This window comes from Ranitomeya variabilis, chromosome 8 (assembly GCF_051348905.1).
Source record: "Ranitomeya variabilis isolate aRanVar5 chromosome 8, aRanVar5.hap1, whole genome shotgun sequence".
NCBI classification, from domain to species: domain Eukaryota; kingdom Metazoa; phylum Chordata; class Amphibia; order Anura; family Dendrobatidae; genus Ranitomeya; species Ranitomeya variabilis.
Genome location: NC_135239.1, coordinates 31,117,973 through 31,190,061, shown reverse-complemented (window position 1 = coordinate 31,190,061; position 72,089 = coordinate 31,117,973). Strand labels below are relative to the sequence as shown.

At 41.4% G+C, this 72,089-nt stretch overlaps 1 protein-coding gene across 2 annotated transcripts; it reads right to left on the bottom strand.

The window, feature by feature from the left end:
* Nucleotides 1-16,194: 16,194 nt before the first annotated feature.
* SLC5A9 (solute carrier family 5 member 9) lies at nt 16,195-43,562 on the bottom strand. Of its 2 annotated transcripts, none has more exons than XM_077278275.1 (15): nt 43,431-43,562; nt 40,459-40,530; nt 37,251-37,355; nt 34,239-34,403; nt 32,292-32,397; nt 28,302-28,382; nt 27,812-28,017; nt 26,996-27,131; nt 25,734-25,841; nt 22,785-22,935; nt 21,987-22,155; nt 21,693-21,908; nt 21,310-21,427; nt 19,337-19,417; nt 16,195-17,913 (listed from the first exon to the last, which is right to left on the bottom strand). In XM_077278275.1, the coding sequence occupies exons 1-15, from the start codon at nt 43,542-43,544 to the stop codon at nt 17,705-17,707; spliced, it is 2,037 nt and encodes a 678-aa protein (XP_077134390.1). In that variant the 5' UTR covers nt 43,545-43,562; the 3' UTR covers nt 16,195-17,704. The 2 variants fall into 2 exon arrangements, with proteins under 2 accessions (XP_077134390.1, XP_077134391.1); XM_077278276.1 differs by having other exon boundaries at nt 17,565-17,913; nt 19,343-19,417; nt 43,431-43,556.
* Nucleotides 43,563-72,089: the final 28,527 nt, after the last annotated feature.

Genomic DNA, 72,089 nt, shown 5'->3' with positions numbered 1-72,089 from the left:
TAGAGGAACTGAAAATGAGAAAGGCTGGTATGTGCAGTGTGTGTATATACATGTGTGTTTATGTATATATGTGTGTGTATGCATGTGCAGTGTATATACATGTCAATACATGTGTGTGTGTGTATGTATGTGCAGTGTGTGTATGTATATACATGTGTGTATGTGTGAATATACATGTGTGTATGTATATATGTGTGTGTATGTGTAGTGTGTATATACATGTCAATGCATGTGCAGCGTGTGTATTTACATGTTTGTATGTATATGCAGTGTATGTATATGCAGTGTGAATATACATGTGTATGTATGTGCAGTGTGTGATGACCTGTTTATATTTGAATAAATGTTGATTTATTTTTTTTTTGTTCAAGAATAAATGTGAATTGTTGTTCATGCAAAAACATCCCCTGAAATAATCCCTTACCCCTTCTTTTGGAGGAAAAAAATGGTATAAGACCCTTTATTTATTATTTATAATTTCGGGGAAACATGGTAGCTATATTTTTTTTTTTATTTACCATGCATTATTTATTGGTACTTTTTTGGGTACATTTGACTTGTTAGTTTCTTTTCATATACCGGTAATTTATTTCTGCTGTTGAGATGACCTTCAATTCTGTTTATTCTTTTATAAAGTGACATTTTCCTAGTTTGGGCTTTTTTCTTTAGATATTTTTATGCAATGGATGGGGAAAAATAGATTTACATTTTTATATTTTGTGATTTTTCTTTTTTTTCTTATGTTTTTCAAAACGTTTATAACTTTTACACTTTGGTCTCATAAAGGGGCTTGATATTGCATAGTGTAAGTGTAAATATACTTGGGCCCATTGTCACGCTTATGAGGACTTTTATTGTTTGCCATTGCATATGAATGTATAGCAAAACAAATTCCAGGACAGTCCATAAAACAGGACACTTTTTGCCCTGTCCGTAAAAAAAAAAAAATTAAAGGGTCCATTTTTTTTTAAGCTGAAGAAACTTACACATTATTTTGACTGTAAGTATCATCATTTTACAGTGAATGCAGCTGATGTCTTCATATCAGAATGATGGGCTGTAGACTTGTATCACTGATAATCTGAATAATTTATTATGGTTTTCCAATGTGTTCGTAAAAACTATTGTCTGTCCACAACTTTTTAATAAGTTGTCAAAAATAAGTTAAGTTGGCAGCCCTGATGTGAGGTTGTGTCTTATAAACTGGTAGCGTAGGTGGTAGTAACAAATCTTCGTTAACCAGTACACACACACCCAGTTACTATTCTGCGCTCATAGCCAGATTTAGACAAATTCAGCTGACAACTGCAGGGATAATTATAGTTTCCGGGAGCAGAAATCAGCGCGGTAATAAGCTGTAATTGTTTGTTGCATCGTACTTTCCACCAACAAAACTGAAATTTCTAATGCAAATGTCTAGGTTACCTAGGGATAACATTGAGATTATTTTTCTTCCCATCCAGATGGTAAAATCCAACAGAACAGAGTGAATTGTTTCCCTTTCTATTGTTTTATTTAGATTTTCATATCAAAACACAATAATTATCAGAGCAGTTTATCTTTTAAAAGTGCGATAGAAGAACTGCCAGCATCCTCTAATTTCCCGTTTTAAAAGGATGTTCCTAACTTTCAAATTTATCACCTTACTATAAAACCCACTTCTTCCGAAGATGGGACGCTGAAATGTTCTGTTCATTCATCCATAGTCTATGGAATTGCCAGAAATGGCCAAGGTGGTGCGAATAAGCTGTATCGTGCGTTCAAAGCCTTTGGATAAATAGTCGGACCCCAGGCCATCAGAAGGTCATCACCTATACTTTGGATAAGGGATAACTAGAGAATGAAGACTGAATCGATTCTAAACTAATCAAATTAAGTGAAAAAATGCAGATTCACAACCTATAGGCTGCCATTTTGATGGATTGTTTGGATGTCCAAGAATTGATTAAAAAGTTATCACTAGCGTTGAGCGAATAAAAAAAAAAATGACTTGGGTTTGAATATTCCAAATAGCTTGAAAATTTGGGTTCAAACCTAATTTATATTATTTGGATTAAAAATGTCTCAAAGAGAATCCAAGTGACAAAAAAAAAATTGAGCTGGGAAAGGATTAAGAAATGAAAAAATTTAAACTTGCCTATCCTAGTCCCACCAATTACTTATCCTACCGCTGCAGCTCCCTTACTTGTTGGTTTCTCAAGTCTTTGCTTTTGATCCCTCAGCCTTTGGATGTTCTTCCAATCTCTGGTTTGCACATCATGTACATTAATATACGTTGCATCCCATGTGATCAGGCAGGAAGACCAGAGGACCAGATGAGTATATGATTTATTTGTGCAACTCTTTCCTGGCTCTCTGTTTTATCATTTGGACTTAGGAAAAACCTCCAAATATAGTAAATGTCTCTTCGGGCCACTTTTTATTCATCTCAAATCCTTTTGGCTCCAATCAAATTTTTCGGCAGAGTTGGATTATTCAAACCCAAATCAAATTTTTCAAAATGTGCTCATTTCAACTTTTCTAAGTTTTAATGTTGGAAGCAATGAGCGATATTTCTTATTTAGCCATTCTACAGAATATGCCATAAGAGTCTGGTAAATGCCAGACCCACCGCTGGATTCCAACCATTCTTGAGAACGAGGCCCTTTTCAATTCTAGATCACACCATATAGGAAGACCCTTTGCTTGCCTAGATAAGGTGGGCAAGCACTCAGTGTGCCAGGGCAGGGGCTGTAAAGTTCTTAGTATGGATTACCCATTTAATGGCTTTCTCACCCCATTGGTGGCCGGCACAATGTATTGGGTGGGCTTCTATGGCAGATAGGGACCTAACTGTCCCTATTAGGCCCTGCAGGGTTTCATTGACCGGCAAGAATGTATGGAAGCAATAGGTATCACGATGCATTGTAATCGTAATAGCTGATGAAAAGGCTAACTCTCTTTATGCCTTAGATATTCTTGTTCTCACTCACGGATAAACATTTACCCCGTCCCTATGGAGCACGTACTCCAGCCGGTGCCATACATTAGAATAAAAAGTTTGCCTGTAATATCACTGACAGCTGTTGGGCTTCCAGTAATGTAAACAGCTTCTCCTCGCCCTAAAATGTAATTTGGACAGAGATTGCTCTGGACCATCTTATTTGTAGTAAATCAAACGCAGATTGTTTCATTGGGCAGCTTTGCAGTGAATGTTTTAAATTAAAGCTTCAGCATCGGCCCCGGCAGAGGGAAGGCCATCCATCTTGTAGGGTTTGCCGATGTTTAAACTAAAAACACTGATATTGATCACTGGAGTTTACGGCTCATTCCTGCTATTTAGGTTGTGCAACTCATACATTTAATATACGGCTATGGCTACAAAAATATGTTAGCCCATGTGTATTTCTTTTGGTTCCTAATCTGTTTAAATCCATCAATTTGTGAGTTATCGTTTGTAATCATTTTTTAAAAAAAATAGAATTAAAAAATTGCATTTTTTTAAAAGTGGCTCTTGCCAAATCTCCTCAAACCAACTCCATACAATATTAAATACATCTCTGAGACACAAAGAAACTAGTGTTCTTACTTTGAAAATACATGTCAAAATGGCTGTATAATCCTTTTTGGAAGTCTTTTAACACAATTTCCACCCACTTAGCCTATTTTTCAACACTTCAGTGTGCCTCACTCCATCCTGCTGCTGTTGAATCTGTCTATTGGGCCTGATTAACAGCTCCTCAGTGTCCTCCTTTATGCTGCTGGTATCTCATCTCTTGAAATACTAATTTTACTCTCGGCAAAACAACCATTCTTACCTAAATTTTCAAAGATTACAGCAGCCTCATCAGGACTAAAAGATCTATGTGCATAGTTTGCGTTATAAAATTTTGTGACACATAAGCTTTAAAATGAGTTTTTTTTATACATTATAAACATCAAAATCCACTTGGTCTGCTACAGTTGACATCCCTGTTTTCTGCAACTCGCATTTCAGCTTTGCTGGGTAGACTCAAGACAGAATGAACAGTCATTTCATCAGCATAAAAGAGTTGACAAGTTGTTATCCTCATATGTTAACCTCGTATTCGCAATCTTGATATTCTCCACATTTGATGCACTGCTATGAAAAACCGCACCTCTGCAAGCAAGTTACCAGTGATCCTTTACATCTCTGTAACCTTGTGTTTAACTTCATTTCTGCAAGCAAGTTACCTATAAATCTCTGTTTTTCCTGTACAATAAGCACATCAGCTGAACTGTATCTAGTGCTTCTAGTCCTTGCCCATCTGTGGTCCAGCATACCTATGTGCTGGCCCTTGCTGCTCAACCTGATCTAAGGAGTAGAAAATACACCTCACCAGGTGAGCCCATAACAGTACTGGAATGATGGTATTTGTCATTATTGTATACTGTCGTCAGATTGGGAAAAATAAGCTTGATGACAGATTCCTTTTAAATTAATGCATACAAATTATATACCTCTAATTAAGCTAAAATCAGGGCATTACTTATCTGTGGATCCCGCATCAGAGAAGATCAGTATTACGCTTGTTTGGCAAAGTAATCTTGCATTACAGAGCTTCTCCACTATAGGAGACTTGGTTCTGTTATTGTGCGTTAATTCTATGCATCCATTCATCCAATGGAGTTTTTTGGTGAAACGGAGTCGACCAGTTGACAGATGATGACCGCTTTACCTACTGTCATGCTATATGTATAGTCACAAAGAGGTAAGGCCATTATCTCCTATGTGGAGCATTCAAGTCAAATCTTAATAGGCTCTATGCTGACAACAGAGAAGGAGACTTGCAGCTTGGCTCCAATTGTTCCATTTTACAAGGCAGTATTCTTTATCATATTTTTCTCAAACTTAAATTTAAGTGAATTTTAAGGGTTCCCCTAATCTAGAAAGTGAGTGCTGTATGCTAGTTGTTGGCTTCATTCACTGCACAGTCCATCCATTTCAGCATTGGGCAGTGTAAATGAATAACTTACTTTGGATGACTGCGTGCCGATCAGTTGACCGCCGGGGATCTGGCTCCCGCCACCTTTGGCACAGTACTATACTACGATATTACAGTAAAGCATTACATGGTGGCATTTCAGATGATGGCTGCTTTCAAACCGTTCTAATTTCTGGCCAATAGAGTTGATTCATTTGTAATTATTTGTAAAATAATTGGAAATTTGACTACAGAGGAGAAAAACTACCGAAATCGATTTGGTCTAGAACAAAAAAATTGGTATGAATTAAATTTGACTCCAGACCCGAAGGTATATACCTTACCCTCCCGGTCTTCCAGTTGCTACGAATCAGTCTTGTGTCCTGATCTTCTCGTGGTCATGTGGAGCGTGATACACGCCAATGGACCACACAATTACATGGTGCACAGCGCGCTTCATACGTCACTGCAAGAAGCATAGTCAGCGATGGAAGATGAAGACTAATGACTGATCCAAAGCGAGCGGAGGACTAGGGTCTTCGAGAGGGACGAGACTAGGACTGGTGAGCGTAATCTTTATTTTTCAGAGGATTTTTGTAAATTGACTCCCAAAGAATTCCGATTCCGGTGAATTTAAATTTTTCGGAAAATTTGTAACAAAGTAGTTTTAACCTTTACATCATTACTTTGGTTCCAATTATGGTTCCCCAACCGGATACATTTTATAGATTTACATTGAAATGAATAACATTTTTTATCAAAGACAATTTCTACCTGCAGTAAGACTTATTTCCTTCATCTACTTAAAATACAATTTCCCCTTAAGATGTGAGAGCGATGAACATGCCAGGCATTAAAATATAATCCCCATACATTATAAATTCCAGGTTCCTCCCGGACAGCTTTATATTATGTCACAGCCGACCCATTAATATTTCAAGGATGCTACGTCTATATGGAAAGGGCAGTCGGCCTGTGAAAGGCGCTCACGTTACAGCAAAGCTTTATTTATGGGGATATCAAGACTTCTATATTTCTTCCCGTTGAGCCACTTTTTACTGGTGTCAGCCGGCAAGTGAGACATTCGACTTTTTATTCCTCGTTTTGTCAGGGAATGTGATTTGTTTAGTGAAATATGAAAATAACCCGGGCTGCCAAGTTTAATGCCACTAACCTTTACAATGCGGAAAACTTTCCGCCCACGGGGAGAGCAGCAAATTATAATTGTAATCTCACTTAAGGTTGGAGAAGATGGTGCATTTAGGTTAATGGAAAAGTGACAGTCATGGTCCCTTCCTTCTGGTTTACCAGTGATATTTTCTCTTTCACTGATGCTAAAACCTTAAAGAGTAACAGTCATTTTTATTTTTCATCCTGGACTGATCTTTCATTCTTGTTTCATGGGTAAAAATCTGTTTTCGGTGAAGACAGATTTCCAAACTACTGAGATAAGAGATGACAACATGACAGTTAGTGCCCATGAAGTTCTATGGAGAAAGGGGAGGAGCTAGACGCCGACATTCTACTACAAGTTCTACTGAAATGAAAGTTACACTTAACAGTGAAGCATTATGCTTAAGGAACAAAATGTCACAGTTTAATCCTAAAAGATCATTATGGAAACATAAGAGAAGGGGCCAGCAATATAGTGGCCCCTGGTGAGCAAATGGTACAGCACAAATGTGTGCAGCCAACATTGTTTGTACATGAAAGGTAGACACTCAACAACAGGATTTTTTTTTTTAATTATATCAGCAGTTGTGATAGAATCACAGTTTTCACTGCTGCAGATCTTGAATGCTGAGCTCTGTATAACCCCGCCCACATCATCGATTGGCAGCTTTCTGTATACAGAAAGCTACCAATCAGTGGTGGGGGCGTGGCTGGACTAGGAAGCATGAGAAACCTAGTCATGTAGTGATAATCTCCTTCTGGTAAAATACTGATTTTATTAAAATTGAAAAACAAAGCCTAGTAAGTGACACATCACTGGAATCAGACTCTACATCATGCTGCTCTCCAATTACATAGAAAAAACCTACTGACAGATTCCCTTTAAGGATTGATACCATTTTGCCAGATTATTTGCTGGGGTGAAAATAAGCTGGATTATGTTCACCTGACCTAGACCCCCTGACTCCTTATTACACCATAGCTCCCCCGTCTTCCACACTGGGCTTTGTCTTGGTGCTGAAGGCAGTGATTGGTCTAATGCTGTCACTGACATTAATGATTTGCATCGGGTGACCGTGTAAGGCCAAATCAAAGCCAAAGAAGGCTAAATTGAGCAAATCTGCCCAAAACTAATTCAATAATCTTTAATCCCTCCCCGTTGTCCATGTCTGATATTGCGAAACCATACGTAGTCATAGTAGTGTTGATATTTTCTAGAAGAAATTGGTCACTTTTCTCGAAGGTCATGCAAGTACTCAGTGACCGTTTCTGGCATTTTGAAAAAATATTTTGCAGAACGAAAAACAAGCGGATCTTGGTGGAACATGAAAGTTCAGTAAGTTACAGAGCCATCTACAGGTACAGCAAAAGTTGTGAAATCTATACAGTATAGCTAGAGAGGTGTCATATAGCATGAATGCTAATAATACAGCAGAAACTTTGCAACAGAAAAAAATGACGCACAATGTCCACAATGTTTTTTTAATTAATATCGACCTGAAAAATTGCAATAATTACCAGTTACAGGAAGATTAATTATAAACAAGCCTACAAAAATAATTTAACTTTTAAGTTTACAATAAATATTTTAAGCACCTAATGATTATATTCCATTTTTTTTTTCAGATTCTGTGCATTTAGATTCCAGTTTTGATACTTTATTCCAGCATTCAATTTATTTTTCTGCTTTTAGACTTTAGAATTTGATTTTCTTCTTATCTTACTCTGCCACCTCGTGGTCATTGTGGAGAGTTGCAGAATTTACAGAGGATTGATAACGAGGAGTTGCTATTGTGTGTTGTCTGTATTTTTATTGTGGAATATAATGACTTACATGGGTAAGATTTCATAAGGGAGCTCACGGCCGAGAACGTAGACACGTTTGCATAGTGCATTCATTCGTATGTATATACACACAGGTCAAGTTAACCCTTGTAATATAAGAGTATGAGCAGTGGTGTGGATGTGCTGGGAGTTGTGGTCTCACCCGTTATCTTTCTGTAGATCCTTTGAGCAGATACAAAACTGATCAGACGCAGAGGCAAAACTAATATTTACACCAAGTGGCTCTCAGGTGGCATCTTCTTGGATCACTTTCTTTTCTTCTCTGTTTGGCCCAGACCGTCATAATTGCTTCTTCCATGTACGACTCCTCTATCTGGATATTTTGTCTTCTCACTTTTACATTTCCCTTTACTAAGACAAACTCCTAATAGCGCCAAATACAGTGCCCCCCAAATATATTTCCACACACTGTACCCCCTTAAAATAACACATCCAGAAATCCTGCACTTACAGCTTCGGCTACTATCAGTGAAATAATTAATGGTCGTCTGAGGAATGTTCTGCCGTACTGAATTCACTTGGGCAAATCATCAAAATCCTCTGCTGGCAGCTTCTTGTTGAATTGCCAACCAATGACCCAATGACGATTCCCAGATGTGTTCTATGGGAAAAAAGTCCATAGACTCTGAAGGCCATGGTAACACGTTTAGGCCACGCAGGCTGCTCACAGTAGCATGAAAAGCAGGTAATTTTTTTGCACTGACGTAAGTATCATATCGGGTGAAAAAAATCGTGAAATTGAGGAAATTACTTGTTTTTCATGCAACCGTGAGCAGCCTGCATGGCCTAAACGTGATACCATGGCCTAAACGTGATATATGGCCTTCAGAGTCTCCGGACATTTTTCCCATCTGGGACGTCATTGGTCGGCAATTGCACAGGAAGCTGCCAGCAGAGGATTTTGATGATTTGCCCAAGTGCATTCAGCTCGGCAGAACGCATAGTTGAACTTTGGTCACCCTTGGAATGAAGTAGGACACCCCTCATTCATAGATGGGGAGAATATTCTATGGAAAGGGGATTGTCTGAGCTGATCTTCAGTTCCTTGGCCTTGTAGAGGTTTACCAGCATTTTTTCTTAACAATCAAGGTGTTGAGTTGGTTTGTATATTCGAACTATACATAGACCTGCTATCTCTACTTAATAAACAGTGCTGCCACCTTTCATTATGCATCAGCAACCTACACTGGTCCATTGGCGATGGTTCCCAAGTATATCGCGAGCTAAGTGCCACTTTCATCTTTTTCTGCATCCTCAAGAATTTGAATGAGGTTGAAAACTGCACTGCAATGTCCCATGTGCTCGAGGACGGAGATCTTGTGTGAGATAAATAATATTTTAATTTTGTGTAGAACTTTTTAAAACATTTATCAAACTTTTCATACACATCCTTTAAAAGGGATTGTCTGGTTAAATAAAAATAAAATGATGTATAGTCACTTGATCCAGTGTTCTCTCTTCAGTCACTTGACCTGTGATTGGCTGTGACGGTCAAGAATTATTGGTATACATCCGATTTATTCAAATACTCATATTTTGGTCTTATTCGTAGATTGTCATCAATTCCATTCAATACGTGCAAAACTTATGTCATATATTGTGGGTGGTTTACACCCCTAAGATTCCCAGAGCCCTGAGAGTTGCTCAAAGCTTTTTTCCCACAAAATACAGCACATGTATCATCTATCCATTATATGATCACTACTGGTGTGATCACTGGGATTTCCACCGATCATGAGATCATGCATGAGCATAACCACCTCCAGTGACCATCACTCTCGGTGTTGGTGTACGGGGTACATAGAAATGCCATGGATTCTCACTCTTTAGCTTACTTTTTGCTACTTACTCCATGTTATCCCTAAAAGACAGAAAATTTCCTAAAGTTAAGAAAAAAATTAAGGCATTTTCTAACAGACCCTGGAAACATTTACCGGAGAGATACATTTTTCCAGCCGCCAGGGTTTGCGAACATTACGTCCTGCCTCGAGAATTTACACCACGCAGCAATTTTCTCCGGTCTGAATGGCTCCATATATCCCGGTGAGCGACGGACTGAGCCGAGACCATTTGCGAAGATGTTGTCATTTGATAACTATATTTGCATGAAATGAAGTATTAAACAACTTGTGGATGTCCTCGCCAAAACGAAGCCACATTAATTCTAAAGAGTTCCAATAAATTCAAGACCAAAGGCGCGATGGATGTTTCCATACTAATTTATATTCCTGAGGCTGCCAATGTGATCAAGGGTAAAGAAAAAGCTGTAGTTTAACGAGATGTACGCATGTATGTATTTATTGCAGTAGCAGCACTATGGCACAGTGCCCATTAAAAATAAACCTGAGAGCCACCCTACAGTAATAATGAAGTCCGGCTGCCGACAAGTTGGTGGTTGCTACATCTGTATATACACTGCTCAGAAAAATAAAGGGAACACTCAAATAACACATCCTAGATCTGAATGAATTAAATATTCTCATTGAATACTTTGTTCTGTACAAAGTAGAATGTGCTGACAACAAAAATCACACAAACATCATCAATGGAAATCAAATTTATTAACCAATGGAGGCCTGGATTTAGAATGGTACTCAAAATCAAAGTGGAAAATCAAATTACAGGCTGATCCAACTTCAGTGGAAATGCCTCAAAACAAGGACATGATGCTCAGTAGTGTGTGTGGTTTTCACATGCCTGTATGATCTCCCTACAATGCCTGGGCATGCTCCTGATGAGGCAGCGGATGGTCTCCTGAGGGATCTCCTCCCAGACCTGGACTAAAGCATCCGCCAACTCCTGGACAGTCTGTGGTGCAACGTGACGTTGGTGGATGGTGCGAGACATGATGTCCCAGATGTGTTCAATTGGATTCAGGTCTGAGGAACAGGCGGGCCAGTCCATAGCTTCAATGCTTTCAACTTGCAGGAACTGCTGACACACTCCAGCCACATGAGGCCTGGTATTGTCCTGCCTTAGGAGGAACCCAGGGCCAACCGCACCAGCATATGGTCTCACAAGGGGTCTGAGGATCTCATCTCGGTACCTAATGGCAGTCAGGCTACCTCTGGCGAGCACATGGAGGGCTGTGCGGCCCTCCAAAGAAATGCCACCCCACACCATTACTGACCCACTGCCAAACCGGTCATGCTGAAGGATGTTGCAGGCAGCAGATCGCTCTCCATGGCGTCTCCACACTCTGTCACGTCTGTCACATGTGCTCAGTGTGAACCTGCTTTTATCTGTGAAGAGCACAGGGCACCAGTGGCGAATTTGCCAATCCTGGTGTTCTATGGCAAATGCCAAGCGTCCTGCACGGTGTTGGGCTGTGAGCACAACCCCCATCTGTGGACGTCGGGCACTCAGACCATCCTCATGGAGTCGGTTTCTAACCGTTTGTGCAGACACATGCACATTTGTGGCCTGCTGGAGGTCATTTTGCAGGGCTCTGGCAGTGCTCCTCCTGTTCCTCCTTGCACAAAGGCTGAGGTAGCGGTCCTGCTGCTGGGTTTTTGCCCTCCTATGGCCCCCTCCACGTGTCCTGTGTACTGGCCTATAAACATAAGGATGAATGACCTCGGGGAGATCAAAACATCCAACAAGGCGGAGACACCATCACGTGTTTCTCAACGCAGTGATCCAGAACACTGCCCCCATCCCTAAAGGGAAATATGCAAATGCATGTAGAAAAGCTGCAGAGACACCATCACGTGTTTCTCAACGCAAGCAATGAATAGCCAGGTCTTTCACCGGGAAGGAACAACCATGGGAAGGGCAGCATCCAATAAAGGAAAACCACCTATGCCAAAACATGGTATCCATCCACAAACAGCTGTTTCGGGGTATTTGCCCCTCATCAGTGTGGAGTAGGAAACTGGCTATTAGGAGCAGTGCCTAGTGAAAAGACTATAAACATAAGGATGAATGACCTCGGGGAGATCAAAACATCCAACACCGCGGAGACACCATCACGTGTTTCTCAATGCAGGTGATCCAGAACACTGCCCCCATCCCTAAAGGGAAATATGCAAATGCATGTAGAAAAGCCACGGAGACACCATCACATGTTTCTCAACGCAAGCAATGTTGGATGTTTTGATCTCCCCGAGGTCATTCATCCTTATGTTTATAGTCTTTTCACTAGGCACTGCTCATAATAGCCAGTTTCCTACTCCACACTGATGAGGGGCAAATACCCCAAAACAGCTGTCTGTTAATTTATTTATGGAAGTGCTTCCTATTTACTCCTTATATTAGTGTGTGATACAATGATCACTGGTTGTGCCTCAACAGACCATCTTGGTGTATGATGTGGACTTTTCAAGGATTTACTACTTTCATGGACCGCGCCATTTGGGAGTATAATAAAAGGACCTCTTTTTGCTATGCAGAGGGGATTGGGGACATAACGTACAATAGAAAGCTGTAAAGGTGGTGGCTGAACTGTATTTTGGAAAAACCTGGTGCCAGGTTCCCTTTAATGGATTTTACACCCCACTCTCAGCACAAACAGTATACAAGAGGTATCTTTCTCCTGGAGATGATCTCTCACTCCAGTTCTACACACACTGGTCTACAGACAACTCTACCTCTGCAGCTGCACTCAACCACCATTACCAATCTCTCGGTGAGCGCTTTACCTCATGTGCGGATGGTCTTCCATGCGTGCAACGTGTGGGCAACCTCCCCTCCAGCAGTCTAGCACAGGTGGGGTTCCGATCGGAACTACTTGTTGGTTGTTTCTGGTCATGCACCTGTGATGATCCTTTGGTGACTGACCACGAGCCGAGGAAGAATTAGGCTAAATACACTGGCCATGTGTCTCGTGTCCTGTGCACACCAATGCAGATCAACAACATCCACATGTATCCTCCTTAGAATCACTCATTTATCCACTGTAGATTCTACCCAGGACCACCGCTCAAGGGTCCTCTCTGCACATCAAGCTCCCACCCAACAAAGCAAAAACAAGTGCAATAAAAACATGACTACAACCTAAGAATCAAAAGGGGTGGAATGTCTGAACAAGGTCAACACCAACATCACGGAACAAAGTAGACATACACATTGTTGGTGGGGGAACCAACATTACTGCCACCTGTTTAAGGTAATGAGTGTCCACCTCCATCTTCCTGCACTGCTAGGGTTAAACAAAATTCATATTTCATGGTCAATCCTTATATTCACAAGCCGGTAGCAACTTGAAGGTCAAATAAAACCTTATGCATATTGTGCTGAGACTCCGAGACTGGAAGTAAAATGCTATTGTCCCTTTACTGCCAGAGGGGTCACCAATGCAATCAGCCCCGAACCCCCGAACAGCTACTAACACAGTCATACGGCCGATGCAATTACCTCTCCATACCCAAAATGCTTTGCAGGTTATCGCTGGAGAAATGTTGTATATGTTGGTAATTTTCAAGGTTATAGTCATGGATTTTTTTATTTTGTGTTGGAGTATAAGAGTTGACACCAGATATGAAATAGTTAATTCCCGCGGTGTGCCGTAGACCTCGCGCTGACATCGTGCTGATAGTACATTTGATAGAAGGCTGATATGAATTTTATTATGGGCGATCAAAGTTTCATTCTGTTGATTCAATGTATCATAAATATGGAGGGACAAAGAACAACTACACCGGAGAGGGTTACATAAATGGTCTTTATACATCTGCAAGATACAGGCTCCCGATCCACAAGATCCACAGATGGAGATTTAAAGGGAATGTTGGCACGTTTTTAGTTATTGAAGCAGTGATGTGAATGTATTGGTGCTTGGCCCTCAATAAAAACGATACCATTATTGTACAGATCCAATGTACCAGTCATGAGAAATCTAAGAAAGAAACAATATGCAAATCAGAGAGGAAGTGCACGGGGGGGAGGATGTCAGGGCATTTGAAAGGTGAACTTCAATTATACTGACACCCCCCCTGTCTGATTTCTCATCGGCTTCTATTCTAGATTTCCGACGACTGACACATCAGATCTGTACAGAAAAGTAATAATTTTAATTGTGAGATAAGAGTCTATAGCTGTGCTACTACTTCCAGATATAAATGACATGCAGACAGCTTACCTTAAAGAAAGAACATCAATGTTGCTAGTTGGACTCTGATACATAAGAATGATTAAACACGAGAAAAATCAAAATAAACAAGTACTCTATAGTAAGTAAATAGTAATAGTATACGTAAATAACATAGGGTACTTAGTTAACGTTATTTTGATTAAAAGAAAGTGTAAAAGCCATTCCACCGCCACATGGTGACCCAATCGGGACAGTCCTATCCTGTGTCTAGAATTATAGCCTGACTGTTCAGACACCTGTCCATGGGAAGCTATATTGATGAAATGTTTAGACAGGTGTATGAACCGTCGGGACCCTTTCCTGCCTTACCCTTATCTACATTGAGGTCAACTGACACAAGGTGAGGTTTCAATATTAGAAGATAGGACTATCCCGATGGGTCACCTTGTTGTGGTGGGATGGCTTTTACATTTTTTTTTAATCAAAATAGTGTTAACTAAGTCCCTTATGTTATTTACTTGTACTATTACTTTTTACTTATTTACTAACTACAGGGTATATGCTCATTTTGTTTTTATCTTGGGTTTGGGTTTGGTCTGTGAAATGGCCACAGTGTGAACATGCTCTTATACATTGCATGTATTCAACTTATTTCTTTGGTTTTGACATAAAATTGATTGCAGGGTACAGTGGTGAGTAGAGATGAGCAAACTTGTTCAGAAAACATTCGCCAATCTCAAATTCGGCACAAACGCAGCACATTCGGATTTGTGTTTGGAAACCTGAGCATTTTCCTCAAAATTGGCAAAATTCGGCCAAAGTTCGGTAAGTGATCGAGTTTCCACTAATGCTTTTGTTAGGACTTTGGCTTTGATAGTGCTGCTGTATGTGTGGAGATTGTGTCAGCCAATCAGGGTGCAGAAACCATCCACAATGTCCAGACACAAGGGCTTGTGTCATTGGCTGTCACATGTCCTTCTCCATATAAAAAGCGGACATATTGGTTCAACACCATTTTGTGAGTGTAACAGCGTAATGAGGCTGCTGCAAGTACTCATATAGTTAGCTAGGTGGTTTATTCTCAGCTAGTTCACATAAATAGAATCCTATGTGAAATCAACCTTACAGCATATAAGTGCTAATTATGTGGTGCAGCCACCAGTCGCCATTTCACCATATATATCATTTGTGCTGATTGTGTGATCCAGACACATTATCTCAGCAAATAAATACTGATTGTTAATTTAGTGACTGGTGACTGACAGGTCGGGGCCTAGGGTTGTGAAACAGCTGGTTAAAAGAGGGGAAGGGTACATCCAACATGAGTGGGAAAAAGAGAGGTTGTGGTGGAAGGGGGAATAGGCGTGGTGTTCAAGGTGTACGTGGGGTAGGTGGTAATGTTACTCAACAAACACCGGCTTGTCCTATCCAAATATTTTAGAGGTGTGTGTTAAGAATTTTTTAAAATGTGGAGACTCCAAGTTGTGTGGTGGGTTGCCTGTAGTGGAAGGGGTCTCAGAGCACCAGGCCTACACATGTCCTTCATCCACCTCTTACTGATCAATTTGTAAGCTAGAAATTCTGGCTCAGGCCCTGTCCCATCCATCCATGGTGCGCAATTATAACATTTCTACTGTGGATCAATTGATGCCACTTTTCCTGGTGTCTGCCCCTAATTTTTGGAACTGTTTGAACTCCAAGTTTGGTCTCCTTCATGTGTGTTGCCTGAATTTGGCAAGGCTCTACAAGCACCAGGCCTACACCTGCTTTCATCCACCCTTATTTTGTTTAAGCTAGAAATGCTGGTCCAAGACCTGTCCCAAGCATCCATGCTGCGCAATTATGCCTTTTGTACTCTGGGTCAATTGATGCCACTTTTCCTGGTGTTTGCCCCTACTTTAAGCTGTTTTGGCAGCTTTTGCCCCCCCCCCCCCCCCCCCCCCCCCGGAAGGTGTTCTCTATGTATTTGCTTTTGCCTCCCATTGAATTCAGTGGGATCCGGATAAGTTCGGCATACATCGGGACGTTTGCTGAGCTGAACCTTAAAAGGTTCGCTCATCTCTAGCGATGACGTTCAATCACCTACAGAAAACAGGCAAAACCAAATTGACCAGCATTGTCAATATGACAAGTCTGTCTTCAAGGAAGTGTCCATAACTGAACATTATTTTTTAAAGAGGCTCATAATCGTGTGTTAATACATTTCAAAATATATTTCTACAGTGCTCGGAGCTTTATTTTATTGATACAGAGCTACAAATCCCCTGCTTAGCCATAGAGTTGTGTCTACCTGCAGCCTCCAGTAGAGGGAGATAGGAGTGCACTGCATATTATTTAGACATTTTTTTCAGGTAAACAGTATACAAAAAGCCATTTACTTGTTACTAGTGTTCTTAGCGCTGACCCGTACAACGATACATTAGAAAATGAATATGCACAGAGATAGGAACCGTCTTCTACATAAATACGTAGACTCTCGCATTTGAGCTTAGGGTCCCAAAAATGCTGTGCTTATGTAGAAACAAATCATCTTTTTAATACAGAGAATTCAGAAATCTGGAACCTCGTCAGGATGAGAATTGGGCTCCGAAGTGATTCATTTACTATATCTGGCAGTCCCATAGACAATGGATAGAGCAACGGAAAGTATTCGCAACCACTAATACGTTCTAGATCATTTCATAGTCCCAATCTCAGGATTGGTGGGGGTCCAAGTGGTCAGACCCCCATCTATCAGCTACTCCAGTCAAAACACCGTTATTTTCAATTAATCGGATGAGTGGGCGAGGCGAACAACACGTCGTACAGCCCTGGCTCATCCCCAGTTTTGCCTATTTCTGCAGAGCTGCTTTAATCTGGTGTAAAAATGCCAAAAATGTATACATTTTTTAACAAATCCTCGTCGTGCTAAAATTTTGCAAACTTTTCACAGTTTAAGCTGGCATAAAAACTTAGAAGAATCGGCCTCATAGACTTATCAGCTATCACCAGAATAATGAATCACAGTCTTCTAGACTCAAGATGGTCTGCTGGTAATAGAAAAAGGGGAGTTCACAGTCATACTTGTACATTAAATATATTTCACTTTTATTTTGAGGACATTTCTTATTGTGCTAGAAATCCTTTGAATGCCGCAAAATCATTGATCTGCAATTTTTGGCTCAGACCTGCTTCAAATATGATCGGAGACCTCTCTGTCCTTGTTAGGAAAATGGGTGATCTTCATGTAGAACATTATCTGCTGTTTGATCCCTCGTGGGCAGTCTTTTAGTTTATTCGGATGGATTTCAGTGCTGGAAAACATTTCCAATGTCCAAGTTTCATAGAAGTGGGTAGATTTCCGTTTGCCATATTGTAGAAAAACAACGTGCAACTTTTTGATTCAACTACAAGTTCTAAGAGACCCACGGCTCAAAACCACAGCTCTGGATTTACAGATGTGTCCACCATTTCCTTGAAAATTTTCATTTTTCTCATGATCCAAAGTCAGTACATTTTTGCAACATGCTACCGAAACCCCCCAAAATTTATATCACACCCACTGGGAAACGCACACAGACACACATTACATAAACTACTCCCAACATTTTTTTTTCCAAAGCTGGTCATCTTGTGTCACTGATCTCTGGATAAATTCTGCCAAGAGGAACCGTAAAGGACACAGCTGTAGTGTTCCAAAGCTGTAAAAGCTCCGACCACAAACTTTACAAACTTGGTTTTTCCTTGTATTTTATCCAAAATAACCCCAGAGAAAAACATTAATGGCGAGAAGGATGACAGCATTGACATTGCACACGATCCTCCACAACGGCTTTTCTTCAATACTGGTCATCTTCATCTGCAACTTCAACTCTTCTTCTTTGGACATTTTGACTTCAGGTTGCATGGATAGACCACAAAACCAAAAATACAACTTTTTCCAGCAGGAATATGTTACACCTGTAAGAAAGCAGCAGACAATCATTATAAATCAATCACAAGAATGTACCAGAATATAGAGAAACATATGGCACACATCACGTGCATGCCAGAGCAGCCACAAGTTAACTGTCTCAGTCGACACAATCCATCCCCCCAAACTATCTATTGTGCATGGCCATGGTGCTTTCTGAAAGATATTGTCATCCTCTCCTTTACTGATGCAATCAGTTGTTTCCTGATTGAAAAAAAAAAACTTTTTTAAATCATACGCAAATTATGTTTAAGTGCTTTGGGTGTGATGAAGCACTTTCCAAGCCTCTGCCTCCCTTGTTCCATTCCTTTGCAGCCCCACCTTCTTCTGCTTGATTGGCAGCTCACTGGTAGTGTATCTAAGCCAGTGAAGTCAAGTCAGTCAACAAGTAGAGTGCCCATTTTTGTCAACCAGCCAAGCTAAAGCAGACAGCTGGGGGCTGGAATTCTCTTTTGTGTGTTATGCTGTGTCTTTTGTTATCTTACTATGGGGTTAGTAATTGGTGCATCTTATAGACACATCTCCTTTTCTAACCTGAGGGCTTGATGTCGGCTGACACTACAAAGCTGATATCAACCCTACAAATATTACCCCGCTTGCCAACGCACCAAGGCAAGAGGGAATAGATCTGGGGCAGTTGAGGGCTGCTATTTTTTAGGGGGATCAATATCCATGGCCCCTTACCAGTCTGAGAATACCAGCCCCCAGCTGTCTGCTTTAGCTTGGCTGGTTGTTTAAAATGGGGGAACTCTATGCAGTTTTTTTTATTATTTATTTCAATAATTTAAAAAAAGCGGCATGGGGACCGCACATCATTTTTTAAAATGTATTTATTTTTTGCACAGGCGCCAGCTTGTGAATACTCTTGCTGCTCTCACTGCTATCAGTAACGAACTTACCGCCGAACAGAGGCAGTGCTTCTCGCACTGTCACACAGTTGACAGCATGGAAACACCCTATGCTTGGGCTGCGAACCTGAATGATAACAGGGACTTCCTGGAGAAGTCCGTGTTCGGGGACCGTACGTGGACACAAGACGTTCAGTACGGGTTCGCCCATCACTAGAGTTGAGTATTATTTTTTTTATGGGCACTCTGAGGTTCAGCAAAACGGTGGACAGCTGGCTACTGTTAAACTGAATTAATGTCGAGCAAATTGAAAGAAATATGTACCGTATCTTTGAGAATATGATTTTTTTTTAAAAAATTTGAAGAGATTTAAATTACGCCCAAATACATTTGCTAATCTCCATTAAAAGCTGAAAATTGTTGTAACTTTTGTAAGATCTTATAGGCTTCTTAAATATAAGCAGGTATAAGGTGGATAGTGTAAAGTAAAATACTGGCGTTCACATGGAATTTTGTAATTTATATTTGCAACTTAGAAGTCTGGTAATATTTTTGTACTTACTGTAACTGTCACTGTTTGCTTCTTGCTCCTCCACAGACGAACTACCATCCAGAATCTTAACTTGTGGGATTGAACTTTCGTCTGTGAATATAAACAGAAATGAACATTAAAGGAAATCTGTCAACAGGTGTTTGCTATCTCACGTGATAGCAGTGTAATTACTGAAGGCAAAGAAGAGCTGAATCCAACAATGTATCACTTAGATTACTGGGTGCAACCATTCTGACACAATCAGAGATTTTAGATTTAGCAATGCAGCAGAGCTGAGAAAGCTAACCTCGCCCCCACCACAGCTAACTCTGTCTGGACCACAGCTGCCCCGCCCCCAAAAAGCTCTCTGTATGCATAGATATATACAGTAAGATGCTAATCACAGGAAGGGCGGAGTCACACTAGCACATCCTCCTGTAGTTGCTGTAGTCCAGCAATGATAACCACAAGGTGATAAAACCTTCAGTGTAAGTAAACAGCATCACACAGTTGATAATTGTGACACATCCTTGAAATCTGAGTTTCAACCCCTACTTCAAGCTGCCCTCAGATTACGTAGCAAAAACCTGATGACAGATTCCCTTTAGGTTACATGAACAAAGATAATGAGCAGTGACTATGCCAACTACATAGCAGATCTAGTATCAAAGCTGGGCTCTTAACATATTAGGGCACCTTAGTCTGCCACGTGAATTTCTTAGCCCCTTTGACTATAAGGGAATAGACATGTATAGGACAACATTAACATAAATTTTCAGGCTTAGTGCGGGCAGAAGGCAGATGCAAGGCGGCAGGGCTCTTGGACAATGCTGTTGGAATGGAAAGTGTGAGGAGCAAGAAAGAAAGGAAGAGGGGAGACACAACCTGGAAAAGGGCTCCGTGGAGGAGTAAGGTGAAGACAGTAGATGGAAACTGGGAACACAACAGTAGGTAGCAGCTATCTTTAATTGAATATCCCACAATAGAAATTTATCAGCTATCCACAGGATGGCTGACAAATGCCTGATCACGGGGGAGAGACTTATTAATAGAAAAGATCTTTCAATCCCTCTTCTCTATACTGCATGACCAACGTGAGGACAACTTTGAGTGGAGCAGCAGTTGGGCATACATGGTGGCTCTGCTCCATTCAAGGCCTGTGGGACTGGTGGAGAAAGTCAAATAGAGTTATCTGCTCTTTCCATTGGCCAGTACACATTGAACGTACGTTGAATGTAGAGTGTGCGCTCGACCAGTGATTCATTAAGACTCTTTTTCCCTTCTGTGGTATAATGAGAATGAATGGGGAATGAGGTACCATATTTTCTGCCTGATCGTCTGGTAGGCTTACAGATGTCCCACGAGAGTTGGTCTGCACCTCCTCCCTACTTGCAGGACACATTGTGTGGATGCGGTGTTGGCCTGCTCACAAGCTCCAACTTCAGGATGTTTTGTGCAAAAGACTCAGTGGAAGTTTCTTTGGAGGCAGGAATGGTCCCTATTAATTCCAAGGACTTGATCCAGTCTCCAAAGTTCTTCCAGCTGGACCCTCCTCCTTTTATGTGAAGTTACTAAGTGACTTTTTTCATCTTTGTGGCTGAGATCCTGATGGCAGTAACAGCTATACTGTCTTGATGGTCGCCCCAGTCCACCTAGCCACATAACAGAGAAGAAGAATAAGAAGAATCTAGTCCAAACAAGGAGGAAGGAACCGATGACTTGGATTTTTTGGCAATGGTAAGAAAAATGGAAAAATGATAAGTGCAATTTAATGCATTTTATGTATTAGGTCTGTAAAGTTGATAAAGGGTCCATGATATTTAATGCCATGGAGCCTAGATAACCCTCATTCTGCCCCGGTATGCATAGAATTAAATTTTATTTTGTTCTTAAATTCCTAATATTGCATTGTATTATTGGTCACAATGTCATTAGTGGTTCAGTACAAAGCTCAACTAGAAGTCCTCAAATCCTAAGATTACAGAGAGAAAAGTCTCCTTCACCTGGCTCTTTCTCAATAGTTGAAGATATCACAGGAACGTCTGATGAAAGATCCATTTCATCTTTCAGGGAAAGAGTTTGATCAACTTTATGTCGAGTCCACCAAGTCATACGACCAAGCTAGGAACAATAAAAAGTGTACAAAGAAGTAATCAGTCCATGACAAGGTCCTAAAATACGAAGACTATGCCTAGAGCTCCCAAAATATAATAATCATACAATTTTTTTCAAGAATGAGAGGATTATGGAGATAGAAGGATCCATTGTGTAGTTCCTTGGAAATATTTTAAAGCGGACATTCTCTTACAGTTGAGTTTCATATTTTGAGGTTAGTAATGGTTCATAAAGTATCATGTACTATAAGAAGACCCCACTGTATCCTTACCTCATTGTCAGGTATAGCTTTAGTGCACAAACTGATCACAATGCAGATGAGTGATGTCAATCCGAACAGAAGCATGGCAAAATACAAGTAGTGGACATTCTTGAGTACTGAAGGTCTTGTGTCCTCCTGCCCACAGTTTGGAGCAATATACACAAAGTCCATAATCATTCGAGTCAAGCCCACCAACAGGCCAATGAGCAAACCCCAAAAAGCAGCCTGCAAATACATACAAGTCTAGTGTAAGAATCACTTGTACGCAACGGATACAATAGAGACTTTGTCGTAGACACTTACTGGTTCAGTGAGTCTCTTGACAAAAATTCCCAAAACAAATATTGCAGTGACCGGCGGGGAGAGGTAGCTAGTGACGGATTGCATATAGTCAAAGAGCAGACCGCTATTTGCTGCTTGAATTATAGGGATCCACAAAATGCTGATAACCACGAGTACGACAATGAAGACTCTGTGACGGAAAATATAAGGTTTCCATGAGTTCTTAGATAAAGAAACATTACAAAATATCCATGACTCACTGACTTTTTAGTGTGGAGGGCATGTTCTGTAACCTGTGCAGAGAGGGGGAGGAGGTGAGCTGTGACCATCAACTAGTCTGAATGGCGGAACCTGTATTATCTATATATTACTGTTGCCATGTGAATATGTAAAAAAAAAAAACCCAACTGCTTACTAAGATGGTGTCTTTGACATCTCAACAAAATTTAGATTATACCCTCCTGGGAAAGACCATAAAAAGTAACACTAAATAAAAAGGCCCATCTCTCCGGAACCGGTATGATGGATTTAGTGAAAAACAAAAAACTGAACACTCAGATGAGCAGCGGGAGTAAAATGACAAAAACTGGACACTTTTGGCCTTATATCTGTCTCTCTTTAAGTAACTCCATACAAGGGCAGAATTATATAAGCCAGACCATCCGAAGGTCAGGGATGCCTACTGGACACCTTGCAATAGCTCATCAACACTTTTGCTCCAATTGTTTTTTTTTTCTATTTGTTCATTGTTATACCTGTCACCATTCTATTTCATTATTTTCCTACTATTTATCAGAATCGTGGTTGCCCGGACTGTACCTGCCGACAATCATGAGCTCTCTTTCCTTAGCATTCTTTCGTATACGTATCCAGATGTCAAGGGTGAATATAGTACTGGCACTATTGAAGATGGACGTGAGAGAACTCATGAGTGCCGCCATGATTACTGCTATCATTAAACCCTTCAGTCCTGGGGAAAGAAAAATCAATAAAAATTAGCGGTCATTAATTGAAAGGCTGTATGGTCTGTTGTAGATTAGAAACGTGACAGCAAACATATCATTTACGGGGATGAATTTGGTGATGGCGGAGGCATTGTATCTGGCTTTACAAGTCATCACATGATTGGCTACCAATCCACTAACACAAGCTTTATCCCAAGTTATATCTGCAGTGTCAATATCCTACTTTCTGCCACAAGGCTCACGTACTACAGAACCGTACAACCATTGGGTGGTGCAGAATCATAATATGGTGCTCATAAAAGTGTTTGCCTCCAAATTCATGTGGATATTTACGGAGATGTTCAATATCAGATTTGGCATTGCTCCTAAGGGTGAATAGCCATATACAACGGGAGAAAAAAGTATTTGACACACTGCCGATTTTGCAAGTTTTCCCATCTACAAAGAATGGAGAGGTCCGTAATTTTGATCATCGAAACACTTCACCTGCGAGAGGCAGAGTCTGAAAAAAAATCCAGAAAATCCCATTGTAGGATTTTTAAATAATTAAATGACATTTTATTGCATGAAATAAGTATTTGATCACTGACCAACCAGAGAGACTTCTGGCTCTCACAGACCTGTTAGCTTTTCTTTAAGAAGCCTCCTACTCTGCACTCATTACCTTTATTAATTGCACCTGTTATAACTCGTTACCTATATAAAAGACACCTGTTCACACATGCAAACAATCACACTCTAACCTCTCCACCATGGCCAAGACCGAAGAGCTGTCTAAGAACACCAGAGACCAAACTGTAGACTTGTACAAGGCTGGGATGGGCTACAGGACAGTAGTCAAGCAGCTTGGCAAGAAGGAAACAACTTTTGGCACAATTATTAGTAAATGGAAGAAACACAAGATGTCAATCTTCCTCAGTCTGGGGCTCCATGCAAGATCTTGCCTTGTGGGGTAAGGATGATTCTGAGAAAGGTCAGGAATCAGCCCAGAACTACATGGGAGGACCTGGTCAATGACCTGAAGAAAGCTGGGACCACAGTCTCAAACATTACTGTTAGTAACACACTATGGTGTCATGGATTAAAATTCTGCAGGGCACGGAAGGTCCCCCTACTCACACCAGCACATGTACAAGCCGGTTTGAAGTTCACCAATGACCATCTGGATGATGCAGAGGAGGTACTGGAGAAGGTCTTGTGGTCAGATGAGACCAAAATAGAATTCCAGGAAGCCAAAGGATGAGTACAATCCCAAGAACACCGTCCCAACCATGAAGCATGATGGGGTAAACATCATACTTTGGGGATGCTTTTCTGTAAAGGGGTCAGGATGACTGCACCATATAGAAGAGAGGATGAATGGGGCCATGTCTCGTGAGATTTTAGCCAACATTGAAGATGGGCCATAGCTGGGTCTTCCAGCATGGCAAAGACCCGAAACACACTGCCAGGACAACTAAGGACTGGCTCCATAAGAAGAATTTCAAGGTCCTGGAGTGGCCTAGTCAGTCTCCAGACCTGAAACCAGTAGAAAATCTTTGAAGGGAGCTGAAACTCAATATTGCCCAACGACAGCGCCCAAACCTGAAAAATCTGGAGAAGATCTGTATGGAGGAAGGGGCCAAAGTCCCTGCTGCTGTTTGTGCAAACTTGGTCAAGAACTACAGGAAACGTCTGACCTCTGTAATTGCAAACAAAGGTTTCTGTATCAAATATTAAGTTCTGTTTTTCTATTGTATCCAATACTTATTTCATGCATAAAATGCAAATTATTTATGTAACAATCATACAATGTGATTTTCTGGAATTTTGTTAATTCTGTCTCTCACAGTTGAAGTGTACTTATAATAAAAATGACTGACCTCTCCATTCTTTGTAGGTGGGAAAACTTGCAAAATTGGCAGTATATCAAATTCTTATTTTCCCCACTGTTTATAACGTCTTCCACCTATATAGCAGCAGTCAGAGGCCATGCCACTCCATGTACAGCCATTAAAGCATTAATGCACATGGCTCTGCCATAAATCTAACACTTTCTAGAAGAGTTTAGTGGATATCAGTGGCCTATCCAAAATGGTGGCAGACCATGCAACTGCTATAAGGCAGAGAGCTGGAGAGGTCTGGTGCCAAACAGCCTGGTATCCGACTACTTCGCTAAACATCTGCCATATTTGTACATCAGAAGTTGCAAGGCGTTGTATGGAGCGGGCTCACTTGCCAAGTCCAATTGATACCCACAGGGTGCTGGCTGTTTTATACAGCAGGCACCCACCGGTAACTGTTGCAATTGGATCTAGCTTTGATCACAGCAGTTTCACACCTTAGATGCTGTGGTGAAAAGCGACCATGGCATCTAAGTGGGTAGATGGAAGGGCACTCTGTCACCACCCTTGGGCAATCACGGGGACCCATTAGATTATTTATTGGCAGCTGTTGGCCAATTTGGTCCCATATTTGGACACTCACTGTGGGGTTTCCTGATGAAGAAGTTTGGAAGTTCGAAACGCATTAACTAATATACCGCACTCCTGGATACCCTCCTCTTAGAAAGTCGCCGGCACGGGAGGTGAGTATAGGCTTTAGTATTTTATCGGGGCTCAACATTTAGTTTAAGAAGGGGTTGTCTGAGTAGTGGACAAACCCTTTAATAATGGCAGCACAGGATTAATCCATTTATTTCAATTCTGATGACATCTCTCACTGTGACCTTTTTTTCACACATACCAAAAAGTTTTATGGAGTTTTTTAAAGTTTTTCAGTTTAGGCCATTTCCCCAAAACTAGATAATAAATGAGCATCTCACCAACAGGCATGAGTCTAATTACCAGCATGGGATACGCAACGTTTGAGCAGCTCACATTAATGCCACAGAAGTTATGGCATTCATTAGGGTCAACGCAGCCAATCTCATCTGCAAAGGGAACGTAAAGGAAGAGTGTCATGGCAAAATCGCTTCAAGCTTTCATGTTACATATATTTTTTTTTACATTTCAGATTTTTTGTTAAATTTTTCATATGACTATCTTGATAAAAAAAAAATGTTGCAGTTTTTACAGAGCCTCATAATGGACAGATACTTCCTGTGTCATAGAGATCACTTCTCGGCAGTCATTTTATTATTATCAGACAGGATTAAAGTGAAAAGTAACACCTACATGTGGATAACACAGGATCCATTATTCACAGCAGGTGATGGTCACAGCTAACCTTCTCCCCTTCCCTGCGCAGTGACCCCTGTGCAGTTCACTGAGCATGCTCACAACACTCCCATTGAAACCAATAACTCAGTCCTAGACTATTACTGTATATGGTCAATGTGGCTGCTGTAAAGTACATCTGTAAATGCTCAAACAAAGCGACCGCCCTCATAATCATGTACTGAAAAAAAATCTAAAAATAGAAAACAAGGAAAAAAATAGGAAAAAAATCAATATTAACCTCTAGTTTTAATTATTTAAAATATAGGTGACACACTCCCTTTAAGAAAAGCTGGTGAACTTATCCACTTTTTTTATGAGACATGTTTCCGTCCCTTTAGCTTCCGAACAGTAATTATGCATTATCGGTCCAACTTTGTTGTGTCTTTGCGGGAATAGAAAAAAAAAGGTACAAAGTGATCAAAACATCACACTGCGTGTACCCCAACACAAAAAAGAAACTTTCACACAGGTTCATTAACCAAAACAATTTAAAAAAAAAGTAATTGGTCTTGAAAAACTTTAAAAAAGTTCAGAAATTTGTTAAGCCAATAAAATTAAAATAAAAACTCTAAAAAGATTGGTATTGCTGTTTTTCTAACCATTTCACCCAACTTTTTTCCCCCCATTTTTCACTACATTATATGGTAAAGTAAAAGATATCAAACAAAGCTACAACATGTCCCACAAAAAAACAAAACAAAACAGGCGTTGTCAATGAAAAATGAAAAAAAGTTATAGTTCTTGGAAAAGAGGAGGAAAGTGCAAAAATGAGAATTGGTCGTGTCCTGAAGGGTTAACAAGATATCAAATAATGAAAAAGTTATATAAGGTCTGTAAAGACAAAGGATGGTAACAGTGACCTCACCTGGATATAATGCCCTGCTGATCATTCCAGGAAGTACCACGAAAAACGTGGGCAGGATTTTCAAGTATCCCCCAACAATAGAGCCCCCTTTGGCATGTGATAAATTCTTGGCGGACAGAGACCTCTGCACAATAACCTGAAATATATTTCCCGTAGTCATTAATAGGGATCCATCCTGTAAACTGTGATCAATAAAGTAGATCCATCACCTGGTTTTAAAAATAAAAACCTTGTACATTATTAAGCAGATCTTTTAGACTTGATGAGACTGGTGTACTCTCCTATCAGCACTTTAAGTGCTGGAACTTCCCTTCCTTTCACTTCCCAGCATGCATGGATCCAACCATTGTCTATTAGCTTGCCAGACCTGCAATAATTGACCATATCCAAGGCGACGCACAGAAAATCTGGAGCAGAGAGACAAAAACTCTCCTCCATTTGCTGTATTTTGCCTCGGCGTCTCTGCTGCTGGATACTGATTACACTCGACAACAGGCAGTGGACAGCAAGTTCCACCAAAGTGAGACACCTAGTGGCCGGCACTTTGTAGTGCGATTTCAGAGATAACGACATCATTTATCATTAATTTGATTTGCAAATTGTCTATTTATCATATAATCTATTACATGGAAGAAAATTGGATGAAAATAGTGGGAGTATAAATTCAACACAGATTTTTTTTTCCTATATCATAATAGTAAAGTTGGTAAATTTTCTTTATTCTAAAAAGTCATAAACTCTTATGGTATATTAATCGCAAAGTTACATTTTTTCATTTGACGTAGTTTTTGGGGGAAGCTGTGCTTTTTGACTCACCTGGTCAGTACACCAAACCCAGGTGGCCAATATTGTCAGACCAAATATGAGTCCGGGCCAGGGCAAGTCTCCAGTGAGCGGGTCACGAAACATGTGAAAGGCGTCACTGCGGGGCAGGTGACATGTCGTGTTGGGTACTATTACTTTTGGAATGGCTTGCATGTATTTCTCTTCCAGTCCTGGGTACCAGCCAATTTCGTTAAAAGCTGAAAAATGAATGCAAATATCAGGCATGAGGCCTGTGGTCAGTATGTACTCACCGCAATTTAGCCCTTTTAGGCCACGTTCACACCTTCAGTATTCGGTCAGTATTTCACATCAGTATTTTCAGGGTGATAAATACAGAAGTGGTGACGTGTTTCTATTATACTTTTCCTCCTGATTTTGACTTATAAATACTGATGTAAAAGACTGACCAAATACTGACCGTGTGAACGTGGCCTTAGAATAATGCTCAGAATGCGAAGACAGAAAATGATGGAAGACTTACATATAAACATGAGGATGAAGGCTCCCACCACCATGATGACAGTTTGCAGGGTGTCAGTGTAGATGACAGCGGTGAGTCCACCTATTGAATGTAACATAGCATATTTCACCTTAAGGCTATGTTCACACGCAGCATTTTTTAATGTGCGTTTTTTCTTTGCAAACTAAAATTAAATGCTGCTTTTTACAGTACCTGAAAAAGCTCTGAGATTTCAAAAAATCTTTTTTTTTCCTGACCGAATTGCATTTTTTAAAACTTTTTTCAGCGTTTCTGCAGAGTTTTTTTTCACACACAAAAAAACCTATGAGAAAGTGAAAACATGCAACAAACATTTTTGGCAAGTAGCAGGGGTGCAGTTGGAGTGCAGAGGGGCTCTCTCCCTCTGCATGCCTGCTGAAGGCTGCAATCATTAGCGAGTGCAGTATTTAGGGGGTTAAAGTGCCAGGAGCGGCGCGGCCCCTTCTTGAGCACTGTGTTCCAGACTTATCTATTTGGACCAGACAACCCCTTTAATGAAGTTAGTTCTATTCACCAAAAACGCGGCAAAAACGTGCAGTTGCATTTTTTTTTTGCAGCGTTTTTTACATTCTATCATTGCTTCCTATGAGTAAAAAATGGCGAGAAAATTGACATATCGCAGATTTTAAGAAAGCATCAGTTTTTCCAAAATATACCAGCGGAAATCTTGCAGCTTTTACTGTAAAAAGCAGCTTTAATTTGAATAAAAAACCCTAGAAAAAAAACGCAACATGAGCATAGACTATAAGAAAGCTATAGAATATTCAATTTTAAAAAAAATTATTCTTGTGTTTTTCTTATGGTCTGTTGGACCCGTGCATGTGACAACGACTTGTGTCCCCATCATTGGCGCTGACTCTCCCCGTATTGTGATGTCCTCTGTGCAAACATCACATTTTTCAATCATCAGAGCAGGAATCACGGCACCATCCCTGTCCATGATGTGAGACATTGTTTGTCTGCGCCTCCGCTGCTATCACGACAGTTTGGACAAAGTGCATTTGTCTGATTATTACGCCATGATAACAAAATGCCAACACTTCACAGGTTGCCCCTGGTTTCTTTTTTTTTTTCTTAACCCCTTGAATACTCTATAGCTATTTTTGGTGACCTGATACAACCTGTTAGGGGCTTTTTTTTCTAATGGGACAAGTTACATCCTTTATTAACACCATTACTATAAAACGTTTTATTTTTGTTGCAGGATAAATAAAAAAAAAAACATAAATTGTGCCATTCTTTTTGAGTTTTTTTGGTGAAATAATAATGATATGTTAATATTATACTGCTGCTTCTTATGGATATGGCAATGTAAACTTTACGTATTTTTTGTGTTTTACAACTTTTTGCAAAATAAAAAACTTAAAAAAACCCTTTTATTTTATTTATTTATTTTACTCTATGTTTTAAGAGACACAACTTTTGTATTTTTTCATCAGCTGAGCTATGCATTTATTGTATTGCTGGACAAGACGTGATTTTTATTGGAATGATTTTGGAGCACAAACAGCTCTTTGATTGCTTTTTCATTAGAGTCAGGGTGAACAAAAACAGCAATTCTAACATTTTTTTTTTTAGGTTTAGGGGTGAATAACACATTATTGCTGGTCGATACACTTTCAGCAATCAGATATTTGCTCTTTTTATTATTATGTATGTATTTTTTCAATTTTTTGCAACATTTTATTCAACTTTTATTTATTTACATTATTTTTGGCGTCAGCGAGGATTTTATAATGTGGTTTTCTCATTGATGGTACTACAATGTTGCAGTTTTTTATGCCTTTTAACCTCTTTCTTTTTTAGTTTCCTTTACTTAATGCCTTTATTAGGCCACTTACTGTCATGAAAAACCAATGGCACCCTTTTAACTCATCACTGGGGTTGTCATAAAGTAACAGAGGGAAGACCCTGCCTTTAAGATAGGTGCACACAACGGTTTTCTCTCAATCTGAGAAAAATGATCCAATTATTCTGATCAGAATTTAATCAGAGCGGCATCAGTTTTTCTCAGACGTGGAATGACAAGAAAGGGATGGGAATAGAGCTGGAGTGACAGAGGCTTCAGGTCTACAAATAGCTCTTCAGCCTCATTAATTAAAACTCTGATGTTTCAGTAATAGAGGAACGGACTGATGTAAAGGTATTGCTCTACCTGGCAATTAAAGAATTACGTGCTCATATAAATAGTTTGGAGTGTGAAATCCTGCTGACAAATTTTGATTAAAGGGTTTTTCCACTGGTCGGACAACTCCTTCTCAATCTGAATGTTTGCCTCCTTTAAAGTAAAAACACCTATACTCATCTCCCATGCCGGCGCTGTTCCAGCGGTGCCAGCACCCACATTCCCGGGACTCACGTGAGGTTGTTACGTCATGCAAGCTCTGCGTCCGATCAGCGCTGGCATCCCTGTGAGTGAGGTATCGAGCATCAACAGGAAGCCAGGGCCGCTACAGCTCTCTGACTTCCTCCTGATGTTCGATTTGTCCGAAGGCATGGACATTGAATCCGGCGCTGATTGGGCTCAGAGTTCACATGACATGATAACCTCGAGTGAGTCCCGGAAACGTGAGTTCTGACACCGCTGGAACAGCATTGGCACAGAAGGTGAGTATAAGTGTTTTTATGCATTCAGATTGAGAAGAGTTTGTCCGAGAGGTGGAAAAACCCTCTAAGCTACAATAACACTTTTTACATTTCTGGTGAATGCATCTGGATAAATAAGTTTAAAGGTAGTGGACAATCCCTTTTCAATTAATTAGTCCCCCTTGTGAAATAAAAGAAAATATCCTCATTTCACGGTCTGGCGCTGCTCCAGCAACGTCGACAATGGATCTCCTTGTGTGATCTTTTATTGCCATGACAACTCTACAGCCAATCAGCGGACACATCTGGGCTTCCGTGCTCTCACTCCTTTCACTCATCCGACATTCGTCCAATGGAAGTAAGAGTGCTGCAGCCTAATGGCGGCTGCTGTTTGGCTGCAGGGCTCACGCGAACTCCGGCGGACCCGGCGCCGACATCACCGGCACAGCTTCGTGGAAAGTGAGTATGTGATGTTTCTATTAGGGGGACTACTTCATTTAAAAATGGGATGTCCAGGTTGTGGTTTAGTAAATTCTTGTGTTGAGTGGGGAGCAACAATTCTGGAGAATTATTTTGTAGAACTCTGGATTGTGACATTCCGCTATAATTCCTTCTGGAAGTTTCTAGCAATCATTTCCTATTGATAATGGGAGGCGGTGGCCCTTCACGCCCTGAGACTCTCCAATCAGTACCAAACAGTGTCTGATTATAACGTGACACCCTAGTGACAACAGGACTGGTAACTCCCAGTTGTCAAGTTGATATTCATTTCCAGGAAAGGTGAAAAACATATTGAGGGGTTTCAAGAAACGATGTCCTTTTTGATGAAAAGAAGCATTCGCCCAAATAGGCATGTCAGGAGGCAGGAGACTCTTAAAGGGAATCTATCAGCAGGTTTTTGCTATTTAATCTGAGGACAGTATGACATAGGGGTTAAAACACTGAATTCTACGATGTGTCACATGTCAGGCTGTGTGTTGGTGTTTACTTAGACTGAAGGATTTATCACCTGGTGGTTATCATTGTCCTAACTACAGAAGTGCGAGCATGCTAGTCAGACTCCGCCTCCTCTTTTAATAAGCAGCTTACTGTCTATAGATTATGTACACAGAGAGCTTGGTGTGTACGGTGTTAGCTGTCGTGTGGGTGGGGTTAGCTCTGTCATGGGCGGAGTTAGCTTTCTCAGCTCTGATTGGGTCAGAAGAGCTGCAGCCAGTAATGTAAGTTATACATCGCTGGAATCAGGGTCTCTTTGCCTACATCACGTTGCTCCCAGATGAGGTAGAAAAACTTGCTGATTGATTCTTTTTCATAAAATATTACATTTTGAAACCCAACCATACACCCTGTAGCGATATAGAAAAGATCCATAATGAAGGTAGTTACCAGCGACCGTGTAAATGGCTGTGACTACTAGTAATATAACTGTGGCTAGGTAAATGTTCCAACCCAGAGAGACCTGGATGAAAAGAGCTCCGGAATAAATATCTGTCTGAAACAAAAAAAAAAAGGGAGAAACAGAAAAAAGAAACATTAATCAATAAAGGCGTAATACAAAAATGTATTCTGCATTTCTTATACTACATGACAGTGCCACAATATTTCACTTGTAGAAGTAGGAAATCATTATCGACTTTTAAAAAGGCAGATTTATTACTTAATGGGGTTTTCCATTAATTTTACTTAGTTTAAAAGTAAATTCATGGAGATACTAATATAATATAATAAAAAAATATATTCAACCCTGACGCCCCTATGTGCTGCTGCTGTTGATATCCCCAGCTGGTCTTCTGGCTTGATCTTCCAGCAGATCACTTAGGCTAGGTTCACATTTTGTTTTTGGGTGATCGCTAACAGACAGCGTTGCACGGCGAAAATGTCGCAATTAACGCCGTGCAACGGGTCCGTTAGCGCACCCATTGACAGCAATGTTCTTTTTGCCTGAAGCGCATCGCTAGCGCGTGCCTTTTTCGGCTCGCGCTAGCGATGTGCCGTTCTTTTGTAGCGTGCCTCGGACGCTGCTTGCAGCGTCCGCGGCGCGCCCGAGGTCCGTTCCCCGCTCTCACAGACCGGGGATCGTTAACGCGACGTTAACGCGAACCCCAAACGCGACCCCTAAAAATACATTGCGTTAGCGCAATCCGCTAGCGCTAGCGCTAAACGGATTGCCCTAACGCAATGTGAACCTAGCCTTAAGTTCTGTCCAAGCTGGAAGAAAGTGCTAGAGACTATTCATTCCGGGTCAGACAGAACATCTCTGATGTAGCCAATCAGTGGGTCTCACCAGAAGAAGAAGCCAAAAAAAAAACCAATGGTGGATACAGGTATCGGTATGGAAGAATCTGTGGAGTTAACAGGAGAGTTTTTTTATATATATATATATATATATATATATATATATATATATATATATATATATATATATATATATATATATATATATATCTCAAGACCTTCAAGAACCTATTTTTAAACTAAGGAAGAATAGTGGACTATCCCTTTAAATTAAATCTCTCAGCTGGATTTCACACCACAAAACTTTCACATGTGCACGTACACCTTTCAAAGACAAATCCAACAATCTCTTTACATGGCCAGTCCGTTCCTCCGTTACTGAGAAATCAGCGTTTGAATTAATATGCAAACGAGATATAAAAATTATATATAGATCTGAAGCCTCCGTCACTCCAGTTCTATTTCCCGCAAAGCACCACATCCTCCTGCTTCACCTACAGCCTCTATGCTGTGTGACTTCGGCAAAATAGCCAACAGTTAAGCAAGAGGTGGCACTGTTGGGTGAAGAATAGAGCTGGAGTGACAGAGGCTTCAGAACTACCTAGTCGTTTGGACCAGAAAGGGTTAATTAATGGCATTATTCATATTTCTAATAATAATAATACCAAAAGAAGAAATTAAAGAGTAAGGCTATATTACATGCAGTGTTTTTGCTGTGTTTTATTCTGGAGATAAAGTTAATTTTAGTCACCAAAAATGCTTAAAAAAATGTAGGGAAAACAGTGCGTAAAAAACGTGGTTGTGTTTTTTTGCAGCATTTTTAAGTTTTTCACTACTTTCTATTGGCGAAAAAAATGCTGCAAAAATGCTTTAAGAATTGACATGCTGCAGATTTAAAAAAAAAAAACTGCAGTTTTCCAATTCAGTCAGGAAAAAAAGACAAGCGTGCGCATGAGATTTCTGAAATCTCATAGATTTTGCTGGCATTTTGCATAAAAAAAAAACTGTAAAAAAAAAAAAGCTGCAAAAACGCAATGTATGAACATAGCCTCAGTTTCACCAATCAAAAGGGATCTTTCCAGGAAGCAGTAAACTTACTGATATTTTAGTGAAGATATAGAGGATGAGTGATAGGACGGACATGTAAATCCGAATTCGGCGACCTCCAAAACGTTTTTCCAAGTACTCAGGCATAGTGACTACTCCAGCGGCAAGGTATACAGGTACGAAGATCCATCCAAGGGCCACCAGCACCCAAGATGCCTTACACAAAATAATAGCATTAAAACACTATGAATGATACATTGCATATTGTTTGCAAATCACATGGAGTTTCCTAATATTCCTAAAGGGCCTTTGCCATTCATTTTATGATTGGTTGTGATTGACCACCTAAGATAGCCCATGTGATGATTTACTAATTAGATAGTGTCTGTGTGTTGGCAGCGGATCAATCTCTGTACTGTCCAGCCATTCAACAGTGAATATATATTTATTCAGGAACAAAGATACCACAGCTTACAACTGGTAGATCTTGTAGCTTAGGATCTTAGCATCTTGTCTGTGTCAGCGTGCAAAGTGAAAGTAAACTGTACTCCATCTACACACTCAGTGAGCAGGAACTTCCTGAGGTTTTTTTTTTAACAATGCTTTACTGGCAATATAACACTTTTGCTGGAGACAGAAACTCATGCACTGTTAAATAGTGGTAAACAGTAGTTGATGCAATAGATACAATAATAAGCATTATTTAAACACCCCCACTCAACAACTACTTATCCCTGTTAGTTCCATAGTGGTTCTGAATTTTTCAAACTTGGCTCATAGAAGTGGCTTTGTCAAAACATCAGCTATCAGTCTTTTAATAAATAAATTCAATAATGTCACATTCTATCAAATCACGCAGGTGATGATGTTTAACATCAATGTGTTTGGTTCTCACATTGATCTTCTCACTTCATGCAAGTTTAATGCATCCTTGGTTGTGTTCATAAATCACCATCAGTTGATTAGATGGCTTACCAAGATTGCCTAATGATTGGTTTAAAGAAATGAAGTCTTGACTTGCGTGGGCTGCAGACACATACTCTGCTTCTGTAGATGACAAGGCTACAGACACCTGCTTTCTGCTAGACCAAGAAATGTAACTTTTTCCAAGCTTGAACAAATAGCCGCTTGTCGATTTACGATCACTTAAATCACCAGCCCAGTCTGCATCCACATAGCCCGTGAGTTTCAGATCTCCTGTTGAATATATCCTTAAATTTATGTCTTGAGTCACTTTCAAATATCCAAGAACTCTCTTAGCGACATTCCAGTCTTTTTAGCGCAGTTTTTCCACATATCTGGAGAGAATTCCAATTGTTGCTGCAATATACTTCCGAGTCGTAGTTGCTGTGTATAGAAGTACCACCACTGCCTGTCTGAATTTCTCATTATTAGGTATCAGATCATCTTCGCATTCCAATTTTACGTTAGATGGTTGCATTGGGGTTGATCTACCTTTGGCTTCTGACATTCCAAACAGATTCAGAATTGAGTTGATTTTTGCACTTTGTTTTAGAAGAAAACTTCCATCTTCTTCTATTTTTACTTGGATTTCTAGATAATATGCCACGTTTCCAAGGTCTTTAGTTTCAAAATACTGATTCAGAATTTAGTCATCTTGGCAATTTCTGAGAATATCCTTTTGTGACTAATCTTGCTTTACATCTGGGAAGCTTGCCTTCAGAGTCATACTTGGTCTTAAGAATCCATTTACATTTGATTGCTTTCTTGCCTCCGCAGTCAGCCTTTAGGTGCCATGATTTCTTGTAGAGAAAACAATCACATGTTTCCTTCAAATGACTTTAATTTTTGGGTAGATCTTGGGGTTTTAAAGCAGCGGCGGCAGCAAGTGAAGTCATGTTCGTTGTCAACTTTGACTCTTTTTATAGGGGTTGTCCCAAATTAGTTTTTTAGGACCACATTGTTCCACAGAGTCCTGGCTTCCTCCTTTGCTGGGAGTGGTGTGCTCCAGCTTGATTGATAGTTTGGACCTGCCAGAGTCTCATGCTGCTGGGCTGATCTGTGCACCCCCTGATAGTGCTCTGATAATGCTCTGTGATGCAGCTTTTCCTCGGTAGCATCTGAAAACTGAAGTTGCACTGAAGCTGACCGAATCGGGAGCCGACAATACCCTCCAGTGAGCTGTCCATCTTCAGAGCAGCACTTACAAGCTCTATTGGAAGGAGCTTGTAAGCACAGCAAATGTTTGGCTACTACTACTAGACTGCAGTGGTGACCAATTGCACCGAGCTGTTAACAATAAAATAAAAATTCCTTGACAATAGGATTTTTAATTACAAGTAATTTGCAAAGTTTTTTTTTGTTTTTACAAACATTAATATTAACTTTGGAATAACCCTTTAAATTAGAAAAACAAATCCCAAACTTAAAGTGGATATGTCAGCCAATTTGACAATTCATACTGCGTACATTACATAAATTTCCTAGACCCAATGAAGCCTGTGTGCTTACTTTGAAAATCCATTTCAGAATAACTGTATAGTCCTGATATGAAAGTGAGCATCTTAAAGGGGATATCTGGGACTTTGTGAAAAGCAAAAATGTGCCTAATCACTAACAGGCAGGTAGTTCTTACCTGACGTCACGTCGACAGAGTGGCGGCTTCTTTTCCAACCTGCTCTGTCGACGGGGCATCATTTCCGATGTCATTCTGATTGACAGTCTGCTCCCCCAGTTAGGCAGCGGGAATCTGGTGGAAAAGAAACCTCCACTCTGTCGATGTGACGTCAGCAGAGACAGCCAAATCACCGGCAGGAGCGGTCACTATGCCGATGAAGAATGGCACTGGGCACAACAGGCAGATAGGTAGCAACTACCTGTCTGTTAGTGCTTAGGCACATTTTCTGTTTTTCACAAAATCCCGGATATCCCCTTTAATAAAATGCAGGAAAGGATTGCACAGCCATACTGACGTGGATTTTCAAAGTAAGTGTACCAGCTTCATCAGATTGAAGAACTCAATACAATATGCAGTTTCTGTTGTGACATCTAATGACAGATTCTCTTTTATCTGTTTTTATTACAGTAATAATGTTTTCTTACATTCCACTCAAAACCTCCGACTGCCAAACCTCCCGCAGCACCAGATCCCGCCATCCCAACGAAGAGACCACTGCCGACATTGCTGGACATTAAAGATGCTCCGATCTGTAAGAATAAGGATAAGGTTATAAGGATTTGGAGGATTTAATTGAATTGATTTCCCTCCAAGTAAAAAAGAAAAATTGCTTGACCAATGTATCCAAATGGCAGCTTGTGATAAAGCTTCGATATATTGACTATAGTTCCAGAATTTTGGGAGAAGCTGATAATAAGTGATCCCTATGATCCTCTGAAAGTAGGGGTCATGACCCCATTCATTGCAGTAGCCAACACAGCACTGTGGATGCCAATGTGGCTGTTTTTGGTACTGCAGTTTCATCTAATTCAAGTGACGCAGACCAAGCTTTAGCTCTAGACATGGAAGCATATGGACATTACATTTGTGAGGTTGGGTACTGCAGTAATCACAGGCCTAAAACTGCATTATATTCTATAAGGGGGCTGCATTATATTCTGTGGGGTGGCTGCATTATACTCTATGGGGTGGCTGCATCATATTCTATGGGGTGGCTGCTTTATGCTCTATGGGATAGCTGCATTATACTCTATGGGGTGGCTGCATCATACTCTATGGGGTGGCTGCTTTATGCTCTATGGGATAGCTGCATTATACTCTATGGGGTGGCTGCATCATACTCTATGGGGTGGCTGCTTTACGTGCTATGGGATGGCTGCATTATACTCTATCGGACTATGGGCAGTGCATTGTACTATATGGGACTTGCACTATACTGCATCGAGGACTATGAGGAATACATTATACTATATGAAGAACTGTGGGGTGCATTATACTATGGTAAGTGCATTGTACTACATGGAGGACTATGGGGGTGCATTATACTATATGGAGGACTATGAGGAGTGTATTATACTGTATGAAGAACTATGGGGAGTGTATTGTACTCTATGGAGGACTATGGAAGTGTTTTATACTATATGGAGGACTATGGGGAGTGTATTATACTTTATGGAGGACTATGAGGAGAGTATTATACTTTATGGAGGACTATGGGGAGTGTATTATACTATATAGAGGACTATTTGAAGTGTATTATACTGTATGGAGGATTATGGGGAGTGTAATATACTATATGGAGGACTATGGGAAGTGTATTATACTATATGGAGGACTGAGGAGTATATTATACTTTCTGGAGGACTATGGGGAGTGTATTATACTATATGGAGGACTATGGGGAGTGTATTATACTATATGGAGGACTATAAGGAGTGTATTATACTATATGGAGGACTATGTGGCACATTATATTATATGGAGGACTATAGGGTGTGCATTATACAATATGGAGGACTGTGGTGTACATTATACTATACGGAGGACTATACAGCACATTATATTATATGGAGGACTATGGGGAGTGTATTATACTATATGGAGGACTATGTGGAGTGTATTATACTATATAGAGGACTATGGGGAGTGTATTATACTTTATAGAGGACTATGGGAAGTGTATTATACTATATGGAGGACTATGGGGAGTGTATTATACTGTATGGAGGATTATGGGGAGTGTAATATACTATATGGACGACTATGGGAAGTGTATTATACTATATGGAGGACTGAGGAGTGTATTATACTTTCTGGATGACTATGGGGAGTGTATTATACTATATGGAGGACTATGGGGAGTGTATTATACTATATGGAGGACTATGCGGCACATTATGTTATATAGAGGACTATGAGGTGTGCATTGTACAATATGGAGGACTGTGGTGCACGTTATACTATATGGAGGACTGTGGGGTGCATTATACTATCTGGAGGACTATGGGGTGCATTATACTAAACAAAAGCAAAATGCTGCCTATTCATCGAGTGATTGCATTGTTTACGTGGAACACAAATCATTGTTCTCAGCAGCACATTGCCAGGAAAAAAATGCAGATATGCGGCTGATAACATGATACTGTAAGTGGACAGATTGATCTATTAGTGATCATTCTGTGCCCATCATTGTTCCTCAGCCGGTGTAAAGAGGCCGGGAAACAAGCGTCGAACGACTTCAGTATTGTCGATCACACTCGTTTAACGGCCTGAACTCAGCCCATGTAAATGCAACTGAAATGTTTCTGTGTGATGGTGCAATATGTGAGCATTTGGGTTCCCATTTTAAACTTTTGCCTAGGGCCCCACTTTGCCTAAAACCGGCCCTGATTCTATGCCGACACTGCCTTATGTCCTAAGTCCTAACCTATGTCTTTCATGCATCACATCACCATACATTATGATACCTTACGTTATCATATTACATAGGCAAACATCTTACTCTTCACATGACACTATGTACACAAGACACAGGAGATTATTCAGATTAAACATCACATTATAATACAGGAAAGAAATATATCTTGGTACCGTGTTAGCCAGTAGATAGAAAAATATTTAGAATTGAGAGTCCTCAGTGGTTGATACCTTTTAATGGCTAACTATCACATAACTATAACATCACATTATACACAGCACTGATGTCATCAAGGGGGAGCATGACAATATGTCTATCTCCTTACAATAGCAAAGAGAAAAAAATGAAAATAAGAAACAGATTTATCCTTTTCTTTTTTTTACAGATAACAAAAAAAATTCAATTAAGTACTTAAAGGGGTTGTCTCATCCTCTTAAATGGGTACCATTACAAAGTGCTTGTAACAAGCAACTTTGCAAATGACGTCTTATTAAAAATCCTTTCCATTCTGAAGAACGGAGTGATTTTTAATTCTTTGTGTATTGCCCATTGCTTAGGTTACTGACCACCTTTGCAGTAGTTGGACTCCTACACCCGGAGTGCAGCAAATGTAAGAGCTGGTATGCAGCTGGCCGGGCAATGAATCTGGCTAGCTTTAATGTCCATGTGCTTCTCTGATGTTGCAGAAGCCAATGTGTTTGTGATTGCAGCCTGGGAGAGAGCTCAGTTGGGACCAGTTGTTCAATCATACCGCTGGTGACAGTTGCCAATCTTCAGGAACGCACAGCCCGCTGGGAAGCAGGGAGTCTAGAGGCAGGAAGCTGTGTGCTCCTGAAGATAGAAGATGTAACAACTCCTTTAACAGATTAATTATATCAAGGAAACATGGACATGAATATAGGTGATGATTATAGGTACTGCATATCAGTCCTTACAGGCCACCAGGTCATTGTTCTACCAGCCAGGAAATATCCTCCTACTGTTCCCCGACTTGCTCGGACGGAAGACTGAAAAACATGGAAAAATTGGTTAGTATATTATTAGGGCTCAATTAGATGTACATTTTTCTCGTACAAGTTCTATTATGCTTTTCACATAAAGATCTTGCACCTATAGTTTGTGGAGTTGTTCACATATCAGTGTATTTTTGCAGAGTGAGTGGTCCTCACCAAAACTCAGAGACTTATCTGATTTTGATCTGTGCCTTCTATCAAACTCACGATTGCAAGTCTGTGGGACCGGAAAAAAATTGGAAGGCGCTTGGATGCCATCAATGTGCTGTCCATTTTTCACTGTTTTCTAGAAAACGATGGAGAAAGCCCCTTCCTTATTTTTTGTTATATAACTTTGAAGGTAAAAACTGACACACTGTGAACGCACACTGATGAAAATCTGATCCAAAACACTGATGAAATTGTAAGGGGGTACTTAATCAACATTTAGCGGCACTCGCAATTAAATGCCGACCTTTGCTGGTTGGACTGGACAATCAGGAACTGCAAAATGGAGAGAATGTTCCCTGAGGGAAGAGACTGAAAGGGATGTCAGGTCAGGTGATGGCTGTGATGCAGTTAAAAAATATAAAAGGGCAGGATAATAAAGCAGGAACTCAGTTGGCGCCAGTATGTAAGAAGAAGAAGACGCGCAAGCAGCAGGATGGACTTGTGGCCACCACGGGAATATAAATTCCTGGGAGTGATTTGATCACAGAGGAGTCCTGACTTCCTAGATCAAGTACCCAACAACCAAACTTTGCAGGTCAAACCCCAAAGCCCAGACTTCGATGGTCAAGACTCAAAGTCCAAACCTTGCAGGTCAAGACCCCGAACCCCAGATTCGCTGATCAAGCACCCAAGGCCTGATTCTGATCAGAGAAAAGAAAAGCACCAGTCATCCTTTAATGAAGTCTCGGCTGCTGCTTCCAGTGCAGACGTATGGTAAAGATTGTGAGAAGGGCCCCATGCTTCAGTGTCCAGGGTGACGAGCATAGTGTGCATCACGTGACTCACATCTTTACGACTTGTGGCCTAATGGGAAATACCAGCGACCCCTGTAAGGGCCAGTGTAATGAGAGCGGAGACGCTTAAGGGGTATATGATGGTAATGGGCCTGGTTGTAAGAGTGACGCCAGTTAAGCCGAAGCAAACATAGTATCACTATCCACCGTCAATTAACTGCTCGATAATAAGGACATTGTAAACCTAAAAAGAACATTGAATAGACATGGCTTCTAGTCTCATCGCTGTGTTCTGATAATGTCATAATATATTGTATAGATCTTGTTACTGCTAACCTCAATATCGGCCTTGTCTGTACGTGTATATATTTATTTAAATAGATTTTCTTCTGTGCTAGTTAAATACACAGTGTTGTTTAATTACCCCTGTCTTCTCATTGTCTGGTTGCATCAAGCACCTATTTACATACAAGAACACTTACAGATGAGCTTCAAAATCAGACCAGACCCATTGACCGATGATCTTTTTTCTCCTAGCCCCCAAGTTCCCATAAATTAGCTGTCGCATGGATTGATCCGTAAATTTTCTTCCAAGTTCTAGTCAAATACATTAAAATAATAATAAAAAAACAAACAAAAAACATACATTCTGGATAGATTAATGCAGCAAACGTAAGATTGTGATGTTCAAGATGATAATAAATCCTGTTGGTCCAATCTGATCACCACTTTTTTCTTTCTTGGGGCAAATCGGTTCATCCCTTATGGATTTATTTTACCTCACAGATCAATAGGGGGAAAACAAAATCCAAAAGTGAATTTAAATTCCAACCAAGTTCTTTCCAATTCCTTGGTTGAAACCAATGGACTGTGTTTTTTTTTCCAACCATAATATGGGGAACTGACCTGGTATCTGCTGTGGATTTGAGTACAAATGGCCAAATGGACCTAGACCTCAGAATTTGTATGAGCCTGGATGGAGAGTGAAGCATCATTTATGTATTTCGGCCTCTCCTCGAGCCATATTGAATACCATAGGACAATTTCCAAAAGAACCTGCATTTGACGACCTTAACAATGCCAATATGGCCAATGAAATTACATATCATATAAGCTATGTTCTATTTTCTCTGACGAGCAATTGTTTCGAGCTCAGAGGATGCAAATGTATCTGACATCCTTGGTATCTTCAATAAGTCAATATCTTGCTCTCCCGGACAATGAGAGGGAATTTTACCAAATGGTTATATATTCATGCTCAATAAATAGGGTTTTAGCCAAGTAGACAACCCATATTGTGCAATGATCTCAAGTACATCCATAACTGTTGAGGTTGTAAAAAGAAACAGGTCCATTGAGTCCAAACTTTAGGCCAAGGACAGAGAGGCATAGTTTATGGTCTGTATATGGAGTACAATGGCCAGACTGACTGCAGGTTTCGAAAACCTGAAGTTGCAGCCTTGCATGTGTCTATAATACTGTAAGTTCAGGTCGAGAGACTCACGGTCAATCCAGAAATTGTAGTCCAAACACGAACTGTGAAAAATGCCCATCTGAGCCAGGGCTTAAGCTATACTTCTTGATCTGGAGGAAGACAAAAGCCGCATAAAGCAGGTGCCAATTATCATAATTTTTATGAAGTTGGGAGAATTTTTTTCTCTAATTTTTCCCTAATTTGGGTTACTGAGAATGAATCTCTGGATAAATGTCCCATCTGCAGAACTCTAGTATCCACGATCTGTTACCCTTCAAAATGTAAGGGTCCAAAGAAAGTCGGGTCCAAAGGGACAACTCCAGATATTGCAGCTGTAGATGAACAAAAGGGGCATCTCTGACGTAAGAGAACTGTAAAATTTGGTTTTGATGATGTCCAAACCATGTACTCAAGTCTAGTGTTAGTGAATGGGTCTTAGCCGGACCCGTAATGTATAATAGACAACATGGACTTACCCATATTCCAACTGCAAGGACAAACACAAAATAAAGGACAACAACGATAATATCAGGAGTCTCAAAGGTGGCATATTTAGGACCTGGAGATGGGGCCTCGGTGGTATTGTCCATGGTTCCTGCTGAAGTGACAAATGCATCTCCTTCAGATGAAGAATAACTTATCTACACATTGATTACTAACTAGATGTTAATGACTAACCGAGTTTATCAACCTGCTGACGGCTGCCTAACAATTATTGATTTGGCATAAACAATTGATGACAATCAGTAGAGCACTCGATATAACAGCCGGCACTGACCGTCTATGGAGCAGGCTCAGCTCCATGGAGAGGCACCCGGTATATGACGTCACATAGTTGGTACCATGTGTAAGACGTATATAATCAGCGTCTAATTGTAAGGAAAAGTAACCCAATGAAAAAATGCAGTAACTCTTGCAATTAATATTTTTTTCCTCGTCCAACAGCATATTAACCCTTTATTCTGCAGAGAAATAGGGTAACATGATAACCCTATCCCCTGAGGTATTCTTATATAGCTCTCTTAAAGGGAATCTATCAGCAGATTTTTGCTACACCATCTGAGAGCAACATACTGTAGAGGCAGAGACCCTGATTCCAGCGATGTATCACTTATTGGGATGCTTGATGCAGTTTTGATAAAATCACTGTTTTCTCTGCTGCAGATCTACCAGTTCCCTGAATGCTGAGCTCTGTATAACTCCACCCACACCACTGATTGGCTGTTTTCTGTGTACACTCTGCATAATCAGAAAGCTGCCAATCAGTGTTGGAGGCGGGGTTATATATATATATAGCTCATGCATACTATTGACTACCTGGCTTATTCGTCCTCTAGTGATAATATCCCGCTGATAAAACTGTGATTTTTATCAAAACTGCAGCAAGAAGCCCAGTAAGTGACACATCGCCGGAATCAGAATCTCTGTCTCTACATTATGCTGCTCTCAAATTAGGTAGAAAAAAGTTGGTGACAGATTCCCTTTAAGGCGCCAGAAGTGTGATTTAGTTAAATAGTATCCATGGACAAGCAGGATGTGTGAAATTTCTTGAACGTGAAGGTGAGACATGGCAATGATTGGTAAAGTAGATTATTTATTAGTGTTTAAAGCTAGAGAAATAACTAAGAGCGAAGCAATGCACCAGAATTTGTGCTCCAACACAAATAAATCTGTCATCAGAAGGTTAAAAAAACTGTAATTATAGCCAACAATTAATATAATCATAATGAGACGAACAGAGCAGATGCAGCAAGTCATCATCCCCTCCTGGGGATGTATTGAACATCAACAGAAAGCCAGGGCAGCGGCTTCTCTCTGACTTCTTCTTGATCTTCGATTTGTCCGAAGGAGAAGACAGTGACGACAGCGCTGATTGGGCGTGGGGTATAGTATAGGTGTTTTTATTTTATTTTGTTGCGGGGATAGGTTTCATAACTCTTTTCTTACTCCTTCTCAAGTTTATATCTACAAAGTTCAACTTAACTTCCATATGGACGTAAATCAGCCGTAAGGAGCTCAGAAAAACATAGATAATGTAAATACATACTCAGTTCACGCATTTTGCAACCAGCAATAGACAGTAGGCAAACTGAGCAAAATTTTTAATGAAACCCAATTGCAAAAATGATTTTTAGCCCAAAGTGCATCCATTTAAGAAAAAAAAACTAAAACAACTATATATATATATATATATATATATATATATATATATATATATATATATATATATATATATATATATATATATCTTCCTTCTCACCCCCAATGGGGGTGGTCTTTGTTGTCCTTTCTCATTCTCGGGTCCTCTACCAGAGGCCTGGGAGTTTGAGGGTTCTGCGCAGGATCTTGGTTGTTTCCAGCATTGCACTTTACTGGACAGAGAGCTTAGATCCTGCTCCTGGGATCTGTTGTTCTTCCCATAGTCCTAGTTAGGAGGCGGTTAAGGAGCACTTCAACAATGCATTATCAACATCATCTACTATGGTAGGTGCCATGTAGATAAGAAGTGAGAAGAAAAACAGTAGTAAAATTAAAAGAAATACTTTATTGAATAACAAAGATAAAAAAATATAGTTAAAAAAACAGGGAAGAGTAAAGCCTTTAAACAAATGGGGAGCAGTAGCAGCAGCAAGTAATAAAGTGCACAGTGAAGTAGAAAGTAATTTAAAGCGCCCCTATAAAAAAAAAACAATTAAGCTCACATATAGTCTTTAAATCCAAGGAGATGGCAGGAAAAAAAAGGAGGGGGAAGGGAATGGTGGAAAATGGTTAAGCTGACAAATATTGCCATATAGTGCTGAATACACAAATGCAAGTGCAAGTAAAAGCTGCCTATAAATCCATGGATAGAACAGGAGCCTAAAGAGTTAAAGGCAATGAAATGCTCTCAATTTGGAGCTATATGTGCTATAGGGGCTAGTGGCTACATGTCACATACACCAGTGAATCACAGTAAATAGGCAGTTATATTAAGTACAAAAATTAAAAGGGAGGTTCAAAATCCTCAGTACAATACCTGCTGAGAGACTGGTGCTGTGAAAATGTGCCGTGAGAGCAGCTGCTGCTAGGGGTCCCCTCGCCCGACGAGCGCCGTTTCGCAAAGGTTGCTTCTTCCAGGGGCGTGACAGGTTAGTAGGTGTTGGGGAGGAATAAATATCAAAGTGCCGGGTGCTGATAGGTTGATGTTTAGTAGGTGGGTGTTCACCCTTCCGTCATGCATACAAGACACAACAGCTGCCTTGACACGATTAAATCATCTTTATTTAGAAGATCATATGATAATGCTCAGGGCTGATGTAGAGGCACTTTACACCTCCATCAAACATGAAGATGGCCTAAAAGCAGCTGCATGGTACCTGAGGATGAGCAACCTTGAGCCCGCCCTGACTGATTTGATTTTAATTCTTCTAGAGTTTGTTTTGAAACATATTTTTTACTTTCAACAAACATACTTATCTCCAGACACAGGGTACAGCCATGGGGGCCACTTGCGCCCCATCTTATGCCAACCTTTTTCTGGGGTCATGGGAAAGGGAAATTTTCCTAGTGGATGCCATTAGCGAAATACAACTGGTACAGGGATGGATGAGATATATTGAGGATGTTTGGTTTGTGTAGGAAGGCACAGTGGACACCCTTCACTCTCTGATGGTCAAACTTAATCAAAACAATCTCAACATTAATTTAACCTACAAATTTGGGAGAGAACTTGAGTTTCTCGATTTCAAAATAAGTATATCGGCTGAAGGTATGATCAATACCAATCTATATAGAAAACTTATGGCCACTCACTCACTTCTACACGCCACATGATCTCATCCACCTGCTACCATTAAGAGCATCCCCACTGGCCAATTTCTGAGGGCCAAGCGGATTTGTTCGGAAAATCAGGATTTTGAGATTCAAGCAGCATACCGGGCAAAAAGGTTTATCAATCGTGGCTATAGTAAACAAAGTATTAAACATGGATTCAGGAGGGCCAAAAATATACCAAGGGTACAACTAATCTATCCAATCTGGCGATGAGATTGACAACCAGGTAAGATTTATCTCTACCTTTAATAACCAGTGGGATAACATTAGACAATTGTTAAAAAAGCATTGGAATATCCTTATGACGGACCCCACTCTACGTAAAATTTTACCATTACACCCCTCCCTGGTAGCAAAAAGAAGCCTGTTATGATCCCAATGGTAGAGGATCTCAGGGTTTTCAGCAAAGTCTGCAAACATAAAAAACCAGCTCATAGGGAGGTGGTAACTGAGCTGACCGCATACCTGATCCTAGCCCACAACTAATAGCAGCCGGGGAACGTACCTACGTTGGTTCTAGACGTCTCGCGCCAGCCGGAGAACTAACTAACCCTTTCAGAGAAAATCAGACCTCACTTGCCTCAAGAGAAAGGTACCCCAAAGTAAAGACAGGCCCCCAACAAATAATAACGGTGAGGTAAGAAGAAAGGACAAACGTAAGTATGAACTAGATTCAGCAAAGAGAGGCCCACTATATAATAGCAGAAATATAGAAAGCGGACTTATGCGGTCAGCGAAAAACCCTACAAAAATATCCACGCTGAATATCCAAGAACCCCCGCACCGACTAACGGTGTGGGGGGAGAATATCAGCCCCCTTAGAGCTTCCAGCAAAATCAGGAATCACATTATGAACAAGCTGGACAAAAAAAACAGAACAATACAAATAAACAAAAATAAGAAAGCATGACTTAGCTTATCTTGCAAAAACCAGGACCAGTAGACAGGAGCAACCAGACAAGGACTGATTACATTGATGCCAGGCACTGGACTAAGAATCCAGGAAGTTTAAATAGGAACACCCAGGGTCTAACGAACCAGGTGACTACAAACCTGGGGAAAGAATATCCAAGTGCCATAACGCTAGTGACCACAAGAGGGAGCCAAAAAGTATAGTTCACAACAGTACCCCCCCTTTAAGGAGGGGTCACCGAACCCTCACTACGACCACCAGGGCGATCAGGATGGGCAGCGTGAAAGGCACGAACCAAATCGGCCGCATGAACATCAGAGGCGACCACCCAGGAATTATCCTCCTGACCATAGCCCTTCCATTTGACCAGATACTGAAGCCTCCGTCTAGAGAGACGAGAATCTAAGATCTTCTCCACCACGTACTCCAACTCGCCCTCAACCAAGACCAGAGCAGGAGGGTCAACAGCAGGAACCACAGGCACAATGTACCGCCGCAACAAAGACCTATGGAACACATTGTGAATGGCAAACGACACAGGAAGATCCAAACGAAAAGACACCGGATTAAGGACCTCCAAATTTCTATAAGGACCAATAAAGCGAGGCTTAAACTTAGGAGAGGAAACCTTCAGAGGGACATACCGAGAAGACAACCAAACCAAATCCCCAACACGAAGTCGGGGACCCACACCGCGGCGGCGGTTGGCAAAACGCTGAGCCTTCTCCTGTGACAACTTCAAGTTGTCCGCCACATGATTCCAAGTCCACTGCAACCTATCAACCACGGAATCCACCCTGTTGTGAAATTGGATTTTGGGCTCCCCCGGTGGCCACTGGTGGAATTGAACTGGTGTGCATCATCCCCTCTGTTCACCTGTTTCCATCAGGATGTGGGAGTCGCTATTTAACCTTGCTCCTCTGTCACTTCCATGCCGGTCAACATTGTAATCAGAAGCCTTTCTGTGCATGTTCCTGCTGCTAGACAACTCCCAACTAAGTTGGACTTTAGTCCTCGTTTGTTTTTGCATTTTGTTCCAGTTCACTGCTGTAGTTTCGTTTCTGTGTCTGGAAAGCTCTTGTGATCTGAAATTGCCACTCTGATGTTATGAGTTAATACTAGAGTCTTAAAGTAATTTCAGGATGGTATTTTGATAGGGTTTTCAGCTGACCATGAAAGTGCCCTTTCTGTCTTCCTGCTATCTAGTAAGCGGACCTCAATTTTGCTAAACCTATTTTCATACTACGTTTGTCATTTCATCTAAAATCACCGCCAATATATGTGGGGGCCTCTGTCTGCCTATCGGGGAAACTTCTCTAGAGGTGAGCCAGGACTATATTTTCCTCTGCCAGGATTAGTTAGTCCTCCGGCCGGCGCTGGGCGTCTAGGGATAAAAAACGTAGGCAACGCTACCCGGCTACTGTTAGTTGTGCGGCAGGTTTAGTTCATGGTCAGTTTAGTTTCCATCCTTCCAAGAGCTAGTACTTATGTTTGCTGGGCTATGTTCTCTTGCCATTGAGAACCATAACACCACCCCAGGACAGTCAGAAGGCTCCACATGACCTGAGGAGAAACGAGGATGAAAACCAGAGTTGCAGAAAAATGGCGAAACCAAAGTAGCGGAACTAGCCCGATTATTGAGGGCAAACTCAGCCAATGGCAAGAAGGTCACCCAATCATCCTGATCCACAGAAACAAAACATCTCAAATAAGCCTCCAGCGTCTGATTAGTTCGCTCCGTTTGGCCATTAGTCTGAGGATGAAAGGCAGACGAGAACGACAGATCAATGCCCATCTTAGCACAAAAAGATCGCCAGAATCTGGACACAAACTGGGATCCTCTGTCAGACACGATATTCTCAGGAATGCCGTGCAAACGAACCACATTCTGAAAAAACAAAGGAACCAGATCGGAAGAGGAAGGCAACTTAGGCAAGGGCACCAAATGGACCATCTTGGAAAAACGATCACACACCACCCAGATGACAGACATTCCCTGAGACACCGGAAGATCTGAAATGAAATCCATGGAAATGTGTGTCCAAGGCCTCTTCGGGACGGGCAAGGGCAAAAGCAACCCGCTGGCACGAGAACAGCAAGGCTTAGCCCGAGCACAAGTCCCACAGGACTGCACAAAAGAACGCACATCCCGTGACAAGGAAGGCCACCAAAAGGACCTAGCCACCAAATCTCTGGTACCAAAAATCCCAGGATGCCCTGCCAACACCGAGGAATGAACCTTGGAAATAACTCTGCTGGTCCATTTATCAGGAACAAACAGTCTGTCAGGTGGACAAGGGTCAGGTCTACCAGCCTGAAATCTCTGCAACACACGTCGCAAATCAGGAGAAATGGCCGACAAGATTACTCCCTCTTTAAGAATACCAACCGGCTCAGAGACTCCAGGAGAGTCAGGCACAAAGCTCCTAGAGAGAGCATCAGCCTTCACATTTTTCGAACCAGGCAGGTATGAGACCTGTTGTGAATTTGGATTCTGGGCTCCCCCGGTGGCCGCTTGTGGAATTGGACTTGTCATCCTCTTTCCTGTTTCACCTGGTTCCATCAGTAGTGGGTGTCGCTATTTAAGCTCATTTCTCTGGTGGTTTCTTGCCGGTCAACAATGTTATCTGATGCCTCTCAGTGCTTGTTCCTGCTTCTAGACAACTACTAGATAAGTTGGACTTTTGTCCATGTTTTGTTTTGCCTATTTGTTCCAGTTCACAGCTGAAGTTTTGTTACTGTGTCTGGAAAGCTCTCGTTGATCAGGGATTGCTACTCTGGCGTTATGAGTTAATGCCAGAGTTTAAGGTAATCTCTGGATGGTGTTTTGTTAGTGTTTTTCTGCTGACCATGAAAGTATACTATCTGTCTTCTGCTATCTAGTAAGTGGACCTCAAATTTGCTAAGACTATTTTCCTGCTGCGTTTGTTGTTTCATCTGAACTCACCGTCATTATATGTGGGGGGCTACTGTCTTCTTTGGAATATTTCTCTAGAGGTGAGCCAGGTCTTATATTTCCCTCTGCTAGCTATTTAGGTCTTAGGCCAGAGCTGGGCATCTAGCGATAAATAGGAAATGCTACCTGGCTATTTCTAGTTGCGCGGCAGGCTTAGTTCATGGTCAGTATAGTTCCATCTTCCGAGAGCTTGTCCCTCTATAGGCTTGCTATGATCTCTGCCTGCAGAGATCTTGACAGTTTGACCGGCCCATAAAGTGTTAAAGACCCAGGTTGAGAAAGGAGAGTTATAAGAAGTCTGCTGGAATTTTTTTTTTTTTTTTTTTTTCCTCCAGTCTGCCTTGCTGCAGTCTTTTTTCTCTCTCTCCTCCTAATCTCTGTGTGCACCTGACAATAATGGATCTCCAGAGTGTAACTGCGGGTTTGAATAATCTCATCACGAAAGTACAAAATTTACAAGATTTTGTGGTACATGCTCCGGTATCTGAGCCGAGAATTCCTTTGCCGGAGTTCTTCACAGGGAATAGAGCTAGCTTCCAGAATTTCCGAAATAATTGTAAGCTTTATTTGTCCCTGAAGTCTCGTTCAGCTGGAGACCCTGCTCAGCAGGTTAGGATTGTGATTTCCTTGCTCAGGGGTGACCCTCAAGATTGGGCCTTCTCATTGCCAGCAGGGGATCCTGCGTTACGTGATGTGGATGCGTTTTTTCTGGCCTTGGGCTTGCTTTATGAGGAACCTCATTTGGAACTTCAGGCAGAAAAAACTTTGATGGCACTATCTCAGGGGCAAGACGAAGCTGAAGTTTTCTGCCAAAAATTCCGTAAATGGTCTGTGCTTACTCAGTGGAATGAGTGCGCCTTGGCGGCAACTTTCAGAGAAGGTCTCTCTGATGCCGTTAAGGATGTTATGGTGGGGTTCCCTTTGCCTGCAGGTCTGAATGAGTCCATGACAATGGCTATACAGATTGATAGGCGTCTGCGGGAGCGCAAACCGGTGCACCATCTGGCGGTGTCTATGGAAAAGACGCCAGAAAGTATGCAGTGTGATAGAATTCTGTCCAGGAGCGAGCGACAGAATTTTAGACGGAAGAATGGATTGTGTTTCTATTGTGGGGATTCTACTCATGTTATATCAGCATGCTCTAGGCGTACAAAGAAGCTTGATAAGTCTGTTTCCATTGGCACCATTCAGTCTAAGTTTATTTTGTCTGTAACCCTGATTTGTTCTTTGTCATCCATTGCCACGGACGCCTATGTTGACTCTGGCGCCGCTCTGAGTCTTATGGATTGGTCCTTTGCCAATCGTTGTGGTTTTGATTTAGAGCCTTTGGAGACTCTTATTCCTCTGAAGGGGATTGACTCCACCCCATTGGCTAATAATAAACCACAATACTGGACACAAGTAACCATGCGTATTAATCCGGATCACCAGGAGATTATTCGTTTCCTGGTGCTATATAATTTACATGACGATTTGGTACTGGGATTGCCATGGTTGCAGTCTCACAACCCAGTCTTGGACTGGAGAGCAATGTCTGTGTTGAGCTGGGGATGTAAGGGTATTCATGGGGACGTACCTTTGGTTTCTATTTCGTCGTCCATTCCCTCTGAAGTCCCTGAGTTCCTCTCTGATTATCAAGACGTCTTTGACGAACCCAAGCTTGGGTCGTTACCTCCGCACCGTGAGTGCGATTGTGCCATAGATTTGATACCGGGTTGTAAATATCCAAAGGGTCGTTTGTTTAATTTGTCTGTGCCGGAACATGCTGCTATGCGGGAATATATAAAGGAGTCTTTGGAAAAGGGACATATTCGTCCATCTTCTTCTCCCTTGGGAGCTGGGTTTTTCTTTGTCTCAAAAAAAGACGGCTCTTTGAGACCATGTATTGATTATCGGCTTCTGAATAAGATCACTGTTAAGTATCAATACCCATTGCCATTGCTTACTGATTTGTTTGCTCGTATAGAGGGTGCTAAGTGGTTCTCTAAAATTGATCTTCGTGGGGCGTATAATTTGGTGCGGATCAGGCAGGGGGATGAGTGGAAGACCGCATTTAATACGCCCGAGGGCCACTTTGAGTATTTGGTCATGCCTTTTGGTCTTTCTAATGCCCCTTCAGTTTTCCAGTCTTTTATGCATGATATTTTCCGCGATTTTCTGGATAAATTTATGATAATATATCTGGATGATATTCTGATTTTTTCTGATGACTGGGACTCTCATGTCCAGCAGGTCAGGAGAGTTTTTCAGGTTCTGCGGTCTAATTCTTTATGTGTGAAGGGGTCTAAGTGCGTTTTTGGGGTCCAGAAAATTTCCTTTTTGGGGTATATTTTTTCTCCCTCTTCCATTGAGATGGATCCCGTCAAGGTGCAAGCTATTTGTGACTGGACTCAGCCCTCCTCTCTTAAGGGTCTTCAGAGATTTTTGGGCTTTGCCAACTTTTACCGCCGATTTATTGCTGGTTTTTCGGATGTCGTTAAACCACTGACTGATTTGACCAGACAAGGCGCTGATGTTGCTAATTGGTCCCCTCATGCTGTAGAGGCCTTTCAGGAGCTTAAGCGCCGTTTTGCCTCTGCCCCTGTGTTGCGTCAGCCTGATGTGAATCTGCCTTTTCAGGTTGAGGTTGACGCTTCGGAGATCGGAGCTGGGGCAGTGTTGTCGCAGAAAGGTTCCGACTGCTCCGTCATTAGGCCTTGTGCCTTCTTTTCTCGCAAATTTTCGCCCGCAGAGCGGAATTATGATGTTGGGAATCGGGAGCTTTTGGCCATGAAGTGGGCGTTTGAGGAGTGGCGCCATTGGCTCGAGGGGGCTAGGCATCAGGTGGTGGTATTGACTGACCCTTGAGACATATCTGAGGTGTTTTGTCTCTGCTGACCAGGATGATTGGGTTGCTTTTTTGCCATTGGCAGAGTTCGCCCTCAATAATCGGGCCAGTTCTTCCACCTTGGTGTCCCCGTTTTTCTGTAATTCGGGGTTTCACCCTCGATTTTCCTCCGGTCAGGTGGAATCCTCGGATTGTCCTGGAGTGGATGCGGTGGTGGAGAGATTGCATCACATCTGGGGGCAGGTTATGGACAATTTGAAGTTGTCCCAGGAGAAGACTCAGCGTTTTGCCAACCGTCATCGTCGTGTTGGTTCTCGGCTTTGTGTTGGAGATTTAGTGTGGTTGTCTTCTCGTTTTGTCCCTATGAGGGTCTCTTCTCCTAAGTTTAAACCTCGGTTCATCGGCCCTTATAGAATATTGGAGATTCTTAATCCTGTTTCTTTCCGTTTGGACCTCCCTGCGTCCTTTTCCATTCATAACGTTTTTCATCGGTCGTTATTGCGCAGGTATGAGGTACCTGTTGTACCTTCAGTTGAGCCTCCTGCTCCGGTGTTGGTTGAGGGTGAGTTGGAGTACGTTGTGGAGAAAATTTTGGACTCTCGTGTTTCCAGACGGAAACTCCAGTATCTGGTCAACTGGAAGGGTTACGGCCAGGAGGATAATTCTTGGGTCAATGCATCTGATGTTCATGCTTCTGATCTTGTTCGTGCCTTCCATAGGGCTCATCCTGGTCGCCCTGGTGGATCTGGTGAGGGTTCGGTGCCCCCTCCTTGAGGGGGGGGTACTGTTGTGAATTTGGATTCTGGGCTCCCCCGGTGGCCGCTTGTGGAATTGGACTTGTCATCCTCTTTCCTGTTTCACCTGGTTCCATCAGTAGTGGGTGTCGCTATTTAAGCTCATTTCTCTGGTGGTTTCTTGCCGGTCAACAATGTTATCTGATGCCTCTCAGTGCTTGTTCCTGCTTCTAGACAACTACTAGATAAGTTGGACTTTTGTCCATGTTTTGTTTTGCCTATTTGTTCCAGTTCACAGCTGAAGTTTTGTTACTGTGTCTGGAAAGCTCTCGTTGATCAGGGATTGCTACTCTGGCGTTATGAGTTAATGCCAGAGTTTAAGGTAATCTCTGGATGGTGTTTTGTTAGTGTTTTTCTGCTGACCATGAAAGTATACTATCTGTCTTCTGCTATCTAGTAAGTGGACCTCAAATTTGCTAAGACTATTTTCCTGCTGCGTTTGTTGTTTCATCTGAACTCACCGTCATTATATGTGGGGGGCTACTGTCTTCTTTGGAATATTTCTCTAGAGGTGAGCCAGGTCTTATATTTCCCTCTGCTAGCTATTTAGGTCTTAGGCCAGAGCTGGGCATCTAGCGATAAATAGGAAATGCTACCTGGCTATTTCTAGTTGCGCGGCAGGCTTAGTTCATGGTCAGTATAGTTCCATCTTCCGAGAGCTTGTCCCTCTATAGGCTTGCTATGATCTCTGCCTGCAGAGATCATGACAGAGACCACAAAGTCAAAACGGGAGAAAAACAATGACCAACGAGCCTGTCTAGGATTCAGGCGTTTAGCAGACTCGAGATACATCAGATTTTTGTGATCAGTCAAGACCACCACACGATGCTTAGCTCCCTCGAGCCAATGACGCCACTCCTCAAATGCCCACTTCATAGCCAACAACTCCCGATTACCAACATCATAGTTCCGCTCAGCAGGCGAAAACTTCCTGGAAAAGAAAGCACATGGTCTCATCACAGAGCAACCAGAGCCTCTCTGCGACAAAACAGCCCCTGCACCGATCTCAGAAGCATCCACTTCAACATGAAAGGGAAGTGAGACATCAGGCTGGCACAGAACAGGCGCCGAAGTAAACTGGCGCTTCAGCTCCCGGAAGGCCTCCACGGCCGCAGGAGCCCAATTAGCAACATCAGAACCTTTCTTGGTCATATCTGTCAGAGGTTTAACAACGCTAGAAAAGTTAGCAATAAAACGACGGTAGAAATTAGCAAAACCCAAAAACTTCTGAAGACTCTTAATAGATGTGGGTTGAGTCCAATCATGAATAGCTCGGACCTTGACTGGGTCCATCTCCACAGCAGAAGGGGAAAAAATAAAACCCAAAAAGGAAACCTTCTGCACTCCAAAGAGACACTTTGAGCCCTTCACAAACAAAGCATTATCGCGCAAAACCTGAAACACCATCCTGACCTGCTTTACATGAGAATCCCAATCATCAGAAAAAACTAAAATGTCATCCAGATAAACAATCACAAATTTATCTAGATACTTCCAGAAGATGTCATGCATAAAGGACTGAAACACTGAAGGAGCATTAGAGAGCCCAAAAGGCATCACCAAGTACTCAAAATGACCTTCGGGCGTATTAAATGCAGTTTTCCATTCATCTCCCTGCTTAATGCGCACAAGGTTGTACGCACCACGAAGATCTATCTTGGTGAACCAACAGGCACCCTTAATCCGAGTAAACAAGTCCGACAATAGAGGCAAAGGATACTGAAATTTAACCGTGATTTTATTCAGAAGCCGATAGTCTATACAAGGTCTCAAAGATCCGTCTTTCTTGGCCACAAAAAAGAATCCCGCACCAAGAGGGGAAGAGGATGGACGAATATGTCCTTTCTCCAAAGACTCCTTTATATAAGAACGCATCGCGGCATGCTCAGGTACCAACAGATTAAATAATCGTCCCTTAGGAAACTTACTACCAGGAATCAAATCTATAGCGCAGTCACAGTCCCTATGAGGAGGAAGAGCACTGGACCTGGACTCACTGAATACATCCTGATAGTCAGACAAATACTCAGGAACTTCTGAAGGAGTGGAGGAAGCAATAGACACCGACGGGGAATCGCAATGAATTCCCTGACAACCCCAACTTGACACAGACATAGCCCTCCAATCCAAAACTGGATTATGGGCCTGTAACCATGGCAGACCCAAAACGACCAAATCATGCATCTTATGCAGAACAAGAAAACGAATCACCTCCCGATGTTCAGGAGTCATGCACATGGTTACTTGTGTCCAATACTGCGGTTTATTCTCCGCCAATGGCGTAGCATCAATTCCTCTAAGAGGAATAGGATTTTCTAAAGGCTCCAGGACAAAACCACAGCGCTTGGCAAACGACAAGTCCATAAGACTCAGGGCAGCACCTGAATCCACAAACGCCATAACAGGGTAGGAAGACAATGAGCAAATTAAAGTCACAGACAAAATAAATTTAGGCTGCAAGTTACCAATGGTGACAGGCCTAACAAACTTTGTTAGGCGTTTAGAGCATGCTGATATAACATGTGTAGAATCACCACAGTAAAAACACAACCCATTCTGACGTCTATGATTTTGCCGTTCAGTTCTAGTCTGAATTCTATCACATTGCATTAAGTCAGGCGTCTGTTCAGACAACACCGCCAGAGGATTAGCGGATTTGCGCTCCCGCAAACGCCGGTCAATCTGAATGGCCAGCGTCATAGAATCATTCAGACTTGTAGGAATGGGGAATGCACCAAAAGAGAACGCCTCATATACCAATCTGAGAGGCAAAAGAAAAGGAGGGACATATATACCTCCACATAAACATATGTACCGATAAAAGAGAACAATTGGAGGAGTGATATCCAATATAAACCGTTTATTATTTAAAATATCCAAAATACAACATACATTAAATAGGAAAATTATAATACAAGAGAGTACAGCTAGATGGAACAGTCCATCTGTGGATGGGTATCAGCAGAAATAGAAAGTAACGGGAACAAGACCCCAGGCTCAGGAGACCAACTTGAAAACATCCATAGGGCAATATGATAATAAGCCCTAAGTGTTAGTGCAAAAAGCAGTCTAATAATATAATACACCCGATAAAAAAACAGTCTGCAATATCATATACTGCTGTCTCTTATATTGCACCAGCCCTATAGCCTGAAATGCCAGTTGAACCTAATCATAACCGTTCACATAAGGGCATAAGGGGAAAAGAAAGAGGTATGTATAGTACCTGTGGTCATGATGGCCAGAGCGTCTGTCCCGCACTAATGCACCTCATTGTAGGAATGGGGAAGCCCACCATCACATTCTTAATGGTTTCAGAAAGGCCATTTCTGAAATTTGCAGCCAGAGCACACTCATTCCACTGAGTAAGCGCGGACCATTTCCGAAATTTTTGGCAATACACTTCGGCTTCATCCTGGCCCTGAGAAATAGCCAGCAAAGCCTTCTCTGCCTGAATTTCAAGATTGGGTTCCTCATAAAGCAATCCGAGCGCCAGAAAAAACGCATCAATATTTGCCAATGCCGGATCTCCTGGCGCCAATGAGAAAGCCCAATCCTGAGGGTCGCCCCGCAAGAAGGAGATAACAATTTTAACTTGCTGAGCTGAGTCTCCAGACGAACGAGGTCTCAAAGATAGAAACAATTTACAATTATTCCTAAAATTCCTAAATTTAAATCGATCTCCAGAGAACAGCTCAGGAATAGGTATCTTAGACTCTGACATAGGACTGCTAATAACAAAATCCTGAATGCCCTGCACACGTGCAGCAAGCTGATCCACACTAGTAATCAGAGTCTGAACATTCATGTCTGCAGCAGAGCTTCAAGCCACTCAGAGATAAAGGGGAAGAAGAAAAAAAAAAAAAAAACTCAAAACTTCTTTTCTTTTAATCCCACTTCTGCAATGCATTAACTATTCACTCGGCCTGGCATTCTGTTATGATCCCAATGGTAGAGGATCTCAGGGTTTTCAGCAAAGTCTGCAAACATAAAAAACCAGCTCATAGGGAGGTGGTAACTGAGCTGACCGCATACCTGATCCTAGCCCACAACTAATAGCAGCCGGGGAACGTACCTACGTTGGTTCTAGACGTCTCGCGCCAGCCGGAGAACTAACTAACCCTTTCAGAGAAAATCAGACCTCACTTGCCTCAAGAGAAAGGTACCCCAAAGTAAAGACAGGCCCCCAACAAATAATAACGGTGAGGTAAGAAGAAAGGACAAACGTAAGTATGAACTAGATTCAGCAAAGAGAGGCCCACTATATAATAGCAGAAATATAGAAAGCGGACTTATGCGGTCAGCGAAAAACCCTACAAAAATATCCACGCTGAATATCCAAGAACCCCCGCACCGACTAACGGTGTGGGGGGAGAATATCAGCCCCCTTAGAGCTTCCAGCAAAATCAGGAATCACATTATGAACAAGCTGGACAAAAAAAACAGAACAATACAAATAAACAAAAATAAGAAAGCATGACTTAGCTTATCTTGCAAAAACCAGGACCAGTAGACAGGAGCAACCAGACAAGGACTGATTACATTGATGCCAGGCACTGGACTAAGAATCCAGGAAGTTTAAATAGGAACACCCAGGGTCTAACGAACCAGGTGACTACAAACCTGGGGAAAGAATATCCAAGTGCCATACCGCTAGTGACCACAAGAGGGAGCCAAAAAGTATAGTTCACAACAGAAGCCGCAATCTGAGAGATCTACTAGTGCATAGTCACTATGATCCTACCCCAGAATCTTTAAGTAGACCCTTATGACAAGGCTTTTTTCCTTGTGGTTTATGCAAAGCTTGTGGAAATATGAGGAAATCCCTCAGCTTTTGTAATAGTGATGGATCAAGAAAATTTGTCATCAGAATACATCTGACATGTTCTTCCCAGGGAGTGATATATTATGCCACTTGTTCCTGCAATTTGACTTACGTTGGACTTACCACATGTGAGCTTAAAATTAGGGTACGGGAACACATCTGCGACATCTAAAACAATTGATGATCCCTCCCTTTTAAAAACTCTGCCCGTCATTTTACAACCTACCATGATTCCAATCCAAGAGACCTTATCTTCAAATGGATTGACCAGATCAACCTCGGGAAATGTGGAGGAGATCTTGGCAAATCCTTAGCTCAACTTGAGAGCAAATGGATATATCGGCTGGGCACCATTACCCCACAAGGATTGAATGAAAGTTTTGGCTTTAATTCTTTTCTATAACTGTTGTCTCTGGGTCAGGCTTTTAAAGGTGTTTTTATTACTTATTGTGTGTTTATTTTTTAAAATTAACGTTTTTAGTTTTATTTGTGTTTATTCTTGTTGCAATTTTGTTATTTATTTAATTTGATCGTATTCCTCTTCTTCTAAGGTATATACCTTGATATGGTGCCGTTCCTCCCATCTTTAGATGACGTCTTCCAGTGTGGCAGGATTTCGGATGTAGAGGCTTCATTTTGGGGACTCCTTGAATCCAAGACCTGAAACTCTTTGAAAACCTATGGAGAATTATGACTTGAGATCAATCCATCTATGTAGTCCAAACATTTCTACATGGATATAATTTTACTCATACATTTCTGCTTTTGACTTTTATACCATCCTTTTTTTTCTTTTAGATAGTTATTATTGTAACTTGGGGAGATTTTGATATTTGATATACTTGGGAATGGACTTTGAAGTACTGCCCTCCTTGAATCATTTTTTCTTACCTTTTTTTGTTTTTCTTTCCACACTTCTCATTTTTGAAGTTCCTTTAAAAAGATACATTTTAAAAAAATTCTTAACCCTATATTTAAGGAAATTACTCACTAACCCTGTTTATTTAACAAGATTTGATTTTTTTGGCGGGAACTTATTCCTCCCCCCTTCTGCCTCTTCCTTTTTCTACTCCATGCTTCCTCAGCTGTCCCCAGTCTTGCCTCCTCCCTGCCGCTCTTCTAGCTCCTGTGGTCTATTGCACGCTCCGGGCCACAACTCTCCTCCTGACCTCCGAAAGTGCTCCTATGTGACCGCAGTGCATTCCACTGTGTGTCACGGAGCGCGGTTCTGGAATTCCCTTTTGCAATAGCAGGCGGGACCCGGCATACACGTGCTAATCACAACCAAGGGTGAACACCCACCTACTAAACGTCATCCTATCAGCACCCGGCACTTTGATATTTATTCCTCCCCAAGACCTACTAACCTGTCACGCCCCTGGAAGAAGCAACCTTTGCGAAATGGCACTCGTTGGGCTAGGGGACCCCTAGCAGCAGCTGCTCTCATGACACATTTTCGCAGCACCAGTCTCCAGGCAGGTATTGTACTCAGGATTTTGAACCTCCCTATTTGTACTTAATATACCTGCCTATTACTACAGACCCTCTCATCTCTTGGCATCACAGACTTGGCCCTATCCTGGATCTCCTCAGACCTAACAGACCGGACATTCAGCGTCTCCCATTCACACACCACCTCCTCACCTCGCCCCCTATCTGTTGGAGTCCCATAAGGTTCAGTTCTAGGGCCCCTGCTCATCTCCATTTACACCTTTGGCCTGGGACAGCTCATAGAATCTCATGGCTTCCAGTATCACCTCTATGCTGATGACACACAGATCTACATCTCTGGACCAGATATCACCACCCTACTAACCAGAATCCCTCAATGTCTGTCCGCTATTTCATCCTTCTTCTCTGCTAGATTTCTATAACTTAACATGGACAAAACAGAATTCATTGTCTTTCCCCCATCTCACGCGACCCCCCCAACGAACCTATCCATTACAGTAAACGGCTGCCCACTCTCCCCAGTCACACTAGCTCGCTGCCTCAGAGTAATCCTTGACACTGATCTCTCCTTCAAACGGTATATCCAAGCCCTTTCCACTTCCTACTGCCTTCAACTCAAAAATATTTCACGGATCCGTACATTCCTAAACCAAGAATCTGCAAAAACCCTAGTCCATGCCCTCATCATCTCCCGCCTCGACTACTGTAACCTCCTGCTCTGTGGCCTCCCCTCTAACACTCCCGCAACCCTCCAATCTATTCTAAACTCAGCTGCCCGACAAATCCACCTGTCCCCCCACTATTCCCCGGCCTCTCCCCTCTGTCAATCCCTTCACTGGCTTCCCATTACCCAGAGACTCCAGTACAAAACCCTAACCATGACATACAAAGCCATCCACAACCTGTCTCCTCCATACATCTGTGACCTGGTCTCCCGGTACTTTCCAGTACGCAACCTCCGATCCTCACAAGATCTCCTTCTCTACTCCCCTCTTATCTCCTCTTTCCAAAATCGCATACAAGATTTCTCTTGCGTATCACCCCTACTCTGGAACCCTCTACCACAACATATCAGACTCTCGCCTACCATCGAAACCTTCAAAAAGAGCCTGAAGACCCACCTCTTCCGATAAGCCTACAGCCTGCAGTAACTACAGATCGACCAAACCACTGCACGACCAGCTCTATCCTCACCTACTGTATTCTCACCCATCCCTTGTAGATTGTGAGCCCTCGCGGGCAGGGTCCTCTCTCCTCCTGTACCAGTTGCGACTTGTATTGTTCAAGATTATTGTACCTGTTTTTATTATTATACCCCTCCTCACATGTAAAGCGCCATGGAATAAATGGCGTTATAATAATAAATAATAATTTACTGTGATTCACTGGTGTATGTGACATGTAGCCACTAGCCCCTATAGCAGATATAGCTCCAAATTGAGAGCATTTCATTGCCTGTAACTCTTTAGGCTCCTGTTCTATCCATGGATTTATAGGCAGCTTTTACTTGCACTTGCATTTGTGTATTCAGCACTATATGGCAATATTTGTCAGCTTAACCATTTTCCACCATTCCCTTCCCCCTCCTTTTTTTTCCTGCCATCTCCTTGGATTTAAAGACTATATGTGAGCTTAATTGTTTTTTTTATAGGGGCGCTTTAAATTACATTCTACTTCACTGTGCACTTTATTACTTGCTGTTGCTACTGCTCCCCATTTGTTTAGAGGCCCTGTCTTTTTAACTATATTTTTTATCTTTGTTATTTAATAAAGCATTTCTTTTAATTTTACTACTTATCTACATGGCACCAACCATACAGTAGTAGATAATGTTGATAATCCTGGGATCTGTTGCAGCCATTTTCCCAACTTAGGGGGTCACTGCTCCAAGTTCTCCTATCACCACTGGAATCACTGTTGCCTTCACCTTCCACATCTTCTCCAGTTCTCCTTTGAGGCCCTGGTATTTCTCCAGCTTCTCATATTCCTTCTTTCTGATGTTGCTGTCACTTGGCACCGCCACATCTATTATCATTGCTGTCTTCTGATCCTTGTCTACTATCACAATGTCTGGTTGGTTAGCCACCACCTGCTGATCCATCTCCACCACTTTCTCTGGGGTCTCCCACTTGGACATAACCCATATGCTGTGCAGATGTTCCTGTATACAATTCCCACTACTTGGTTGTGGGGTTCCGTATACACTGTTCTTGCATTTTGCACCCTGCCACTATGTGTTGGACGGTTTCTGAGGTTACTTTGCATAGTCTGCACCTTGGGTCTTATCTTGTGTGGTAGATTCCTGCTTCTATGGATCTGGTACTTAGTGCTTGCTCTTGTGCCGCTATGATTAGTGTCTCTGTGCTGTCTCAGAGTCCAGCTTTCTCCAGCCATTGGTAGGATTTCTCCATGTCAGCCACCTCCATTATTTGTCGATGGTACATCCATGCATCAGCTTGTCTTGCCATGGCGCTTCATGTTCCTATTCTTCCTTCCAGATCTGTTGTTGCTGCCTTAGGCTTTCTCTCAGCATCTCATCTTTTGGTGCCATTTTCCTGATGTATTCCTGGATACTCCTTGTTTCATCTGTGATGGTGGCTTGGATACTTATGAAGTCTTGACCACCCTCCTTTCTGTTGGTATACAATCTTCGGGTGTTAGACTTAGGGTGGAGACCTCCATGCATTGTGAGGAGCTTTCGTGTCTTCACATCTGCAGCTTCCATTTCTTCTTTTGGCCAGCACACTATGCCAGCAGGGTATCTGATAACTGGCAGGGCATATGTGTTGATGGCGCGGATTTTATTCTTCCCATTGAGCTGGCTCTTCAGGACCTGTCTTACCCTTTGATGGTATTTGGATGTTGCTGCTTTCCTTGCCTCCTCATCATGGTTCCCGTCTCGCTGTGGGATGCTGAGATACTTGTAGCATGTCTGTACATCTGCTATGTGCCCTGCTGGTAATTCCACTCCATCAGTCTTGACTACCTTGCCTCTCTTTATTACCTACCGGCCGCACTTCTCCAGTCCGAAGGACATCCCGATGTCTTGGCTGTAGATCCTTGTCAGGTGGATCAGTGAGTTGATATCTCATTCGTTTTTCACATACAGCTTGATGTCATCCATGTGGAGGAGATGGCTGGTGATGGTGCTTCCACTCTTGAACTTCTATCCATAGTCATACTCTGTTCTGATGACCGTAATCTCTTAAGCCTAAGTTTTCATTCCCATAGTAAGACACATCATACTTGAATCGGACTTTGTCATCCGAGTGCAGTCCGATTACAGCGGATGCCGTCAATGGAGGAGATGGAGAAATTACTTTCTCCATCTCCTCCGCCCCTGTGCTGCTATTCTCTCATGTGAGAGGATGGGAGCACAGTGCATTGACACTAGGATTAAACTCTCTTTTGTGACTATGGCCTAATCATGACCTAGACCGAATGACTTTTCCTGCTGGCTGTAAAACTAAGGGTATGTGTATGTCTTTTTCAGGAGCATTTCACTCCGAAAACCTCCTGAAGATGTGGTAGCGAAACACTCAAACAATTATCATATACATTTCTATGTATAAACGACTTGCTGTTCACATATTCTGTTTTTTGAGCCCCTAATAACAGATTCAGGCTTCCAAGGACACCAAGTGGTTAAAAAGAAGTCACCCGATAATTCTTCAAGCATTTTCTGCTCTTGAAGACACTCTATACTTTGCAATAGAAGGCGATAGGACAACTGAAAATAATGTTTTCTAACGGTTTGCCAGTGTTTTTGCTTAAAAAATGCTATTGATTTCTTTATTGTTGCATAATGTAAGAAAAAAAATAAATAAATGGAAAACAAAGTTTAAAAAAAAATGCCACAAAAATGTTTAAAAAATCCCCATCATTTGTAAAGAATATCGAAAAAGTACTCAGGAAACAAAGAAACACTAAAGAAGTCGCTTCCGGAAAATAAATGCAGGCGCTTCTTGGAGCATTTTTCTACTGAAAAACTAGGTGGTTTCACCTGCCTGGACAAAAGTCATGTCCATACACACTGAGGTCAGTTTCGCAAGTCCTTTTTTTTCTCAAACATAAAAAAAATCTCAGAAATAGCTTTTCTTATCCATTGAAAAGTAAAGTACACACAGCACATGTATGAGGATAACATCCATATACTATCCGTTTTTTATGCTATACTAACGCTATTTTTGAATGCAGCTTTATTGTGCTGTTTTACACTCAAGTCACCAACAGATGGCAGAAAAACTCAACAATTTGCTTCTCCGCGAACCTTTTATTTTTCCTTTTAATTTATTAAGCATCACCTTTTTTTTTCGCGCATGTTACTGTCTATACATACATTATTGTGAAAAATAAAACCCCTGATTGCACAGTTCATGGACTCTATTCTTTACTTTCCTAATTGATGCCAAGGTTCCTCCAGTTTGCATCAGATCTATTTATTTTTTTTCTTGTTGTAGAGGTGAATGGTCAAACCAGCTTAAAGTGTGCTGCATAAATGCAAAATTCGGTGATCATGAGACAAGACAATTTTAGTTACATGTATGTGCATAATGTCTTAGAATAGGTAATTATTCGAGTGGACAAGCGCCACTGATTGGAGCAGAACTGCATTTTAACCAGTATTTCACCACCCACCCATACTTTTTAGAGCGAGCATCTTACAGAATCACAAAATCCTTGGTGCAGACGTAATTTACTTTTGTGTAATACTCGGTTTTACTCTAGAAAAAAAAATGTGGATTTGTATTTTTTTTTCTTAAGTCCCAATGTCTGGAAAATATTGAAGTTTGTAAGCTCCCATTTGGCTGAGATGTTTCTATCCGCCGGTGCTTGAGTCTTTAAAGGTGGATGATCTGCCAGGAAGAATTGTAGTCAGTGGAAAAACAAGTTTCTAGATGCCAGAAATAATATTGAAGGACCCTAAGGATCTACAATACCTTCCTATCCTAAAGATCCCATCACCTTGGACTGAGGCTCACCTAGGTGGCATTTATCTCTACCCATATGACAGTTTTGACTTGAGAGGTTGGCATTTCGAGAACCATTTTGGAGAACATCTTACAAAACAGTTTTCCATAGTTGGAATATTGAGAGTTTATTTTGAGGCTCATTGACAAGAATATTCTTCAACTTCAAAAACAGTATGAAACTCAAAATTGATAGTGTTGGACCCCTCAAAAATAATCTGGGAGTAATGGCGGAAAAGGATAAGGGAAAGGCCAATCTACTAAACTCTTTTTTTCTTTATAGTATTAAGACAAGAAAATACGTTGACAAATGAAATGATAGGGGATACCTAAATTCTCAAATAAATGTCACCTGCTTAGATCAACAGGAAGTACAGCGTCACCTCAAAATCACAAATCACTGAGCCCAGAGGGCATACACACCCGAGTACTGAAGGAATTAAAGATTTATTACAATCTCCAAGATCCTATCCCATTCTATAGTAGGTGCAATAGTAATATACTGTATGAGCCTGGATACTACTTGGCGGGGCTGGACCACCTGCTGAGCCAGATGTCCTGTTACAGCTAAATATGTTGAAAGGGGATTGTAAGCTGCCATTAAATCCCTCGATATTCTTCACACCTCCAATTAGAAATATAGTATAGTTTTTCCAATTCACTAGGTCTCTTTCCTCATGTGTGACCTTAGGTATCCATATTTACGACCACTAACAACTAGCTACCTAAGTGTCCCTATATTAGTGGTCATAAGTAGTGTTGAGCATTCCGATGCTGCAAGTATCGGGTATCGGCCGATACTTGCTGTATCGGAATTTCCGATACCGAGATCCGATATTTTTGTAATATCGGATATCGGTATCGAAACAACATTAATGTAAAAAGGTGTAAAAGAAAGAATTAAAATAAAAAAAATCGCTATACTCACCTGTCCGACGCAGCCGGGACCTCGGCGATTGTAAGCGGCAGCGTTGTTTCTTTAAAATTCGCGCTTTTACTTGCTTACGTGAATTCCCGGCTTCTGATTGGTCAGGGCGGCCATGTTGCCGGGACTCGGACCAATCACAGCAAGCCGTGACGAAATTACGTCACGGCTTGCTGTGATTGGTCCGCGTCCCGGCAACATGGCCGCCATTAACCAATCACAAGCCGTGACGTCACGGGAGGCTGGACACGCGCTTATTTTGAAAAGCGCGCGTGTCCAGCCTCCCGTGACGTCACGGCTTGTGATTGGTCACGGCGCCATATTGCCGGGATGCGGACCAATCACAGCAAGCCGTGACGAAATTACGTCACGGCTTGCTGTGATTGGTCCGCGTCCCAGGAACATGGCCGCCATTAACCAATCACAAGCCGTGACGTCACGGGAGGCTGGACACGCGCTTATTTTGAAAAGCGCGCGTGTCCAGCCTCCCGTGACGTCACGGCTTGTGATTGGTCACGGCGCCATATTGCCGGGATGCGGACCAATCACAGCAAGCCGTGACGAAATTACGTCACGGCTTGCTGTGATTGGTCCGCGTCCCAGGAACATGGCCGCCATTAACCAATCACAAGCCGTGACGTCACGGGAGGCTGGACACGCGCTTATTTTGAAAAGCGCGCGTGTCCAGCCTCCCGTGACGTCACGGCTTGTGATTGGTCACGGCGCCATATTGCCGGGACGCGGACCAATCACAGTAAGCCGTGACGTAATTTCGTCACGGCTTGCTGTGATTGGTCCGAGTCCCGGCAACATGGCCGCCCTGACCAATCAGAAGCCGGGAATTCACGTAAGCAAGTAAAAGCGTGAATTTTAAAGAAACAACGCTGCCGCTTACAATCGCCGAGGTCCCGGCTGCGTCGGACAGGTGAGTATAGCGATATTTTTTATTTTAATTCTTTATTTTACACATTTATATGGTTCCCAGGGCCTGAAGGAGAGTTTCCTCTCCTTCAGACCCTGGGAACCATCAGGAATACCGTCCGATACCTGAGTCCCATTGACTTGTATTGGTATCGGGTATCGGTATCGGATTGGATCCGATATTTTGCCGGTATCGGCCGATACTTTCCGATACCGATACTTTCAAGTATCGGACGGTATCGCTCAACACTAGTCATAAGCATGGATACCTAAGGTCCAACATTGATTGCACAGGAGGAAAGAGACATAGTGAATCATTTCTACTACATTTCTAATTGGAGGTATTTGCTAATATTATTATTATTATTATTACACCTACTACATATTGGGATTGGATCATGCCCCTTTAAATTCAGTAGATAGACAGACCATTATTTCTAATTTTTCAACAGGCTCTGTACTACAGGACTGGCACATAGCAAACATGGTGCAATGATTCAAAATGGGATCCAAAAGGGTTTTCTAACAAATGTATCCTGGAGCATCTCACTAAACGTAACCTCATAACCCAGCATCAATATGAGTTTACGAGGGATCGGTCCTGTCAACCGTATGTTATCAGCTTTAATGAGGAGACAAGTTCCAGACTGGACCAGGGTAAGGCCTAAGAGATAAGATTATGAAGAGTTAGGAAAATGATTTATTTATTGAGTTTTCGACTTTATTTAGGATACTCTCAGTCTCATCAGCCATCTTTCAATGATGTAGATGTAAAGCCAAGCAGTGATAAATACAGCAGAGGTTGAGCCATTTCACCACGTTTTATCTTAGGCTTTGACAAGTATCACATATCATTTTCTGTAGTTGGTGGACAGCGCTTTCCATAATTTATAAAAGTGTTACGGTCTGTCTAGTAGAGATATAACTGTGTCAAGGTCAAGATGAAAGATTATAAACAGAGAAGAGATATAACTTGGTCAGGGTCAAGATGAAAACTTACAGATGTAGACATAAGCCAGAGCGCCGTGACTTCAACTGGAGCTTAATCCAACGCTTTTCAACCCAAGAAAGATAACGTCTCATTTTCAAAGATGTTGGTTCTTTTAAGACTCTACATTCGAATATGAAAAATATGCCCCCATTGGGGTATTACTAGAGGAACACAGATATTCCACCAGCTCATTATATCACACCTTTATTAATGTCTTTCAGAAGATCAATCTTAAACAATAATCGTTGTTATAATTTTTATTTCATGAAACAATAGTACACAAACTTTGTAACATATCTTATCTGAGAAATCTGCTGCTTTCTCATCCTGGACTGATTTTTTACTTTCAATTTATGGGTAAAATTTGTAAAATCTGTTTTCAGTGAAGACAGATTTTCCCGTTGTTGAGATAGGATTTACAGCAAAAACATTCTGCTGCAAGTTCTCCTGAAACCTCAGTTACAGCTCTCCATAGAACTTAATGAGCACAAACTGTCATCTCCTATCTCAGTAATGGAAAAAACTGTATTCACTGAAGACACATTTTATCCGTGAATTGAGAATTTTGAGAATGAATGATCAATCCTGGAGGAGAAAGAAGACAATTTCTCTGATAAGATATATTAGAAAGTTTCTCATCTTTCATGGTGAATACAAGTATCTCCTGACAGGTCCACTTTAAATGAGAAGGACTTTTCCAGAATGGCGTCATGTAAAGAATTTTGGCTTTTACTTTTTTGGGGTTTGTCAAAGACAAGAAAAACTCTGTGGTCAGCATTAAAAAGATTGCAGGATAACATCCACAGGTCATTGCTTTGTTCATAATGGAGAAGACAAAATTTAGTGAAAACAAACATTCTTCCGATAAACTCTGTTAAAGCCTCTTAGGTGTTTACACGTTCACAAAAATTGGCCTAAGATTCATTATTATTCTTGGGCTAAACTTTATTCCCGCATGCTTCACTTTGTAAAGGATGAGATTGTACATGTAGATATGAGGCGGATCAGGTAGCGGGTCGTTGTGTAAAATAAACATAATACTCGGCTATATAAAATACGAGCCTCCGAAGCGCCAAACATAACTTCAAGCCATTTCCTTCAAATACTTTTTTGAAAAAAACAAAGAAAAATAAAAAAGGACTTCTTTTATTGAAAGAGTGAAATCTTCAAAATGTGCTTATTCAAGGCTTCTCCGGTGTGATTATAAGGGTGATGAACTGTTGGAAGCACCAATAGGTTATCACCATCTTGGTGGTTCATGGCTGAGCCGGGAATCACAACATCCAAGCACAGGCCACAGGAAGTGGTGGTATGAAAAAGCCGAGTGTTTACATAACTCGGGCATGCTGCACTGTTTTCCTAATTACAATTTATTTGTCTGGGAGTTACAGAAACAGTATAGCGAAATCAAGCTCAAGTGTTCCCGTAGCTTCCACTAGCTTGGATAATGTTACTCCTATTGACGGCGTGAATAACTAAGATGAAGAATGCAACAACTTCCAGACTGCTACACTCCTGTCCTGGGTATCCTTGGCTCCATTTCCTTATCCTGAGTCTGCTGCCCTCTGCTGTGCTCCACATCGGGTTTTGCAAGTTGACCACAGTGGATCTATGAAATATCACACCAGACTATTTATGGGGCATTTAGACACACACCAGTGTCTTGGGATTGAGACGCTACAACTCTTAGTTTGGTCTGCTCCTTTTGTACATACTTCCCTTTACTTGCTTCCATCTCCACTGGATTTTTCTCCTGAGATTCCTGATTGTGGAAAAAACCTTACTCCTACTCCCCACATGCCTTCCTGCTTGCCGCATCAGTGCGCAGGGTCTGTGTGCCCACTTGGATTTGAGGCTTAAAAGACCAACCTCACCTTGTGAGCCTAACACCTACATTAGTAAGATGCAAGTTTCGCAAATTGAAGTTACTCAATCTTGCCCTCGAGATGACCATAAGAAAAGTGGCCAACGCAGAGATTTCAGTATGTGCCCGCTTGACACCTTTAGTCCCAGAACTTAAGCATGAAAGCTGTCAAGTAGACATTTGTTACATTTGTTAATACGCTTTTGATTGCGACAAATTTGTAATGTGAAAATCGGTGACCCAAGTGTCCACCAATGTCTATCGCCTGAAAGAACTGATGGTGAGTCATGCTCAAAATCAATACTTCAAATTACTAGTGGGGAAAAGATAAAACCGTGTATAATTAACTGATGTACTTTTTGGCTAACGGATATCTATAGTGGCAATCTATATACCTGAGTATTTTATAAATCAAATAGCAGAGATATGACCTGCCTATAGTCATTGGAGCTGCTGGCTTATCTCTACGGAATATGCAAATCTCACCATCTAATCTGGAAAACAAAGACCTTTTATCTTATGTTTGTGTGTTGGGCTAGTCTTTTTCTGGATGGAGAATAACTTTCAAAAAATGAAAGAGTAATAAAGCTTTTTTTAATATTTGTGTCCAGTAAGTTATGAAACTTTTCAAATCACTTTATTAGGGACTTTGCCTTAATTTCTGTAAACAAATTGTCTTCTGAACCCCTTCTTTTCCCCAGTCTAGTTCGCTTCCTTTAGCTCCACTGATATCAGAATGTATTCATTTGGAGTACAGATGCTGGCAGTGAAAGGATCAGCACCTGTGTCTCATTAAGTGCTTGTCCGATATTCTCGTATATTTGCTATCCATGGTTTTCACAGAGAGCCCTTGTACCTATGATATTTTATGGGACTGCTCACCGAGAGTTCCGCGGGAAACAACGAAGATATGTCCAATTTTGATCTAAGTGTCGGATCAAAAAAAAAAAATATCCAAGTGCCATCTGATTTTCCCAGACTGTCAGAAAAGAGACGTTGGATAATTTTTTTTCTCCATGACGAGTGCCATGCAAGTATTATGCGATTTTCATGTGAGGACAATCCAATTTTAACACCTAATATCCGATTTACATCTGATTTCCATGGAAATGCGATCTGAATTCAATATGGTTTTAGCTTACTGTATATGTATTTTTTTACATAATAAATAATTTTCTGAAAAAAATGTTGTGGGATCACACAACAGTTTATTAACCAGCAGAGGGAAAGCAGACAGCTGGGGGCAGATGTTTATAGCTTGTAATATTGTTGCTTCCAATTTGCATTAAAAAAAAAGTTTCGTAATTGTATTATATAGGGGTCAATTTTCATATAATTTTTTATCAAAGTTTTGGACATTTTTCCTTAATTATTCTAACATGAGTCACCCCCACCTTACACCCCCAGCAGTATTCTGTGGTTTCATCACAATTTATTACTTGATTCCACTTATGGCTCCACTTCTCATCCACATAAACATCTTAGACAAAAAACTTTTTGTACAGCTGAGGAACTCTTAGCACAAACTTCTTCTTTAGTATAATCTGGCGCCTTTTTATAAGTTTTCTTTTACTTTGTGGTTTCTTATTTTACAGATGAGTAAATATTTTGTGGCACCTTTCTGAGCCTGGATCGTACTGTTTGCATTCCGGTAGATGATGTGGAGTGAAGATCTTTTTTTTTGCCCAGAGAATCACTGTCTACATTACTGGCAGTGATCAGCATCCGCGACTTTTATACAGTGCCAGATAAACTCCTCTGCGTCCAGCTCTCACTTTACTACTTATAATAACAGGGATTTCGCTGAGTGATTTAAGCTTTTATAACTTGTTGATTTCCTGACTTAAGATACTTAGTTCGTGAAAATCAAGTCCAGTTTTTTTG

What these genes read in the sequence shown, in the direction of transcription:
- SLC5A9 (XM_077278275.1), bottom strand. Translation starts at nt 43,544, where the DNA reads ATGGACAATACCACCGAGGCCCCATCTCCAGGTCCTAAATATGCCACC. An exon ending in GGGTTTGGTGTACTGACCAG is followed by an intron (nt 27,132 to 27,811) that starts GTGAGTCAAAAA and finishes AATATATTTCAG; the next exon opens with GTTATTGTGCAGAGGTCTCT. An exon ending in AAGCTATACCTGACAATGAG is followed by an intron (nt 21,428 to 21,692) that starts GTAAGGATACAG and finishes TATTGTTCCTAG; the next exon opens with CTTGGTCGTATGACTTGGTG.